Genomic DNA, 71,444 nt, shown 5'->3' on the forward strand with positions numbered 1-71,444 from the left:
CTGAGAGGCACTAAACAACTGTAAATGACACTTAGTTAATATGAGTAGTGAATAACTATCGTATTTTTAATATTCTGCGAAAACAGCTAGTTGATTAGAGGCTTAAAGAGAATTGCAAGAATCGCGCAATTTCACATGCGGGGCACAAACAGGCAAATAACAAAAAGCATCTCGGAACGCACAACTCGTCGGTCGTTGTCAGTGGATTGTATTGGCGGGAAGAACAAAAATATCGTCTGCAGGGTAATCGAAGTCGCCGCATCTAATGTCAAGTCACAGGTGAGCTGCCTTGTTAAACCCTAAAAATAAATAATAACACGATTGCGTTGAAATGACCCATTAAGCCATTTGTTAAGATTTCCCCCATGTGGACCTGTTGTCACTCTTACCCTGATGGTTGCTGATATTTCCAGACACTTTTTCGGTCTTATCTGAGGAATCTATCATTTATATCAGAATGGCCATATTCTGTGGCCAGTTTAGCGCTCATTCAATGACGATTTACTACTCTTTCCCATTGAAGGCCATATTGAGGTTGAATCAATGACTGGACTTTTTAATTGATAAAAACAAATGACTATTGAAAGTGCAAGTCAGTATCGTGCATAATTGTACTGGTCTCTGTGGTGATTTTAGAGCGTTGTCCATATTTCTACTTTTACCGCATACTCTTTAACCCGATACCCAGTTACCGTGCTGATGGCCGAGCGGTCTAAGGCGCTGCGTTCAGGTCGCAGTCTCCCATGGAGGCGTGGGTTCAAATCCCACTTCTGACAGTTGTTTAGTGCCTCTCAGGAGTCATGCTGCTTAGCAGTAATAATAAGAATGATGAAATGACAACTTCACACAGTGAAATAACAATTCATAATAAACACTCTCAAATGCAGACCTTCTGGAGGTGAGCGAAGATCAAGGTTAAATAAGAAAACAGCTGTACTTAATAACGAATGAATAAGGGTAACATTTTGTGTTGCAAATTAGGTGATGACATCATTTTGCAACTTCTAGCGACTTTTAGGACAGCCAATAGCTACTTTCCTTACTGAGGTGTTGGCAACACTGCTAACTTTAAACATCGGCTATCTGAGCAGCTAACTGATCGCTGCAGCTGTACAAAGCCCATCTGTAAATAGCCCACCCAATCTACCTACCTCATCCCCATATTGTTTTAATATACTTTCTGCTCTTTGCACACCAGTATTTCTACTTGCACATCATCATCTGCTCATCTATCACTCCAGTGTTAATTTGCTAAATTGTAAATACTTCGCTACTATGGCCTATTTATTGCCTTACCTCCATTTGCACGCACTGTATATAGACTTTCTTCTATTGTGTTATTGACTGTACGCTTGTTTATTCCATCTGTAACTCTGTGTTGTTGTTTGTGTTGCGCTGCTTTGCTTTATCTTGGCCAGGTCGCAGTTGAATATGAAAACTTGTTCTCAACTAGCTTACCTGGTTAATTATAGGTAAAATTAAAATAAAAATAAAAACATTTTTTTATTTCCCAGGAAGGGGATGTAGCTCAGTGGTAGAGCGCATGCTTCGCATGTATGAGGTCCTGGGTTCAATCCCCAGCTTCTCCATTAAAATTTTTGCAATGGCCCATCTCCTACTTTCCAGAATGTTGAAATTCTCAGCAGGAAACAGAGATGTGCTAAATAATTTGCTCTTGTAATCTGAAGAACATGTGTTCAATCCCTGTTCGTACATTTATGGAACAGAAGTGGCATGGTTGCCAACTTCAATTGCATCATTTTCAAAAACTGAAGTTCATGGGTTAGATGACTGTCCATACTTGCTTGTATTTAGAATTGCTGCTATCATTTCATTGTAGCTTCAATGGAGTGGTGTATATAAAAAGTACATTGTATTAATATTGCATTTTATCTGCAAATAAAATGGGATCGAAGCTCAGAGGGGGAGTGCATGCTATTTTAGTATGAGGTCCTTGGTTCAATCCCAAGGTTCTCCACTGAGTATTTGTGTGCCAAATTCACATTACACAACTCCTACTTTTCAGAATGTTAAAATTCTCACAGGAAACAGAGATGTTATTTGTGTGCCAAATTCACATTACACAACTACTACTTTCCAGAATGTTGATAAATATCTTGCAGCATAGAGTGGCATGGTGGCCAAGCGGTAAGGCGTCGGTCTTGTAAACCGAAGATCATGGGTTCAAATCACATCTGTGCCTTACTGAAAGATAGCTGGTACCATGGGAAGGTTCTTTCACTGGAGGACTTTGAAGAAAAAAAAGTTTTCTCAAAATTGCAACCCTGCTATTATATAGTAAGGGGATGTGCCTCTACGGTAGAGCTAATACTTGAAATGCATGCGCTCTGAAGTTAATCCCCAAATTCTCTGATGAGTATATTTAGTTGTGAAATTAGCTTTTGCACAACTCTACTTTCCACAATGTTGACATTTTAAGAAGGAAATAGATGTGCTAAGTCATCTGTTTTTGTAAACTGATGCACATGGGTTCAATCCTGGGTTCAAGCCTTGTTCGACGTTTATGGAAGCTTTGTATTGAATTGTAGCGAGGGCCAGCCGACTAGAGCATACAGGCCACTACGACCTGTATGCTCTAGGCGGCTGGCCCTCGCTACATATTCGTCGCCAGACCCACTGGTTCCAGGTCATCTTTTTAGTCTATGCTAGGTAAAGCTCCGCCTTATCTCAGCTCACTGGTCACGATAACAACACCCACCCGTAGCACGCGCTCCAGCAGGTATATCTCACTGGTCATCCCCAAAGCCAACACCTCCTTTGGCCGCCTTTCCTTCCAGTTCTCTGCTGACAATGACTGGAACGAATTGCAAAAATCGCTGAAGCTGGAGACATATTTCCCTCACTAACTTTCAGTGTTGCCAACTTAGCGACTTAGTCGCTGTATTTAGCAAGTATTCAAACCCCTCTGAATACTTGCAGACATTTTCATTTTACTCACCTTTTGTCTCTTCCACAATGTTATTCCTCACTCCTACAGTGTCCATCACAATTACATGCACATTGACAATTATGCAAATTAGGTGATGACATCATTTAGCAACTTCTAGCGACTTTTAGGACAGCCAATAGCTACTTTCCTTACTGAGGTGTTGGCAACACTGCTAACTTTAAACATCGGCTATCTGAGCAGCTAACTGATCGCTGCAGCTGTACAAAGCCCATCTGTAAATAGCCCACCCAATCTACCTACCTCATCCCCATATTGTTTTAATATACTTTCTGCTCTTTGCACACCAGTATTTCTACTTGCACATCATCATCTGCTCATCTATCACTCCAGTGTTAATTTGCTAAATTGTAAATACTTCGCTACTATGGCCTATTTATTGCCTTACCTCCATTTGCACGCACTGTATATAGACTTTCTTCTATTGTGTTATTGACTGTACGCTTGTTTATTCCATCTGTAACTCTGTGTTGTTGTTTGTGTTGCGCTGCTTTGCTTTATCTTGGCCAGGTCGCAGTTGAATATGAAAACTTGTTCTCAACTAGCTTACCTGGTTAATTATAGGTGAAATTAAAAAAATTAAAAAAAAACATTTTTTTATTTCCCAGAAAGGGGATGTAGCTCAGTGGTAGAGCGCATGCTTCGCATGTATGAGGTCCTGGGTTCAATCCCCAGCTTCTCCATTAGCATTTTTGCAATGGCCCATCTCCTACTTTCCAGAATGTTGAAATTCTCAGCAGGAAACAGAGATGTGCTAAATAATTTGCTCTTGTAATCTGAAGAACATGTGTTCAATCCCTGTTCGTACATTCATGGAACAGAAGTGGCATGGTTGCCAACTTCAATTGCATCATTTTCATAAACTGAAGTTCATGGGTTAGATGACTGTCCATACTTGCTTGTATTTAGAATTGCTGCTATCATTTCATTGTAGCTTCAATGGAGTGGTGTATATAAAAAGTACATTGTATTAATATTGCATTTTATCTGCAAATAAAATGGGATCGAAGCTCAGAGGGGGAGTGCATGCTATTTTAGTATGAGGTCCTTGGTTCAATCCCAAGGTTCTCCACTGAGTATTTGTGTGCCAAATTCACATTACACAACTCCTACTTTTCAGAATGTTAAAATTCTCACAGGAAACAGAGATGTTATTTGTGTGCCAAATTCACATTACACAACTACTACTTTCCAGAATGTTGATAAAATATCTTGCAGCATAGAGTGGCATGGTGGCCAAGCGGTAAGGCGTCGGTCTTGTAAACCGAAGATCATGGGTTCAAATCCCATCTGTGCCTTACTGAAAGATAGCTGGTACCATGGGAAGGTTCTTTCACTGGAGGACTTTGAAGAAAAAAAAGTTTTCTCAAAATGGCAACCCTGCTATTATATAGGAAGGGGATGTGCCTCTACGGTAGAGCTAATACTTGAAATGCATGCGCTCTGAAGTTAATCCCCAAATTCTCTGATGAGTATATTTAGTTGTGAAATTAGCTTTTGCACAACTCTACTTTCCACAATGTTGACATTTTAAGAAGGAAATAGATGTGCTAAGTCATCTGTTTTTGTAAACTGAAGCACATGGGTTCAATCCTGGGTTCAAGCCTTGTTCGACGTTTATGGAAGCTTTGTATTGAATTGTAGCGAGGGCCAGCCGACTAGAGCATACAGGCCACTACGACCTGTATGCTCTAGTCGGCTGGCCCTCGCTACATATTCGTCGCCAGACCCACTGGTTCCAGGTCATCTTTTTAGTCTATGCTAGGTAAAGCTCCGCCTTATCTCAGCTCACTGGTCACGATAACAACACCCACCCGTAGCACGCGCTCCAGCAGGTATATCTCACTGGTCATCCCCAAAGCCAACACCTCCTTTGGCCGCCTTTCCTTCCAGTTCTCTGCTGACAATGACTGGAACGAATTGCAAAAATCGCTGAAGCTGGAGACATATTTCCCTCACTAACTTTCAGTGTTGCCAACTTAGCGACTTAGTCGCTGTATTTAGCAAGTATTCAAACCCCTCTGAATACTTGCAGACATTTTCATTTTACTCACCTTTTGTCTCTTCCACAATGTTATTCCTCACTCCTACAGTGTCCATCACAATTACATGCACATTGACAATTATGCAAATTAGGTGATGACATCATTTAGCAACTTCTAGCGACTTTTAGGACAGCCAATAGCTACTTTCCTTACTGAGGTGTTGGCAACACTGCTAACTTTAAACATCGGCTATCTGAGCAGCTAACTGATCGCTGCAGCTGTACAAAGCCCATCTGTAAATAGCCCACCCAATCTACCTACCTCATCCCCATATTGTTTTAATATACTTTCTGCTCTTTGCACACCAGTATTTCTACTTGCACATCATCATCTGCTCATCTATCACTCCAGTGTTAATTTGCTAAATTGTAAATACTTCGCTACTATGGCCTATTTATTGCCTTACCTCCATTTGCACGCACTGTATATAGACTTTCTTCTATTGTGTTATTGACTGTACGCTTGTTTATTCCATCTGTAACTCTGTGTTGTTGTTTGTGTTGCGCTGCTTTGCTTTATCTTGGCCAGGTCGCAGTTGAATATGAAAACTTGTTCTCAACTAGCTTACCTGGTTAATTATAGGTGAAATTAAAAAAATAAAAAAAAAAATTTTTTTATTTCCCAGAAAGGGGATGTAGCTCAGTGGTAGAGCGCATGCTTCGCATGTATGAGGTCCTGGGTTCAATCCCCAGCTTCTCCATTACATTTTTGCAATGGCCCATCTCCTACTTTCCAGAATGTTGAAATTCTCAGCAGGAAACAGAGATGTGCTAAATAATTTGCTCTTGTAATCTGAAGAACATGTGTTCAATCCCTGTTCGTACATTCATGGAACAGAAGTGGCATGGTTGCCAACTTCAATTGCATCATTTTCATAAACTGAAGTTCATGGGTTAGATGACTGTCCATACTTGCTTGTATTTAGAATTGCTGCTATCATTTCATTGTAGCTTCAATGGAGTGGTGTATATAAAAAGTACATTGTATTAATATTGCATTTTATCTGCAAATAAAATGGGATCGAAGCTCAGAGGGGGAGTGCATGCTATTTTAGTATGAGGTCCTTGGTTCAATCCCAAGGTTCTCCACTGAGTATTTGTGTGCCAAATTCACATTACACAACTCCTACTTTTCAGAATGTTAAAATTCTCACAGGAAACAGAGATGTTATTTGTGTGCCAAATTCACATTACACAACTACTACTTTCCAGAATGTTGATAAAATATCTTGCAGCATAGAGTGGCATGGTGGCCAAGCGGTAAGGCGTCGGTCTTGTAAACCGAAGATCATGGGTTCAAATCCCATCTGTGCCTTACTGAAAGATAGCTGGTACCATGGGAAGGTTCTTTCACTGGAGGACTTTGAAGAAAAAAAAGTTTTCTCAAAATGGCAACCCTGCTATTATATAGGAAGGGGATGTGCCTCTACGGTAGAGCTAATACTTGAAATGCATGCGCTCTGAAGTTAATCCCCAAATTCTCTGATGAGTATATTTAGTTGTGAAATTAGCTTTTGCACAACTCTACTTTCCACAATGTTGACATTTTAAGAAGGAAATAGATGTGCTAAGTCATCTGTTTTTGTAAACTGAAGCACATGGGTTCAATCCTGGGTTCAAGCCTTGTTCGACGTTTATGGAAGCTTTGTATTGAATTGTAGCGAGGGCCAGCCGACTAGAGCATACAGGCCACTACGACCTGTATGCTCTAGTCGGCTGGCCCTCGCTACATATTCGTCGCCAGACCCACTGGTTCCAGGTCATCTTTTTAGTCTATGCTAGGTAAAGCTCCGCCTTATCTCAGCTCACTGGTCACGATAACAACACCCACCCGTAGCACGCGCTCCAGCAGGTATATCTCACTGGTCATCCCCAAAGCCAACACCTCCTTTGGCCTCCTTTCCTTCCAGTTCTCTGCTGACAATGACTGGAACGAATTGCAAAAATCGCTGAAGCTGGAGACATATTTCCCTCACTAACTTTCAGTGTTGCCAACTTAGCGACTTAGTCGCTGTATTTAGCAAGTATTCAAACCCCTCTGAATACTTGCAGACATTTTCATTTTACTCACCTTTTGTCTCTTCCACAATGTTATTCCTCACTCCTACAGTGTCCATCACAATTACATGCACATTGACAATTATGCAAATTAGGTGATGACATCATTTAGCAACTTTTAGCGACTTTTAGGACAGCCAATAGCTACTTTCCTTACTGAGGTGTTGGCAACACTGCTAACTTTAAACATCGGCAATCTGAGCAGCTAACTGATCGCTGCAGCTGTACAAAGCCCATCTGTAAATAGCCCACCCAATCTACCTACCTCATCCCCATATTGTTTTAATATACTTTCTGCTCTTTGCACACCAGTATTTCTACTTGCACATCATCATCTGCTCATCTATCACTCCAGTGTTAATTTGCTAAATTGTAAATACTTCGCTACTATGGCCTATTTATTGCCTTACCTCCATTTGCACGCACTGTATATAGACTTTCTTCTATTGTGTTATTGACTGTACGCTTGTTTATTCCATCTGTAACTCTGTGTTGTTGTTTGTGTTGCGCTGCTTTGCTTTATCTTGGCCAGGTCGCAGTTGAATATGAAAACTTGTTCTCAACTAGCTTACCTGGTTAATTATAGGTGAAATTAAAAAAATAAAAAATAAAAAATTTTTTATTTCCCAGAAAGGGGATGTAGCTCAGTGGTAGAGCGCATGCTTCGCATGTATGATGTCCTGGGTTCAATCCCCAGCTTCTCCATTCACATTTTTGCAATGGCCCATCTCCTACTTTCCAGAATGTTGAAATTCTCAGCAGGAAACAGAGATGTGCTAAATAATTTGCTCTTGTAATCTGAAGAACATGTGTTCAATCCCTGTTCGTACATTCATGGAACAGAAGTGGCATGGTTGCCAACTTCAATTGCATCATTTTCATAAACTGAAGTTCATGGGTTAGATGACTGTCCATACTTGCTTGTATTTAGAATTGCTGCTATCATTTCATTGTAGCTTCAATGGAGTGGTGTATATAAAAAGTACATTGTATTAATATTGCATTTTATCTGCAAATAAAATGGGATCGAAGCTCAGAGGGGGAGTGCATGCTATTTTAGTATGAGGTCCTTGGTTCAATCCCAAGGTTCTCCACTGAGTATTTGTGTGCCAAATTCACATTACACAACTCCTACTTTTCAGAATGTTAAAATTCTCACAGGAAACAGAGATGTTATTTGTGTGCCAAATTCACATTACACAACTACTACTTTCCAGAATGTTGATAAAATATCTTGCAGCATAGAGTGGCATGGTGGCCAAGCGGTAAGGCGTCGGTCTTGTAAACCGAAGATCATGGGTTCAAATCCCATCTGTGCCTTACTGAAAGATAGCTGGTACCATGTGAAGGTTCTTTCACTGGAGGACTTTGAAGAAAAAAAAGTTTTCTCAAAATGGCAACCCTGCTATTATATAGTAAGGGGATGTGCCTCTACGGTAGAGCTAATACTTGAAATGCATGCGCTCTGAAGTTAATCCCCAAATTCTCTGATGAGTATATTTAGTTGTGAAATTAGCTTTTGCACAACTCTACTTTCCACAATGTTGACATTTTAAGAAGGAAATAGATGTGCTAAGTCATCTGTTTTTGTAAACTGAAGCACATGGGTTCAATCCTGGGTTCAAGCCTTGTTCGACGTTTATGGAAGCTTTGTATTGAATTGTAGCGAGGGCCAGCCGACTAGAGCATACAGGCCACTACGACCTGTATGCTCTAGTCGGCTGGCCCTCGCTACATATTCGTCGCCAGACCCACTGGTTCCAGGTCATCTTTTTAGTCTATGCTAGGTAAAGCTCCGCCTTATCTCAGCTCACTGGTCACGATAACAACACCCACCCGTAGCACGCGCTCCAGCAGGTATATCTCACTGGTCATCCCCAAAGCCAACACCTCCTTTGGCCTCCTTTCCTTCCAGTTCTCTGCTGACAATGACTGGAACGAATTGCAAAAATCGCTGAAGCTGGAGACATATTTCCCTCACTAACTTTCAGTGTTGCCAACTTAGCGACTTAGTCGCTGTATTTAGCAAGTATTCAAACCCCTCTGAATACTTGCAGACATTTTCATTTTACTCACCTTTTGTCTCTTCCACAATGTTATTCCTCACTCCTACAGTGTCCATCACAATTACATGCACATTGACAATTATGCAAATTAGGTGATGACATCATTTAGCAACTTTTAGCGACTTTTAGGACAGCCAATAGCTACTTTCCTTACTGAGGTGTTGGCAACACTGCTAACTTTAAACATCGGCAATCTGAGCAGCTAACTGATCGCTGCAGCTGTACAAAGCCCATCTGTAAATAGCCCACCCAATCTACCTACCTCATCCCCATATTGTTTTAATATACTTTCTGCTCTTTGCACACCAGTATTTCTACTTGCACATCATCATCTGCTCATCTATCACTCCAGTGTTAATTTGCTAAATTGTAAATACTTCGCTACTATGGCCTATTTATTGCCTTACCTCCATTTGCACGCACTGTATATAGACTTTCTTCTATTGTGTTATTGACTGTACGCTTGTTTATTCCATCTGTAACTCTGTGTTGTTGTTTGTGTTGCGCTGCTTTGCTTTATCTTGGCCAGGTCGCAGTTGAATATGAAAACTTGTTCTCAACTAGCTTACCTGGTTAATTATAGGTGAAATTAAAAAAATAAAAAAAAAACATTTTTTTATTTCCCAGAAAGGGGATGTAGCTCAGTGGTAGAGCGCATGCTTCGCATGTATGAGGTCCTGGGTTCAATCCCCAGCTTCTCCATTCACATTTTTGCAATGGCCCATCTCCTACTTTCCAGAATGTTGAAATTCTCAGCAGGAAACAGAGATGTGCTAAATAATTTGCTCTTGTAATCTGAAGAACATGTGTTCAATCCCTGTTCGTACATTTATGGAACAGAAGTGGCATGGTTGCCAACTTCAATTGCATCATTTTCAAAAACTGAAGTTCATGGGTTAGATGACTGTCCATACTTGCTTGTATTTAGAATTGCTGCTATCATTTCATTGTAGCTTCAATGGAGTGGTGTATATAAAAAGTACATTGTATTAATATTGCATTTTATCTGCAAATAAAATGGGATCGAAGCTCAGAGGGGGAGTGCATGCTATTTTAGTATGAGGTCCTTGGTTCAATCCCAAGGTTCTCCACTGAGTATTTGTGTGCCAAATTCACATTACACAACTCCTACTTTTCAGAATGTAAAAATTCTCACAGGAAACAGAGATGTTATTTGTGTGCCAAATTCACATTACACAACTACTACTTTCCAGAATGTTGATAAATATCTTGCAGAATAGAGTGGCATGGTGGTCAAGCGGTAAGGTGTCGGTCTTGTAAACCGAAGATCATGGGTTCAAATCCCATCTGTGCCTTACTGAAAGATAGCTGGTACCATGGGAAGGTTCTTTCACTGGAGGACTTTGAAGAAAAAAAGTTTTCTCAAAATGGCAACCCTGCTATTATATAGTAAGGGAATACCCCCCTGAATTGTACAAAAATGAATGGCAAGATATTGGCATTGGACAAACCATATACACGATGTCCAATACCACCCAAAGCGGCGTTGATTCGTGCAAAGTATATGGCAATTGCCAATTGTAACACTTCAAAAATCCAACAGGGGGCGAGTGCGCTCCATCTGGGTTTTTCATATTAGAAATGCAACCCAAGTCAACATCCAAAAGCAAAATTTTGAAAAAAGGATATTTTTTTCTAAAACTTTTCACCCCTTAAAAAAGTGCTTTCTGGGCCTTTTTTCGAAATTCTTTCGATTTTTTTGTCAATTACACATGTGTAAGAGCTGTATGAATATACTTTTGTCCAATTTTTTTATCATATTTTTTATTTTTTTAATTACATGCGCATAAGGCATATGTTTTGTCCATTTGCAATATGATTTCATAGGAAGTCAAAAGTCAAAAGTCAAAAATGTCAAAATTTGGTAAAAAACTTCACACATCCTTAAAAAAGTGCTTTCTGGACCGTTTTTCAAAATTCTATCAATTTTTGTGTCAATTACACATGTATAAGAACTTTATCAACATACTTTAGTCATACTTTATTATCATTTTTTTTTTTTTTTTTACTTGTGCATAAGGCATATGTTTTCTCCATTTGGAATATGATTTCATAGGAAGTCAAAAGTCAAAAGTCAAAAATGTCAAAATTTGGTAAAAAACTTCACACATCCTTAAAAAAGTGCTTTCTGGACCGTTTTTCAAAATTCTTTCAATTTATGTGTCAATTACACATGTATAAGAACTTTATCAACATACTTTAGTCATACTTTATTATCATTTTTTTTATTTTTTTTTACTTGTGCATAAGGCATATGTTTTCTCCATTTGGAATATGATTTCATAGGAAGTCAAAAGTCAAAAATGTCAAAATTTGGTAAAAAACTTCACACATCCTTAAAAAAGTGCTTTCTGGACCGTTTTTCAAAATTCTTTCAATTTTTGTGTCAATTACACATGTATAAGAACTTTATCAACATACTTTAGTCATACTTTATTATCATTTTTTTTATTTTTTTTACTTGTGCATAAGGCATATGTTTTCTCCATTTGGAATATGATTTCATAGGAAGTCAAAAGTCAAAAATGTCAAAATTTTATAAAAAACTTCACACACCCTTAAAAAAGTGCTTTCTGGACCGTTTTTCAAAATTCTTTCGAATTTTGTGTCAATTACACATGTATAAGAACTGTATCAACATATTTTAGTCGTCTTTTATTATCATATTTTTTTTTTTTTTTACTTGTGCATAAGGCAAATGTTTTGTCCATTTGCAATATGATTTAATAGGATGTCAAAAGTCAAAAATTAGATTTTTAAACTTTAAAAACTAAAAAAAGTGCTTTCTGGACCGTTTTTCGAAATTGTTTCGATTTTAAGACAATTAATCATGTGTAAGAAGTGTATGAATATACTTCTGTAAAATGTTATTATCATAATTATTTTTTTTTTTACTTGTGCATAAGGAATATGATTTGTCCATTTGCAATATGATTTCATAGGAAGTCAAAAGTCAAATTTTTTGGGGGCCAAAATTGACTGAACTGATGAACTCGGGACGGCCGGGCAGTGATAGTTGTTCATTTCCATCACTCGTTGTGTTGATTTCATCATGTCCATTTGGTGATGTTTTTTCACTATAGAATCATATTGCAAATGCGCATGCAACTGGTAACCGGAAGAAAAAAAAATGATGATTTCATTATGTCCATTTGTTTATGTTTCCTTACTTTTTCAAAGTCACTGTGCATTTGCAATATGTTTTAATGGGCAGGTACCATCACAAATTTGTCATGCTCAAAATTCAAACTATACTTTGCTCAAACTATACCTTTGTCAACTTGTATTATCATAATTTTTTTTTGTTTTACTTGTGCATAAGGCATATGTTTTGTCCATTTGCAATATGATGTCATAGGAAGTCAAAAGTCAAAGTCAAAAGTAACGATTTTCCTCCGTGCAACTGGTGATCTGAAATGTGCAACTGGTGATCTGAAATGTGCAACTGGTAACCCCCCCAAAAAATTGTTTTGTTTATGTTTCCTTACTTTTTCAAAGTCCCTGTGCATTTGCAATATGTTTCAATGGGCAGGTACCATCACGAATTGGTCATGCTATAAAAATCCTGCAGGAATGTGAAATTGACTGGCCCGATGAACTCGGGATGGCTTTGCAGTGATTCTGGTTCATCTCAATCGCTCGTTAGGGTAGATTTCAGAATGTCGCTTTTGGTGATGGTACCTCACTGTTTAAACATATTGCAAATGTACAAGAGTCAAGTGGACAAGAGTCCATCAGTCAATTAGATATAATTCTGACACCAAACTGATACAAACTGACACCAAACCCACTTTTTCCAACTCGTTTAGTAGCCAACTATTACATACTTCAGAGCTGGCCCAAAATTCACAACGCCTTCGGTTCAAACCATAAAAAAAACATAAAACACGTAGTTACGTTCTAGCTGCGGGTCCATTTCTTATGTTATGTGTTGGCCTAGCTGAGGCGACCCCGAATCCCAAGTTTCGGCTCGATAGGTCATTTGGTGTCCGAGAAAAACCCTAATTGGTGCTGAAAATCCACTTTTTTCCATGCTTTGCTACGGGGTCCTTGAACGAGCTATCGGACAGAAACGTTGGGGTCCCTCTCTATGGGCCGAGCCGGTTTCAATGCACCTAGCCTTGCGTCTCTGAGACTTTTCTAAACGTCGTCATTTTCGTAATGGTCAAAATGAATTGAAGGTATTGCAAATGTACGAGGCTGTTTCTCGGTCCGAGAACCGTCTAGAGCCACGTAACTCACCACGCACCATCGACCGGAGGTCTAGAACAGGTTTCTAAAGTTTCGGAACTCTAGGTCTGACGGTTCTTTTTTAGCTCCAACAAAGCTAACTATTGCAGCCACTGTCTGTCTCTACGCACCCCAATACGTCCCTCCATCCAAGTTGTGTTTTAGTGTGATTTTTTTTTCCTTTGATTTTTTGGGGGAAAAATGACTGATTTACAGTACATGGGGGTTGCCTAATCACACATATGAAGTTTTGGAAAGATCAGACTTTTTTTAACCCCTCGAAACATCCCCTGAGACACCAATTATGGCACTTCCGGTTGGCACAGGAAGCTATAAATCAACACATATCCTCATTGGGGTATGCTGTTACAGAATCCTGAGTTTTAAGTCCTTACGTTAAGAACTGACTGATTTACACAGGGTTGAATGCACTATGTCTGTCAAACTGCAGGCAGGGTATGGGTAAACACTTTTAGGGTGATTTTAACCACTTCCGGTTGGTCCAGGAAGCTCAGAATCAACACAGGTAGACCTCATAGTGGCCTGATGGACTGGTACCGAAGACAGGTTCATACGGCATTCATAACCCATATAGACTTCAGTTTGAAATTAGGGGTGCAGGCAATGTATTCCTATGGGGAGAGATGACACTGTAATCTGTGAGATCAAAAAACACTGTTTTACTGTTAAGGGTTAATGCCACACGGTCAAGGTTAGGCTTGCACGGATCGGGAGGACCTTAGGAACATTCATGTGGTGTAATTTTTCTTCTCACCCTAACGGTTCTCTCACTGTCACTCAAAAGCAAATGACATTGTGGGGCAGGCTTCATTTTGGGCCTACTTTTCTAATGGTCGTTGCGCTTAGACCGAGCGAGCTACGGTCAAGCGGGATAGCTCGTTGAACTCAGCACAGTCTGGAGACTATGGTGATGCCATTTTTTGTGTTGATTTCAGAATGCCATTTTGGTGATGGTCCCTCTCCGTTTAAACATATTGCAAATGCACAAAAGTCAACAACTTTCCAGAATGTTGAAATTCTCAGCAGGAAACAGAGATGTGCTAAATAATTTGCTCTTGTAATCTGAAGAACATGTGTTCAATCCCTGTTCGTACATTTATGGAACAGAAGTGGCATGGTTGCCAACTTCAATTGCATCATTTTCAAAAACTGAAGTTCATGGGTTAGATGACTGTCCATACTTGCTTGTATTTAGAATTGCTGCTATCATTTCATTGTAGCTTCAATGGAGTGGTGTATATAAAAAGTACGTTGTATTAATATTGCATTTTATCTGCAAATAAAATGGGATCGAAGCTCAGAGGGGGAGTGCATGCTATTTTAGTATGAGGTCCTTGGTTCAATCCCAAGGTTCTCCACTGAGTATTTGTGTGCCAAATTCACATTACACAACTCCTACTTTTCAGAATGTTAAAATTCTCACAGGAAACAGAGATGTTATTTGTGTGCCAAATTCACATTACACAACTACTACTTTCCAGAATGTTGATAAATATCTTGCAGCATAGAGTGGCATGGTGGCCAAGCGGTAAGGCGTCGGTCTTGTAAACCGAAGAGCATGAAAGATAGCTGATACCATGGGAAGGTTCTTTCACTGGAGGACTTTGAAGAAAAAAAAGTTTTCTCAAAATGGCAACCCTGCTATTATATAGTAAGGGGATGTGCCTCTACGGTAGAGCTAATACTTGAAATGCATGCGCTCTGAAGTTAATCCCCAAATTCTCTGATGAGTATATTTAGTTGTGAAATTAGCTTTTGCACAACTCTACTTTCCACAATGTTGACATTTTAAGAAGGAAATAGATGTGCTAAGTCATCTGTTTTTGTAAACTGAAGCACATGGGTTCAATCCTGGGTTCAAGCCTTGTTCGACGTTTATGGAAGCTTTGTATTGAATTGTAGCGAGGGCCAGCCGACTAGAGCATACAGGCCACTACGACCTGTATGCTCTAGTCGGCTGGCCCTCGCTACATATTCGTCGCCAGACCCACTTGTTCCAGGTCATCTTTTTAGTCTATGCTAGGTAAAGCTCCGCCTTATCTCAGCTCACAGGTCACGATAACAACACCCACCCGTAGCACGCGCTCCAGCAGGTATATCTCACTGGTCATCCCCAAAGCCAACACCTCCTTTGGCCTCCTTTCCTTCCAGTTCTCTGCTGACAATGACTGGAACGAATTGCAAAAATCGCTGAAGCTGGAGACATATTTCCCTCACTAACTTTCAGTGTTGCCAACTTAGCGACTTAGTCGCTGTATTTAGCAAGTATTCAAACCCCTCTGAATACTTGCAGACATTTTCATTTTACTCACCTTTTGTCTCTTCCACAATGTTATTCCTCACTCCTACAGTGTCCATCACAATTACATGCACATTGACAATTATGCAAATTAGGTGATGACATCATTTAGCAACTTTTAGCGACTTTTAGGACAGCCAATAGCTACTTTCCTTACTGAGGTGTTGGCAACACTGCTAACTTTAAACATCGGCAATCTGAGCAGCTAACTGATCGCTGCAGCTGTACAAAGCCCATCTGTAAATAGCCCACCCAATCTACCTACCTCATCCCCATATTGTTTTAATATACTTTCTGCTCTTTGCACACCAGTATTTCTACTTGCACATCATCATCTGCTCATCTATCACTCCAGTGTTAATTTGCTAAATTGTAAATACTTCGCTACTATGGCCTATTTATTGCCTTACCTCCATTTGCACGCACTGTATATAGACTTTCTTCTATTGTGTTATTGACTGTACGCTTGTTTATTCCATCTGTAACTCTGTGTTGTTGTTTGTGTTGCGCTGCTTTGCTTTATCTTGGCTAGGTCGCAGTTGAATATGAAAACTTGTTCTCAACTAGCTTACCTGGTTAATTATAGGTGAAATTTTAAAAAAAAATTTAAAAAAAAAATGATTTCCAGAAAGGGATGTAGCTCAGTGGTAGAGCGCATGCTTTGCATGTATGAGGTCCTGGGTTCAATCCCCAGCTCCTCCATTAAAATTTTTGCAATGGCCAATCTCCTACTTTCCAGAATGTTGAAATTCTCAGCAGGAAACAGAGATGTGCTAAATAATTTGCTCTTGTAATCTGAAGAACATGTGTTCAATCCCTGTTCGTACATTTATGGAACAGAAGTGGCATGGTTGCCAACTTCAATTGCATCATTTTCAAAAACTGAAGTTCATGGGTTAGATGACTGTCCATACTTGCTTGTATTTAGAATTGCTGCTATCATTTCATTGTAGCTTCAATGGAGTGGTGTATATAAAAAGTACATTGTATTAATATTGCATTTTATCTGCAAATAAAATGGGATCGAAGCTCAGAGGGGGAGTGCATGCTATTTTAGTATGAGGTCCTTGGTTCAATCCCAAGGTTCTCCACTGAGTATTTGTGTGCCAAATTCACATTACACAACTCCTACTTTTCAGAATGTAAAAATTCTCACAGGAAACAGAGATGTTATTTGTGTGCCAAATTCACATTACACAACTACTACTTTCCAGAATGTTGATAAATATCTTGCAGAATAGAGTGGCATGGTGGTCAAGCGGTAAGGCGTCGGTCTTGTAAACCGAAGATCATGGGTTCAAATCCCATCTGTGCCTTACTGAAAGATAGCTGGTACCATGGGAAGGTTCTTTCACTGGAGGACTTTGAAGAAAAAAAGTTTTCTCAAAATGGCAACCCTGCTATTATATAGTAAGGGAATACCCCCCTGAATTGTACAAAAATGAATGGCAAGATATTGGCATTGGACAAACCATATACACGATGTCCAATACCACCCAAAGCGGCGTTGATTCGTGCAAAGTATATGGCAATTGCCAATTGTAACACTTCAAAAATCCAACAGGGGGCGAGTGCGCTCCATCTGGGTTTTTCATATTGGAAATGCAACCCAAGTCAACATCCAAAAGCAAAATTTTGAAAAAAGGATATTTTTTTCTAAAACTTTTCACCCCTTAAAAAAGTGCTTTCTGGGCCTTTTTTCGAAATTCTTTCAATTTTTTTGTCAATTACACATGTGTAAGAGCTGTATGAATATACTTTTGTCCAATTTTTTTATCATATTTTTTATTTTTTTAATTACATGCGCATAAGGCACATGTTTTGTCCATTTGCAATATGATTTCATAGGAAGTCAAAAGTCAAAAGTCAAAAATGTCAAAATTTGGTAAAAAACTTCACACATCCTTAAAAAAGTGCTTTCTGGACCGTTTTTCAAAATTCTATCAATTTTTGTGTCAATTACACATGTATAAGAACTTTATCAACATACTTTAGTCATACTTTATTATCATTTTTTTTTTTTTTTTTACTTGTGCATAAGGCATATGTTTTCTCCATTTGGAATATGATTTCATAGGAAGTCAAAAGTCAAAAGTCAAAAATGTCAAAATTTGGTAAAAAACTTCACACATCCTTAAAAAAGTGCTTTCTGGACCGTTTTTCAAAATTCTTTCAATTTATGTGTCAATTACACATGTATAAGAACTTTATCAATATACTTTAGTCATACTTTATTATCATTTTTTTTTTTTTTTTTTTACTTGTGCATAAGGCATATGTTTTCTCCATTTGGAATATGATTTCATAGGAAGTCAAAAGTCAAAAATGTCAAAATTTGGTAAAAAACTTCACACATCCTTAAAAAAGTGCTTTCTGGACCGTTTTTCAAAATTCTTTCAATTTTTGTGTCAATTACACATGTATAAGAACTTTATCAACATACTTTAGTCATACTTTATTATCATTTTTTTTATTTTTTTTACTTGTGCATAAGGCATATGTTTTCTCCATTTGGAATATGATTTCATAGGAAGTCAAAAGTCAAAAATGTCAAAATTTTATAAAAAACTTCACACACCCTTAAAAAAGTGCTTTCTGGACCGTTTTTCAAAATTCTTTCGAATTTTGTGTCAATTACACATGTATAAGAACTGTATCAACATATTTTAGTCGTCTTTTATTATCATATTTTTTTTTTTTTTACTTGTGCATAAGGCAAATGTTTTGTCCATTTGCAATATGATTTAATAGGATGTCAAAAGTCAAAAATTAGATTTTTTTTTTAAACTTTAAAAACTAAAAAAAGTGCTTTCTGGACCGTTTTTCGAAATTGTTTCGATTTTAAGACAATTAATCATGTGTAAGAAGTGTATGAATATACTTCTGTAAAATGTTATTATCATAATTATTTTTTTTTTTACTTGTGCATAAGGAATATGATTTGTCCATTTGCAATATGATTTCATAGGAAGTCAAAAGTCAATTTTTTGGGGGCCAAAATTGACTGAACTGATGAACTCGGGACGGCCGGGCAGTGATAGTTGTTCATTTCCATCACTCGTTGTGTTGATTTCATCATGTCCATTTGGTGATGTTTTTTCACTATAGAATCATATTGCAAATGCGCATGCAACTGGTAACCGGAAGAAAAAAAAATGATGATTTCATTATGTCCATTTGTTTATGTTTCCTTACTTTTTCAAAGTCACTGTGCATTTGCAATATGTTTTAATGGGCAGGTACCATCACAAATTTGTCATGCTCAAAATTCAAACTATACTTTGCTCAAACTATACCTTTGTCAACTTGTATTATCATAATTTTTTTTTGTTTTACTTGTGCATAAGGCATATGTTTTGTCCATTTGCAATATGATGTCATAGGAAGTCAAAAGTCAAAGTCAAAAGTAACGATTTTCCTCCGTGCAACTGGTGATCTGAAATGTGCAACTGGTGATCTGAAATGTGCAACTGGTAACCCCCCCCAAAAATTGTTTTGTTTATGTTTCCTTACTTTTTCAAAGTCCCTGTGCATTTGCAATATGTTTCAATGGGCAGGTACCATCACGAATTGGTCATGCTATAAAAATCCTGCAGGAATGTGAAATTGACTGGCCCGATGAACTCGGGATGGCTTTGCAGTTATTCTGGTTCATCTCAATCGCTCGTTAGGGTAGATTTCAGAATGTCGCTTTTGGTGATGGTACCTCACTGTTTAAACATATTGCAAATGTACAAGAGTCAAGTGGACAAGAGTCCATCAGTCAATTAGATATAATTCTGACACCAAACTGATACAAACTGACACCAAACCCACTTTTTCCAACTCGTTTAGTAGCCAACTATTACATACTTCAGAGCTGGCCCAAAATTCACAACGCCTTCGGTTCAAACCATAAAAAAAACATAAAACACGTAGTTACGTTCTAGCTGCGGGTCCATTTCTTATGTTATGTGTTGGCCTAGCTGAGGCGACCCCGAATCCCAAGTTTCGGCTCGATAGGTCATTTGGTGTCCGAGAAAAACCCTAATTGGTGCTGAAAATCCACTTTTTTCCATGCTTTGCTACGGGGTCCTTGAACGAGCTATCGGACAGAAACGTTGGGGTCCCTCTCTATGGGCCGAGCCGGTTTCAATGCACCTAGCCTTGCGTCTCTGAGACTTTTCTAAACGTCGTCATTTTCGTAATGGTCAAAATGAATTGAAGGTATTGCAAATGTACGAGGCTGTTTCTCGGTCCGAGAACCGTCTAGAGCCACGTAACTCACCACGCACCATCGACCGGAGGTCTAGAACAGGTTTCTAAAGTTTCGGAACTCTAGGTCTGACGGTTCTTTTTTAGCTCCAACAAAGCTAACTATTGCAGCCACTGTCTGTCTCTACGCACCCCAATACGTCCCTCCATCCAAGTTGTGTTTTAGTGTGATTTTTTTTTCCTTTGATTTTTTGGGGGAAAAATGACTGATTTACAGTACATGGGGGTTGCCTAATCACACATATGAAGTTTTGGAAAGATCAGACTTTTTTTAACCCCTCGAAACATCCCCTGAGACACCAATTATGGCACTTCCGGTTGGCACAGGAAGCTATAAATCAACACATATCCTCATTGGGGTATGCTGTTACAGAATCCTGAGTTTTAAGTCCTTACGTTAAGAACTGACTGATTTACACAGGGTTGAATGCACTATGTCTGTCAAACTGCAGGCAGGGTATGGGTAAACACTTTTAGGGTGATTTTAACCACTTCCGGTTGGTCCAGGAAGCTCAGAATCAACACAGGTAGACCTCATAGTGGCCTGATGGACTGGTACCGAAGACAGGTTCATACGGCATTCATAACCCATATAGACTTCAGTTTGAAATTAGGGGTGCAGGCAATGTATTCCTATGGGGAGAGATGACACTGTAATCTGTGAGATCAAAAAACACTGTTTTACTGTTAAGGGTTAATGCCACACGGTCAAGGTTAGGCTTGCACGGATCGGGAGGACCTTAGGAACATTCATGTGGTGTAATTTTTCTTCTCACCCTAACGGTTCTCTCACTGTCACTCAAAAGCAAATGACATTGTGGGGCAGGCTTCATTTTGGGCCTACTTTTCTAATGGTCGTTGCGCTTAGACCGAGCGAGCTACGGTCAAGCGGGATAGCTCGTTGAACTCAGCACAGTCTGGAGACTATGGTGATGCCATTTTTTGTGTTGATTTCAGAATGCCATTTTGGTGATGGTCCCTCTCCGTTTAAACATATTGCAAATGCACAAAAGTCAACAACTTTCCAGAATGTTGAAATTCTCAGCAGGAAACAGAGATGTGCTAAATAATTTGCTCTTGTAATCTGAAGAACATGTGTTCAATCCCTGTTCGTACATTTATGGAACAGAAGTGGCATGGTTGCCAACTTCAATTGCATCATTTTCAAAAACTGAAGTTCATGGGTTAGATGACTGTCCATACTTGCTTGTATTTAGAATTGCTGCTATCATTTCATTGTAGCTTCAATGGAGTGGTGTATATAAAAAGTACATTGTATTAATATTGCATTTTATCTGCAAATAAAATGGGATCGAAGCTCAGAGGGGGAGTGCATGCTATTTTAGTATGAGGTCCTTGGTTCAATCCCAAGGTTCTCCACTGAGTATTTGTGTGCCAAATTCACATTACACAACTCCTACTTTTCAGAATGTAAAAATTCTCACAGGAAACAGAGATGTTATTTGTGTGCCAAATTCACATTACACAACTACTACTTTCCAGAATGTTGATAAATATCTTGCAGAATAGAGTGGCATGGTGGTCAAGCGGTAAGGCGTCGGTCTTGTAAACCGAAGATCATGGGTTCAAATCCCATCTGTGCCTTACTGAAAGATAGCTGGTACCATGGGAAGGTTCTTTCACTGGAGGACTTTGAAGAAAAAAAGTTTTCTCAAAATGGCAACCCTGCTATTATATAGTAAGGGAATACCCCCCTGAATTGTACAAAAATGAATGGCAAGATATTGGCATTGGACAAACCATATACACGATGTCCAATACCACCCAAAGCGGCGTTGATTCGTGCAAAGTATATGGCAATTGCCAATTGTAACACTTCAAAAATCCAACAGGGGGCGAGTGCGCTCCATCTGGGTTTTTCATATTGGAAATGCAACCCAAGTCAACATCCAAAAGCAAAATTTTGAAAAAAGGATATTTTTTTCTAAAACTTTTCACCCCTTAAAAAAGTGCTTTCTGGGCCTTTTTTCGAAATTCTTTCGATTTTTTTGTCAATTACACATGTGTAAGAGCTGTATGAATATACTTTTGTCCAATTTTTTTATCATATTTTTTATTTTTTTAATTACATGCGCATAAGGCATATGTTTTGTCCATTTGCAATATGATTTCATAGGAAGTCAAAAGTCAAAAGTCAAAAATGTCAAAATTTGGTAAAAAACTTCACACATCCTTAAAAAAGTGCTTTCTGGACCGTTTTTCAAAATTCTATCAATTTTTGTGTCAATTACACATGTATAAGAACTTTATCAACATACTTTAGTCATACTTTATTATCATTTTTTTTTTTTTTTTTTACTTGTGCATAAGGCATATGTTTTCTCCATTTGGAATATGATTTCATAGGAAGTCAAAAGTCAAAAGTCAAAAATGTCAAAATTTGGTAAAAAACTTCACACATCCTTAAAAAAGTGCTTTCTGGACCGTTTTTCAAAATTCTTTCAATTTATGTGTCAATTACACATGTATAAGAACTTTATCAACATACTTTAGTCATACTTTATTATCATTTTTTTTTTTTTTTTTACTTGTGCATAAGGCATATGTTTTCTCCATTTGGAATATGATTTCATAGGAAGTCAAAAGTCAAAAATGTCAAAATTTGGTAAAAAACTTCACACATCCTTAAAAAAGTGCTTTCTGGACCGTTTTTCAAAATTCTTTCAATTTTTGTGTCAATTACACATGTATAAGAACTTTATCAACATACTTTAGTCATACTTTATTATCATTTTTTAATTTTTTTTTACTTGTGCATAAGGCATATGTTTTCTCCATTTGGAATATGATTTCATAGGAAGTCAAAAGTCAAAAATGTCAAAATTTTATAAAAAACTTCACACACCCTTAAAAAAGTGCTTTCTGGACCGTTTTTCAAAATTCTTTCGAATTTTGTGTCAATTACACATGTATAAGAACTGTATCAACATATTTTAGTCGTCTTTTATTATCATATTTTTTTTTTTTTTTACTTGTGCATAAGGCAAATGTTTTGTCCATTTGCAATATGATTTAATAGGATGTCAAAAGTCAAAAATTAGATTTTTTTTTTAAACTTTAAAAACTAAAAAAAGTGCTTTCTGGACCGTTTTTCGAAATTGTTTCGATTTTAAGACAATTAATCATGTGTAAGAAGTGTATGAATATACTTCTGTAAAATGTTATTATCATAATTATTTTTTTTTTTACTTGTGCATAAGGAATATGATTTGTCCATTTGCAATATGATTTCATAGGAAGTCAAAAGTCAATTTTTTTGGGGGCCAAAATTGACTGAACTGATGAACTCGGGACGGCCGGGCAGTGATAGTTGTTCATTTCCATCACTCGTTGTGTTGATTTCATCATGTCCATTTGGTGATGTTTTTTCACTATAGAATCATATTGCAAATGCGCATGCAACTGGTAACCGGAAGAAAAAAAAATGATGATTTCATTATGTCCATTTGTTTATGTTTCCTTACTTTTTCAAAGTCACTGTGCATTTGCAATATGTTTTAATGGGCAGGTACCATCACAAATTTGTCATGCTCAAAATTCAAACTATACTTTGCTCAAACTATACCTTTGTCAACTTGTATTATCATAATTTTTTTTTGTTTTACTTGTGCATAAGGCATATGTTTTGTCCATTTGCAATATGATGTCATAGGAAGTCAAAAGTCAAAGTCAAAAGTAACGATTTTCCTCCGTGCAACTGGTGATCTGAAATGTGCAACTGGTGATCTGAAATGTGCAACTGGTAACCCCCCCAAAAAATTGTTTTGTTTATGTTTCCTTACTTTTTCAAAGTCCCTGTGCATTTGCAATATGTTTCAATGGGCAGGTACCATCACGAATTGGTCATGCTATAAAAATCCTGCAGGAATGTGAAATTGACTGGCCCGATGAACTCGGGATGGCTTTGCAGTGATTCTGGTTCATCTCAATCGCTCGTTAGGGTAGATTTCAGAATGTCGCTTTTGGTGATGGTACCTCACTGTTTAAACATATTGCAAATGTACAAGAGTCAAGTGGACAAGAGTCCATCAGTCAATTAGATATAATTCTGACACCAAACTGATACAAACTGACACCAAACCCACTTTTTCCAACTCGTTTAGTAGCCAACTATTACATACTTCAGAGCTGGCCCAAAATTCACAACGCCTTCGGTTCAAACCATAAAAAAAACATAAAACACGTAGTTACGTTCTAGCTGCGGGTCCATTTCTTATGTTATGTGTTGGCCTAGCTGAGGCGACCCCGAATCCCAAGTTTCGGCTCGATAGGTCATTTGGTGTCCGAGAAAAACCCTAATTGGTGCTGAAAATCCACTTTTTTCCATGCTTTGCTACGGGGTCCTTGAACGAGCTATCGGACAGAAACGTTGGGGTCCCTCTCTATGGGCCGAGCCGGTTTCAATGCACCTAGCCTTGCGTCTCTGAGACTTTTCTAAACGTCGTCATTTTCGTAATGGTCAAAATGAATTGAAGGTATTGCAAATGTACGAGGCTGTTTCTCGGTCCGAGAACCGTCTAGAGCCACGTAACTCACCACGCACCATCGACCGGAGGTCTAGAACAGGTTTCTAAAGTTTCGGAACTCTAGGTCTGACGGTTCTTTTTTAGCTCCAACAAAGCTAACTATTGCAGCCACTGTCTGTCTCTACGCACCCCAATACGTCCCTCCATCCAAGTTGTGTTTTAGTGTGATTTTTTTTTCCTTTGATTTTTTGGGGGAAAAATGACTGATTTACAGTACATGGGAGTTGCCTAATCACACATATGAAGTTTTGGAAAGATCAGACTTTTTTTAACCCCTCGAAACATCCCCTGAGACACCAATTATGGCACTTCCGGTTGGCACAGGAAGCTATAAATCAACACATATCCTCATTGGGGTATGCTGTTACAGAATCCTGAGTTTTAAGTCCTTACGTTAAGAACTGACTGATTTACACAGGGTTGAATGCACTATGTCTGTCAAACTGCAGGCAGGGTATGGGTAAACACTTTTAGGGTGATTTTAACCACTTCCGGTTGGTCCAGGAAGCTCAGAATCAACACAGGTAGACCTCATAGTGGCCTGATGGACTGGTACCGAAGACAGGTTCATACGGCATTCATAACCCATATAGACTTCAGTTTGAAATTAGGGGTGCAGGCAATGTATTCCTATGGGGAGAGATGACACTGTAATCTGTGAGATCAAAAAACACTGTTTTACTGTTAAGGGTTAATGCCACACGGTCAAGGTTAGGCTTGCACGGATCGGGAGGACCTTAGGAACATTCATGTGGTGTAATTTTTCTTCTCACCCTAACGGTTCTCTCACTGTCACTCAAAAGCAAATGACATTGTGGGGCAGGCTTCATTTTGGGCCTACTTTTCTAATGGTCGTTGCGCTTAGACCGAGCGAGCTACGGTCAAGCGGGATAGCTCGTTGAACTCAGCACAGTCTGGAGACTATGGTGATGCCATTTTTTGTGTTGATTTCAGAATGCCATTTTGGTGATGGTCCCTCTCCGTTTAAACATATTGCAAATGCACAAAAGTCAACAACTTTCCAGAATGTTGAAATTCTCAGCAGGAAACAGAGATGTGCTAAATAATTTGCTCTTGTAATCTGAAGAACATGTGTTCAATCCCTGTTCGTACATTTATGGAACAGAAGTGGCATGGTTGCCAACTTCAATTGCATCATTTTCAAAAACTGAAGTTCATGGGTTAGATGACTGTCCATACTTGCTTGTATTTAGAATTGCTGCTATCATTTCATTGTAGCTTCAATGGAGTGGTGTATATAAAAAGTACATTGTATTAATATTGCATTTTATCTGCAAATAAAATGGGATCGAAGCTCAGAGGGGGAGTGCATGCTATTTTAGTATGAGGTCCTTGGTTCAATCCCAAGGTTCTCCACTGAGTATTTGTGTGCCAAATTCACATTACACAACTCCTACTTTTCAGAATGTTAAAATTCTCACAGGAAACAGAGATGTTATTTGTGTGCCAAATTCACATTACACAACTACTACTTTCCAGAATGTTGATAAATATCTTGCAGAATAGAGTGGCATGGTGGTCAAGCGGTAAGGCGTCGGTCTTGTAAACCGAAGATCATGGGTTCAAATCCCATCTGTGCCTTACTGAAAGATAGCTGGTACCATGGGAAGGTTCTTTCACTGGAGGACTTTGAAGAAAAAAAGTTTTCTCAAAATGGCAACCCTGCTATTATATAGTAAGGGAATACCCCCCTGAATTGTACAAAAATGAATGGCAAGATATTGGCATTGGACAAACCATATACACGATGTCCAATACCACCCAAAGCGGCGTTGATTCGTGCAAAGTATATGGCAATTGCCAATTGTAACACTTCAAAAATCCAACAGGGGGCGAGTGCGCTCCATCTGGGTTTTTCATATTGGAAATGCAACCCAAGTCAACATCCAAAAGCAAAATTTTGAAAAAAGGATATTTTTTTCTAAAACTTTTCACCCCTTAAAAAAGTGCTTTCTGGGCCTTTTTTCGAAATTCTTTCGATTTTTTTGTCAATTACACATGTGTAAGAGCTGTATGAATATACTTTTGTCCAATTTTTTTATCATATTTTTTATTTTTTTAATTACATGCGCATAAGGCATATGTTTTGTCCATTTGCAATATGATTTCATAGGAAGTCAAAAGTCAAAAGTCAAAAATGTCAAAATTTGGTAAAAAACTTCACACATCCTTAAAAAAGTGCTTTCTGGACCGTTTTTCAAAATTCTATCAATTTTTGTGTCAATTACACATGTATAAGAACTTTATCAACATACTTTAGTCATACTTTATTATCATTTTTTTTTTTTTTTTTTACTTGTGCATAAGGCATATGTTTTCTCCATTTGGAATATGATTTCATAGGAAGTCAAAAGTCAAAAGTCAAACATGTCAAAATTTGGTAAAAAACTTCACACATCCTTAAAAAAGTGCTTTCTGGACCGTTTTTCAAAATTCTTTCAATTTATGTGTCAATTACACATGTATAAGAACTTTATCAACATACTTTAGTCATACTTTATTATCATTTTTTTTTTTTTTTTTTTACTTGTGCATAAGGCACATGTTTTCTCCATTTGGAATATGATTTCATAGGAAGTCAAAAGTCAAAAATGTCAAAATTTGGTAAAAAACTTCACACATCCTTAAAAAAGTGCTTTCTGGACCGTTTTTCAAAATTCTTTCAATTTTTGTGTCAATTACACATGTATAAGAACTTTATCAACATACTTTAGTCATACTTTATTATCATTTTTTTTATTTTTTTTACTTGTGCATAAGGCATATGTTTTCTCCATTTGGAATATGATTTCATAGGAAGTCAAAAGTCAAAAATGTCAAAATTTTATAAAAAACTTCACACACCCTTAAAAAAGTGCTTTCTGGACCGTTTTTCAAAATTCTTTCGAATTTTGTGTCAATTACACATGTATAAGAACTGTATCAACATATTTTAGTCGTCTTTTATTATCATATTTTTATTTTTTTTTACTTGTGCATAAGGCAAATGTTTTGTCCATTTGCAATATGATTTAATAGGATGTCAAAAGTCAAAAATTAGATTTTTTTTTTAAACTTTAAAAACTAAAAAAAGTGCTTTCTGGACCGTTTTTCGAAATTGTTTCGATTTTAAGACAATTAATCATGTGTAAGAAGTGTATGAATATACTTCTGTAAAATGTTATTATCATAATTATTTTTTTTTTTACTTGTGCATAAGGAATATGATTTGTCCATTTGCAATATGATTTCATAGGAAGTCAAAAGTCAATTTTTTTGGGGGCCAAAATTGACTGAACTGATGAACTCGGGACGGCCGGGCAGTGATAGTTGTTCATTTCCATCACTCGTTGTGTTGATTTCATCATGTCCATTTGGTGATGTTTTTTCACTATAGAATCATATTGCAAATGCGCATGCAACTGGTAACCGGAAGAAAAAAAAATGATGATTTCATTATGTCCATTTGTTTATGTTTCCTTACTTTTTCAAAGTCACTGTGCATTTGCAATATGTTTTAATGGGCAGGTACCATCACAAATTTGTCATGCTCAAAATTCAAACTATACTTTGCTCAAACTATACCTTTGTCAACTTGTATTATCATAATTTTTTTTTGTTTTACTTGTGCATAAGGCATATGTTTTGTCCATTTGCAATATGATGTCATAGGAAGTCAAAAGTCAAAGTCAAAAGTAACGATTTTCCTCCGTGCAACTGGTGATCTGAAATGTGCAACTGGTGATCTGAAATGTGCAACTGGTAACCCCCCCAAAAAATTGTTTTGTTTATGTTTCCTTACTTTTTCAAAGTCCCTGTGCATTTGCAATATGTTTCAATGGGCAGGTACCATCACGAATTGGTCATGCTATAAAAATCCTGCAGGAATGTGAAATTGACTGGCCCGATGAACTCGGGATGGCTTTGCAGTGATTCTGGTTCATCTCAATCGCTCGTTAGGGTAGATTTCAGAATGTCGCTTTTGGTGATGGTACCTCACTGTTTAAACATATTGCAAATGTACAAGAGTCAAGTGGACAAGAGTCCATCAGTCAATTAGATATAATTCTGACACCAAACTGATACAAACTGACACCAAACCCACTTTTTCCAACTCGTTTAGTAGCCAACTATTACATACTTCAGAGCTGGCCCAAAATTCACAACGCCTTCGGTTCAAACCATAAAAAAAACATAAAACACGTAGTTACGTTCTAGCTGCGGGTCCATTTCTTATGTTATGTGTTGGCCTAGCTGAGGCGACCCCGAATCCCAAGTTTCGGCTCGATAGGTCATTTGGTGTCCGAGAAAAACCCTAATTGGTGCTGAAAATCCACTTTTTTCCATGCTTTGCTACGGGGTCCTTGAACGAGCTATCGGACAGAAACGTTGGGGTCCCTCTCTATGGGCCGAGCCGGTTTCAATGCACCTAGCCTTGCGTCTCTGAGACTTTTCTAAACGTCGTCATTTTCGTAATGGTCAAAATGAATTGAAGGTATTGCAAATGTACGAGGCTGTTTCTCGGTCCGAGAACCGTCTAGAGCCACGTAACTCACCACGCACCATCGACCGGAGGTCTAGAACAGGTTTCTAAAGTTTCGGAACTCTAGGTCTGACGGTTCTTTTTTAGCTCCAACAAAGCTAACTATTGCAGCCACTGTCTGTCTCTACGCACCCCAATACGTCCCTCCATCCAAGTTGTGTTTTAGTGTGATTTTTTTTTCCTTTGATTTTTTTGGGGAAAAATGACTGATTTACAGTACATGGGGGTTGCCTAATCACACATATGAAGTTTTGGAAAGATCAGACTTTTTTTAACCCCTCGAAACATCCCCTGAGACACCAATTATGGCACTTCCGGTTGGCACAGGAAGCTATAAATCAACACATATCCTCATTGGGGTATGCTGTTACAGAATCCTGAGTTTTAAGTCCTTACGTTAAGAACTGACTGATTTACACAGGGTTGAATGCACTATGTCTGTCAAACTGCAGGCAGGGTATGGGTAAACACTTTTAGGGTGATTTTAACCACTTCCGGTTGGTCCAGGAAGCTCAGAATCAACACAGGTAGACCTCATAGTGGCCTGATGGACTGGTACCGAAGACAGGTTCATACGGCATTCATAACCCATATAGACTTCAGTTTGAAATTAGGGGTGCAGGCAATGTATTCCTATGGGGAGAGATGACACTGTAATCTGTGAGATCAAAAAACACTGTTTTACTGTTAAGGGTTAATGCCACACGGTCAAGGTTAGGCTTGCACGGATCGGGAGGACCTTAGGAACATTCATGTGGTGTAATTTTTCTTCTCACCCTAACGGTTCTCTCACTGTCACTCAAAAGCAAATGACATTGTGGGGCAGGCTTCATTTTGGGCCTACTTTTCTAATGGTCGTTGCGCTTAGACCGAGCGAGCTACGGTCAAGCGGGATAGCTCGTTGAACTCAGCACAGTCTGGAGACTATGGTGATGCCATTTTTTGTGTTGATTTCAGAATGCCATTTTGGTGATGGTCCCTCTCCGTTTAAACATATTGCAAATGCACAAAAGTCAACAACTTTCCAGAATGTTGAAATTCTCAGCAGGAAACAGAGATGTGCTAAATAATTTGCTCTTGTAATCTGAAGAACATGTGTTCAATCCCTGTTCGTACATTTATGGAACAGAAGTGGCATGGTTGCCAACTTCAATTGCATCATTTTCAAAAACTGAAGTTCATGGGTTAGATGACTGTCCATACTTGCTTGTATTTAGAATTGCTGCTATCATTTCATTGTAGCTTCAATGGAGTGGTGTATATAAAAAGTACATTGTATTAATATTGCATTTTATCTGCAAATAAAATGGGATCGAAGCTCAGAGGGGGAGTGCATGCTATTTTAGTATGAGGTCCTTGGTTCAATCCCAAGGTTCTCCACTGAGTATTTGTGTGCCAAATTCACATTACACAACTCCTACTTTTCAGAATGTTAAAATTCTCACAGGAAACAGAGATGTTATTTGTGTGCCAAATTCACATTACACAACTACTACTTTCCAGAATGTTGATAAATATCTTGCAGCATAGAGTGGCATGGTGGCCAAGCGGTAAGGCGTCGGTCTTGTAAACCGAAGAGCATGAAAGATAGCTGATACCATGGGAAGGTTCTTTCACTGGAGGACTTTGAAGAAAAAAAAGTTTTCTCAAAATGGCAACCCTGCTATTATATAGTAAGGGGATGTGCCTCTACGGTAGAGCTAATACTTGAAATGCATGCGCTCTGAAGTTAATCCCCAAATTCTCTGATGAGTATATTTAGTTGTGAAATTAGCTTTTGCACAACTCTACTTTCCACAATGTTGACATTTTAAGAAGGAAATAGATGTGCTAAGTCATCTGTTTTTGTAAACTGAAGCACATGGGTTCAATCCTGGGTTCAAGCCTTGTTCGACGTTTATGGAAGCTTTGTATTGAATTGTAGCGAGGGCCAGCCGACTAGAGCATACAGGCCACTACGACCTGTATGCTCTAGTCGGCTGGCCCTCGCTACATATTCGTCGCCAGACCCACTGGTTCCAGGTCATCTTTTTAGTCTATGCTAGGTAAAGCTCCGCCTTATCTCAGCTCACAGGTCACGATAACAACACCCACCCGTAGCACGCGCTCCAGCAGGTATATCTCACTGGTCATCCCCAAAGCCAACACCTCCTTTGGCCTCCTTTCCTTCCAGTTCTCTGCTGACAATGACTGGAACGAATTGCAAAAATCGCTGAAGCTGGAGACATATTTCCCTCACTAACTTTCAGTGTTGCCAACTTAGCGACTTAGTCGCTGTATTTAGCAAGTATTCAAACCCCTCTGAATACTTGCAGACATTTTCATTTTACTCACCTTTTGTCTCTTCCACAATGTTATTCCTCACTCCTACAGTGTCCATCACAATTACATGCACATTGACAATTATGCAAATTAGGTGATGACATCATTTAGCAACTTTTAGCGACTTTTAGGACAGCCAATAGCTACTTTCCTTACTGAGGTGTTGGCAACACTGCTAACTTTAAACATCGGCAATCTGAGCAGCTAACTGATCGCTGCAGCTGTACAAAGCCCATCTGTAAATAGCCCACCCAATCTACCTACCTCATCCCCATATTGTTTTAATATACTTTCTGCTCTTTGCACACCAGTATTTCTACTTGCACATCATCATCTGCTCATCTATCACTCCAGTGTTAATTTGCTAAATTGTAAATACTTCGCTACTATGGCCTATTTATTGCCTTACCTCCATTTGCACGCACTGTATATAGTAGACTTTCTTCTATTGTGTTATTGACTGTACGCTTGTTTATTCCATCTGTAACTCTGTGTTGTTGTTTGTGTTGCGCTGCTTTGCTTTATCTTGGCTAGGTCGCAGTTGAATATGAAAACTTGTTCTCAACTAGCTTACCTGGTTAATTATAGGTGAAATTTTAAAAAAAAATTTAAAAAAAAAATGATTTCCAGAAAGGGATGTAGCTCAGTGGTAGAGCGCATGCTTTGCATGTATGAGGTCCTGGGTTCAATCCCCAGCTCCTCCATTAAAATTTTTGCAATGGCCAATCTCCTACTTTCCAGAATGTTGAAATTCTCAGCAGGAAACAGAGATGTGCTAAATCATTTGCTCTTGTAATCTGAAGAACATGTGTTCAATCCCTGTTCGTACATTTATGGAACAGAAGTGGCATGGTTGCCAACTTCAATTGCATCATTTTCAAAAACTGAAGTTCATGGGTTAGATGACTGTCCATACTTGCTTGTATTTAGAATTGCTGCTATCATTTCATTGTAGCTTCAATGGAGTGGTGTATATAAAAAGTACATTGTATTAATATTGCATTTTATCTGCAAATAAAATGGGATCGAAGCTCAGAGGGGGAGTGCATGCTATTTTAGTATGAGGTCCTTGGTTCAATCCCAAGGTTCTCCACTGAGTATTTGTGTGCCAAATTCACATTACACAACTCCTACTTTTCAGAATGTTAAAATTCTCACAGGAAACAGAGATGTTATTTGTGTGCCAAATTCACATTACACAACTACTACTTTCCAGAATGTTGATAAATATCTTGCAGCATAGAGTGGCATGGTGGCCAAGCGGTAAGGCGTCAGTCTTGTAAACCGAAGAGCATGAAAGATAGCTGATACCATGGGAAGGTTCTTTCACTGGAGGACTTTGAAGAAAAAAAAGTTTTCTCAAAATGGCAACCCTGCTATTATATAGTAAGGGGATGTGCCTCTACGGTAGAGCTAATACTTGAAATGCATGCGCTCTGAAGTTAATCCCCAAATTCTCTGATGAGTATATTTAGTTGTGAAATTAGCTTTTGCACAACTCTACTTTCCACAATGTTGACATTTTAAGAAGGAAATAGATGTGCTAAGTCATCTGTTTTTGTAAACTGAAGCACATGGGTTCAATCCTGGGTTCAAGCCTTGTTCGACGTTTATGGAAGCTTTGTATTGAATTGTAGCGAGGGCCAGCCGACTAGAGCATACAGGCCACTACGACCTGTATGCTCTAGTCGGCTGGCCCTCGCTACATATTCGTCGCCAGACCCACTGGTTCCAGGTCATCTTTTTAGTCTATGCTAGGTAAAGCTCCGCCTTATCTCAGCTCACTGGTCACGATAACAACACCCACCCGTAGCACGCGCTCCAGCAGGTATATCTCACTGGTCATCCCCAAAGCCAACACCTCCTTTGGCCTCCTTTCCTTCCAGTTCTCTGCTGACAATGACTGGAACGAATTGCAAAAATCGCTGAAGCTGGAGACATATTTCCCTCACTAACTTTCAGTGTTGCCAACTTAGCGACTTAGTCGCTGTATTTAGCAAGTATTCAAACCCCTCTGAATACTTGCAGACATTTTCATTTTACTCACCTTTTGTCTCTTCCACAATGTTATTCCTCACTCCTACAGTGTCCATCACAATTACATGCACATTGACAATTATGCAAATTAGGTGATGACATCATTTAGCAACTTTTAGCGACTTTTAGGACAGCCAATAGCTACTTTCCTTACTGAGGTGTTGGCAACACTGCTAACTTTAAACATCGGCAATCTGAGCAGCTAACTGATCGCTGCAGCTGTACAAAGCCCATCTGTAAATAGCCCACCCAATCTACCTACCTCATCCCCATATTGTTTTAATATACTTTCTGCTCTTTGCACACCAGTATTTCTACTTGCACATCATCATCTGCTCATCTATCACTCCAGTGTTAATTTGCTAAATTGTAAATACTTCGCTACTATGGCCTATTTATTGCCTTACCTCCATTTGCACGCACTGTATATAGACTTTCTTCTATTGTGTTATTGACTGTACGCTTGTTTATTCCATCTGTAACTCTGTGTTGTTGTTTGTGTTGCGCTGCTTTGCTTTATCTTGGCTAGGTCGCAGTTGAATATGAAAACTTGTTCTCAACTAGCTTACCTGGTTAATTATAGGTGAAATTAAAAAAAAAAAATTTAAAAAAAAAAGATTTCCCAGAAAGGGATGTAGCTCAGTGGTAGAGCGCATGCTTTGCATGTATGAGGTCCTGGGTTCAATCCCCAGCTTCTCCATTAAAATTTTTGCAATGGCCCATCTCCTACTTTCCAGAATGTTGAAATTCTCAGCAGGAAACAGAGATGTGCTAAATAATTTGCTCTTGTAATCTGAAGAACATGTGTTCAATCCCTGTTCGTACATTTATGGAACAGAAGTGGCATGGTTGCCAACTTCAATTGCATCATTTTCAAAAACTGAAGTTCATGGGTTAGATGACTGTCCATACTTGCTTGTATTTAGAATTGCTGCTATCATTTCATTGTAGCTTCAATGGAGTGGTGTATATAAAAAGTACGTTGTATTAATATTGCATTTTATCTGCAAATAAAATGGGATCGAAGCTCAGAGGGGGAGTGCATGCTATTTTAGTATGAGGTCCTTGGTTCAATCCCAAGGTTCTCCACTGAGTATTTGTGTGCCAAATTCACATTACACAACTCCTACTTTTCAGAATGTTAAAATTCTCACAGGAAACAGAGATGTTATTTGTGTGCCAAATTCACATTACACAACTACTACTTTCCAGAATGTTGATAAATATCTTGCAGAATAGAGTGGCATGGTGGTCAAGCGGTAAGGCGTCGGTCTTGTAAACCAAAGATCATGGGTTCAAATCCCATCTGTGCCTTACTGAAAGATAGCTGGTACCATGGGAAGGTTCTTTCACTGGAGGACTTTGAAGAAAAAAAGTTTTCTCAAAATGGCAACCCTGCTATTATATAGTAAGGGAATACCCCCCTGAATTGTACAAAAATGAATGGCAAGATATTGGCATTGGACAAACCATATACACGATGTCCAATACCACCCAAAGCGGCGTTGATTCGTGCAAAGTATATGGCAATTGCCAATTGTAACACTTCAAAAATCCAACAGGGGGCGAGTGCGCTCCATCTGGGTTTTTCATATTGGAAATGCAACCCAAGTCAACATCCAAAAGCAAAATTTTGAAAAAAGGATATTTTTTTCTAAAACTTTTCACCCCTTAAAAAAGTGCTTTCTGGGCCTTTTTTCGAAATTCTTTCGATTTTTTTGTCAATTACACATGTGTAAGAGCTGTATGAATATACTTTTGTCCAATTTTTTTATCATATTTTTTATTTTTTTAATTACATGCGCATAAGGCATATGTTTTGTCCATTTGCAATATGATTTCATAGGAAGTCAAAAGTCAAAAGTCAAAAATGTCAAAATTTGGTAAAAAACTTCACACATCCTTAAAAAAGTGCTTTCTGGACCGTTTTTCAAAATTCTATCAATTTTTGTGTCAATTACACATGTATAAGAACTTTATCAACATACTTTAGTCATACTTTATTATCATTTTTTTTTTTTTTTTTTTACTTGTGCATAAGGCATATGTTTTCTCCATTTGGAATATGATTTCATAGGAAGTCAAAAGTCAAAAGTCAAACATGTCAAAATTTGGTAAAAAACTTCACACATCCTTAAAAAAGTGCTTTCTGGACCGTTTTTCAAAATTCTTTCAATTTATGTGTCAATTACACATGTATAAGAACTTTATCAACATACTTTAGTCATACTTTATTATCATTTTTTTTTTTTTTTTTTTACTTGTGCATAAGGCACATGTTTTCTCCATTTGGAATATGATTTCATAGGAAGTCAAAAGTCAAAAATGTCAAAATTTGGTAAAAAACTTCACACATCCTTAAAAAAGTGCTTTCTGGACCGTTTTTCAAAATTCTTTCAATTTTTGTGTCAATTACACATGTATAAGAACTTTATCAACATACTTTAGTCATACTTTATTATCATTTTTTTTATTTTTTTTACTTGTGCATAAGGCACATGTTTTCTCCATTTGGAATATGATTTCATAGGAAGTCAAAAGTCAAAAATGTCAAAATTTTATAAAAAACTTCACACACCCTTAAAAAAGTGCTTTCTGGACCGTTTTTCAAAATTCTTTCGAATTTTGTGTCAATTACACATGTATAAGAACTGTATCAACATATTTTAGTCGTCTTTTATTATCATATTTTTATTTTTTTTTACTTGTGCATAAGGCAAATGTTTTGTCCATTTGCAATATGATTTAATAGGATGTCAAAAGTCAAAAATTAGATTTTTTTTTTAAACTTTAAAAACTAAAAAAAGTGCTTTCTGGACCGTTTTTCGAAATTGTTTCGATTTTAAGACAATTAATCATGTGTAAGAAGTGTATGAATATACTTCTGTAAAATGTTATTATCATAATTATTTTTTTTTTTACTTGTGCATAAGGAATATGATTTGTCCATTTGCAATATGATTTCATAGGAAGTCAAAAGTCAATTTTTTTGGGGGCCAAAATTGACTGAACTGATGAACTCGGGACGGCCGGGCAGTGATAGTTGTTCATTTCCATCACTCGTTGTGTTGATTTCATCATGTCCATTTGGTGATGTTTTTTCACTATAGAATCATATTGCAAATGCGCATGCAACTGGTAACCGGAAGAAAAAAAAATGATGATTTCATTATGTCCATTTGTTTATGTTTCCTTACTTTTTCAAAGTCACTGTGCATTTGCAATATGTTTTAATGGGCAGGTACCATCACAAATTTGTCATGCTCAAAATTCAAACTATACTTTGCTCAAACTATACCTTTGTCAACTTGTATTATCATAATTTTTTTTTGTTTTACTTGTGCATAAGGCATATGTTTTGTCCATTTGCAATATGATGTCATAGGAAGTCAAAAGTCAAAGTCAAAAGTAACGATTTTCCTCCGTGCAACTGGTGATCTGAAATGTGCAACTGGTGATCTGAAATGTGCAACTGGTAACCCCCCCAAAAAATTGTTTTGTTTATGTTTCCTTACTTTTTCAAAGTCCCTGTGCATTTGCAATATGTTTCAATGGGCAGGTACCATCACGAATTGGTCATGCTATAAAAATCCTGCAGGAATGTGAAATTGACTGGCCCGATGAACTCGGGATGGCTTTGCAGTGATTCTGGTTCATCTCAATCGCTCGTTAGGGTAGATTTCAGAATGTCGCTTTTGGTGATGGTACCTCACTGTTTAAACATATTGCAAATGTACAAGAGTCAAGTGGACAAGAGTCCATCAGTCAATTAGATATAATTCTGACACCAAACTGATACAAACTGACACCAAACCCACTTTTTCCAACTCGTTTAGTAGCCAACTATTACATACTTCAGAGCTGGCCCAAAATTCACAACGCCTTCGGTTCAAACCATAAAAAAAACATAAAACACGTAGTTACGTTCTAGCTGCGGGTCCATTTCTTATGTTATGTGTTGGCCTAGCTGAGGCGACCCCGAATCCCAAGTTTCGGCTCGATAGGTCATTTGGTGTCCGAGAAAAACCCTAATTGGTGCTGAAAATCCACTTTTTTCCATGCTTTGCTACGGGGTCCTTGAACGAGCTATCGGACAGAAACGTTGGGGTCCCTCTCTATGGGCCGAGCCGGTTTCAATGCACCTAGCCTTGCGTCTCTGAGACTTTTCTAAACGTCGTCATTTTCGTAATGGTCAAAATGAATTGAAGGTATTGCAAATGTACGAGGCTGTTTCTCGGTCCGAGAACCGTCTAGAGCCACGTAACTCACCACGCACCATCGACCGGAGGTCTAGAACAGGTTTCTAAAGTTTCGGAACTCTAGGTCTGACGGTTCTTTTTTAGCTCCAACAAAGCTAACTATTGCAGCCACTGTCTGTCTCTACGCACCCCAATACGTCCCTCCATCCAAGTTGTGTTTTAGTGTGATTTTTTTTTCCTTTGATTTTTTTGGGGAAAAATGACTGATTTACAGTACATGGGGGTTGCCTAATCACACATATGAAGTTTTGGAAAGATCAGACTTTTTTTAACCCCTCGAAACATCCCCTGAGACACCAATTATGGCACTTCCGGTTGGCACAGGAAGCTATAAATCAACACATATCCTCATTGGGGTATGCTGTTACAGAATCCTGAGTTTTAAGTCCTTACGTTAAGAACTGACTGATTTACACAGGGTTGAATGCACTATGTCTGTCAAACTGCAGGCAGGGTATGGGTAAACACTTTTAGGGTGATTTTAACCACTTCCGGTTAATTACACATGTATAAGAACTTTATCAACATACTTTAGTCATACTTTATTATCATTTTTTTTTTTTTTTTTACTTGTGCATAAGGCATATGTTTTCTCCATTTGGAATATGATTTCATAGGAAGTCAAAAGTCAAAAGTCAAACATGTCAAAATTTGGTAAAAAACTTCACACATCCTTAAAAAAGTGCTTTCTGGACCGTTTTTCAAAATTCTTTCAATTTATGTGTCAATTACACATGTATAAGAACTTTATCAACATACTTTAGTCATACTTTATTATCATTTTTTTTTTTTTTTTTTTTACTTGTGCATAAGGCACATGTTTTCTCCATTTGGAATATGATTTCATAGGAAGTCAAAAGTCAAAAATGTCAAAATTTGGTAAAAAACTTCACACATCCTTAAAAAAGTGCTTTCTGGACCGTTTTTCAAAATTCTTTCAATTTTTGTGTCAATTACACATGTATAAGAACTTTATCAACATACTTTAGTCATACTTTATTATCATTTTTTTTATTTTTTTTACTTGTGCATAAGGCACATGTTTTCTCCATTTGGAATATGATTTCATAGGAAGTCAAAAGTCAAAAATGTCAAAATTTTATAAAAAACTTCACACACCCTTAAAAAAGTGCTTTCTGGACCGTTTTTCAAAATTCTTTCGAATTTTGTGTCAATTACACATGTATAAGAACTGTATCAACATATTTTAGTCGTCTTTTATTATCATATTTTTATTTTTTTTTACTTGTGCATAAGGCAAATGTTTTGTCCATTTGCAATATGATTTAATAGGATGTCAAAAGTCAAAAATTAGATTTTTTTTTTAAACTTTAAAAACTAAAAAAAGTGCTTTCTGGACCGTTTTTCGAAATTGTTTCGATTTTAAGACAATTAATCATGTGTAAGAAGTGTATGAATATACTTCTGTAAAATGTTATTATCATAATTATTTTTTTTTTTACTTGTGCATAAGGAATATGATTTGTCCATTTGCAATATGATTTCATAGGAAGTCAAAAGTCAATTTTTTTGGGGGCCAAAATTGACTGAACTGATGAACTCGGGACGGCCGGGCAGTGATAGTTGTTCATTTCCATCACTCGTTGTGTTGATTTCATCATGTCCATTTGGTGATGTTTTTTCACTATAGAATCATATTGCAAATGCGCATGCAACATATTGCAAATGCGCATGCAACTGGAAGAAAAAAAAATGATGATTTCATTATGTCCATTTGTTTATGTTTCCTTACTTTTTCAAAGTCACTGTGCATTTGCAATATGTTTTAATGGGCAGGTACCATCACAAATTTGTCATGCTCAAAATTCAAACTATACTTTGCTCAAACTATACCTTTGTCAACTTGTATTATCATAATTTTTTTTTGTTTTACTTGTGCATAAGGCATATGTTTTGTCCATTTGCAATATGATGTCATAGGAAGTCAAAAGTCAAAGTCAAAAGTAACGATTTTCCTCCGTGCAACTGGTGATCTGAAATGTGCAACTGGTGATCTGAAATGTGCAACTGGTAACCCCCCCAAAAAATTGTTTTGTTTATGTTTCCTTACTTTTTCAAAGTCCCTGTGCATTTGCAATATGTTTCAATGGGCAGGTACCATCACGAATTGGTCATGCTATAAAAATCCTGCAGGAATGTGAAATTGACTGGCCCGATGAACTCGGGATGGCTTTGCAGTGATTCTGGTTCATCTCAATCGCTCGTTAGGGTAGATTTCAGAATGTCGCTTTTGGTGATGGTACCTCACTGTTTAAACATATTGCAAATGTACAAGAGTCAAGTGGACAAGAGTCCATCAGTCAATTAGATATAATTCTGACACCAAACTGATACAAACTGACACCAAACCCACTTTTTCCAACTCGTTTAGTAGCCAACTATTACATACTTCAGAGCTGGCCCAAAATTCACAACGCCTTCGGTTCAAACCATAAAAAAAACATAAAACACGTAGTTACGTTCTAGCTGCGGGTCCATTTCTTATGTTATGTGTTGGCCTAGCTGAGGCGACCCCGAATCCCAAGTTTCGGCTCGATAGGTCATTTGGTGTCCGAGAAAAACCCTAATTGGTGCTGAAAATCCACTTTTTTCCATGCTTTGCTACGGGGTCCTTGAACGAGCTATCGGACAGAAACGTTGGGGTCCCTCTCTATGGGCCGAGCCGGTTTCAATGCACCTAGCCTTGCGTCTCTGAGACTTTTCTAAACGTCGTCATTTTCGTAATGGTCAAAATGAATTGAAGGTATTGCAAATGTACGAGGCTGTTTCTCGGTCCGAGAACCGTCTAGAGCCACGTAACTCACCACGCACCATCGACCGGAGGTCTAGAACAGGTTTCTAAAGTTTCGGAACTCTAGGTCTGACGGTTCTTTTTTAGCTCCAACAAAGCTAACTATTGCAGCCACTGTCTGTCTCTACGCACCCCAATACGTCCCTCCATCCAAGTTGTGTTTTAGTGTGATTTTTTTTTCCTTTGATTTTTTTGGGGAAAAATGACTGATTTACAGTACATGGGGGTTGCCTAATCACACATATGAAGTTTTGGAAAGATCAGACTTTTTTTAACCCCTCGAAACATCCCCTGAGACACCAATTATGGCACTTCCGGTTGGCACAGGAAGCTATAAATCAACACATATCCTCATTGGGGTATGCTGTTACAGAATCCTGAGTTTTAAGTCCTTACGTTAAGAACTGACTGATTTACACAGGGTTGAATGCACTATGTCTGTCAAACTGCAGGCAGGGTATGGGTAAACACTTTTAGGGTGATTTTAACCACTTCCGGTTGGTCCAGGAAGCTCAGAATCAACACAGGTAGACCTCATAGTGGCCTGATGGACTGGTACCGAAGACAGGTTCATACGGCATTCATAACCCATATAGACTTCAGTTTGAAATTAGGGGTGCAGGCAATGTATTCCTATGGGGAGAGATGACACTGTAATCTGTGAGATCAAAAAACACTGTTTTACTGTTAAGGGTTAATGCCACACGGTCAAGGTTAGGCTTGCACGGATCGGGAGGACCTTAGGAACATTCATGTGGTGTAATTTTTCTTCTCACCCTAACGGTTCTCTCACTGTCACTCAAAAGCAAATGACATTGTGGGGCAGGCTTCATTTTGGGCCTACTTTTCTAATGGTCGTTGCGCTTAGACCGAGCGAGCTACGGTCAAGCGGGATAGCTCGTTGAACTCAGCACAGTCTGGAGACTATGGTGATGCCATTTTTTGTGTTGATTTCAGAATGCCATTTTGGTGATGGTCCCTCTCCGTTTAAACATATTGCAAATGCACAAAAGTCAACAACTTTCCAGAATGTTGAAATTCTCAGCAGGAAACAGAGATGTGCTAAATAATTTGCTCTTGTAATCTGAAGAACATGTGTTCAATCCCTGTTCGTACATTTATGGAACAGAAGTGGCATGGTTGCCAACTTCAATTGCATCATTTTCAAAAACTGAAGTTCATGGGTTAGATGACTGTCCATACTTGCTTGTATTTAGAATTGCTGCTATCATTTCATTGTAGCTTCAATGGAGTGGTGTATATAAAAAGTACATTGTATTAATATTGCATTTTATCTGCAAATAAAATGGGATCGAAGCTCAGAGGGGGAGTGCATGCTATTTTAGTATGAGGTCCTTGGTTCAATCCCAAGGTTCTCCACTGAGTATTTGTGTGCCAAATTCACATTACACAACTCCTACTTTTCAGAATGTTAAAATTCTCACAGGAAACAGAGATGTTATTTGTGTGCCAAATTCACATTACACAACTACTACTTTCCAGAATGTTGATAAATATCTTGCAGCATAGAGTGGCATGGTGGCCAAGCGGTAAGGCGTCGGTCTTGTAAACCGAAGAGCATGAAAGATAGCTGATACCATGGGAAGGTTCTTTCACTGGAGGACTTTGAAGAAAAAAAAGTTTTCTCAAAATGGCAACCCTGCTATTATATAGTAAGGGGATGTGCCTCTACGGTAGAGCTAATACTTGAAATGCATGCGCTCTGAAGTTAATCCCCAAATTCTCTGATGAGTATATTTAGTTGTGAAATTAGCTTTTGCACAACTCTACTTTCCACAATGTTGACATTTTAAGAAGGAAATAGATGTGCTAAGTCATCTGTTTTTGTAAACTGAAGCACATGGGTTCAATCCTGGGTTCAAGCCTTGTTCGACGTTTATGGAAGCTTTGTATTGAATTGTAGCGAGGGCCAGCCGACTAGAGCATACAGGCCACTACGACCTGTATGCTCTAGTCGGCTGGCCCTCGCTACATATTCGTCGCCAGACCCACTGGTTCCAGGTCATCTTTTTAGTCTATGCTAGGTAAAGCTCCGCCTTATCTCAGCTCACAGGTCACGATAACAACACCCACCCGTAGCACGCGCTCCAGCAGGTATATCTCACTGGTCATCCCCAAAGCCAACACCTCCTTTGGCCTCCTTTCCTTCCAGTTCTCTGCTGACAATGACTGGAACGAATTGCAAAAATCGCTGAAGCTGGAGACATATTTCCCTCACTAACTTTCAGTGTTGCCAACTTAGCGACTTAGTCGCTGTATTTAGCAAGTATTCAAACCCCTCTGAATACTTGCAGACATTTTCATTTTACTCACCTTTTGTCTCTTCCACAATGTTATTCCTCACTCCTACAGTGTCCATCACAATTACATGCACATTGACAATTATGCAAATTAGGTGATGACATCATTTAGCAACTTTTAGCGACTTTTAGGACAGCCAATAGCTACTTTCCTTACTGAGGTGTTGGCAACACTGCTAACTTTAAACATCGGCAATCTGAGCAGCTAACTGATCGCTGCAGCTGTACAAAGCCCATCTGTAAATAGCCCACCCAATCTACCTACCTCATCCCCATATTGTTTTAATATACTTTCTGCTCTTTGCACACCAGTATTTCTACTTGCACATCATCATCTGCTCATCTATCACTCCAGTGTTAATTTGCTAAATTGTAAATACTTCGCTACTATGGCCTATTTATTGCCTTACCTCCATTTGCACGCACTGTATATAGTAGACTTTCTTCTATTGTGTTATTGACTGTACGCTTGTTTATTCCATCTGTAACTCTGTGTTGTTGTTTGTGTTGCGCTGCTTTGCTTTATCTTGGCTAGGTCGCAGTTGAATATGAAAACTTGTTCTCAACTAGCTTACCTGGTTAATTATAGGTGAAATTTTAAAAAAAAATTTAAAAAAAAAATGATTTCCAGAAAGGGATGTAGCTCAGTGGTAGAGCGCATGCTTTGCATGTATGAGGTCCTGGGTTCAATCCCCAGCTCCTCCATTAAAATTTTTGCAATGGCCAATCTCCTACTTTCCAGAATGTTGAAATTCTCAGCAGGAAACAGAGATGTGCTAAATCATTTGCTCTTGTAATCTGAAGAACATGTGTTCAATCCCTGTTCGTACATTTATGGAACAGAAGTGGCATGGTTGCCAACTTCAATTGCATCATTTTCAAAAACTGAAGTTCATGGGTTAGATGACTGTCCATACTTGCTTGTATTTAGAATTGCTGCTATCATTTCATTGTAGCTTCAATGGAGTGGTGTATATAAAAAGTACATTGTATTAATATTGCATTTTATCTGCAAATAAAATGGGATCGAAGCTCAGAGGGGGAGTGCATGCTATTTTAGTATGAGGTCCTTGGTTCAATCCCAAGGTTCTCCACTGAGTATTTGTGTGCCAAATTCACATTACACAACTCCTACTTTTCAGAATGTAAAAATTCTCACAGGAAACAGAGATGTTATTTGTGTGCCAAATTCACATTACACAACTACTACTTTCCAGAATGTTGATAAATATCTTGCAGCATAGAGTGGCATGGTGGCCAAGCGGTAAGGCGTCAGTCTTGTAAACCGAAGAGCATGAAAGATAGCTGATACCATGGGAAGGTTCTTTCACTGGAGGACTTTGAAGAAAAAAAAGTTTTCTCAAAATGGCAACCCTGCTATTATATAGTAAGGGGATGTGCCTCTACGGTAGAGCTAATACTTGAAATGCATGCGCTCTGAAGTTAATCCCCAAATTCTCTGATGAGTATATTTAGTTGTGAAATTAGCTTTTGCACAACTCTACTTTCCACAATGTTGACATTTTAAGAAGGAAATAGATGTGCTAAGTCATCTGTTTTTGTAAACTGAAGCACATGGGTTCAATCCTGGGTTCAAGCCTTGTTCGACGTTTATGGAAGCTTTGTATTGAATTGTAGCGAGGGCCAGCCGACTAGAGCATACAGGCCACTACGACCTGTATGCTCTAGTCGGCTGGCCCTCGCTACATATTCGTCGCCAGACCCACTGGTTCCAGGTCATCTTTTTAGTCTATGCTAGGTAAAGCTCCGCCTTATCTCAGCTCACTGGTCACGATAACAACACCCACCCGTAGCACGCGCTCCAGCAGGTATATCTCACTGGTCATCCCCAAAGCCAACACCTCCTTTGGCCTCCTTTCCTTCCAGTTCTCTGCTGACAATGACTGGAACGAATTGCAAAAATCGCTGAAGCTGGAGACATATTTCCCTCACTAACTTTCAGTGTTGCCAACTTAGCGACTTAGTCGCTGTATTTAGCAAGTATTCAAACCCCTCTGAATACTTGCAGACATTTTCATTTTACTCACCTTTTGTCTCTTCCACAATGTTATTCCTCACTCCTACAGTGTCCATCACAATTACATGCACATTGACAATTATGCAAATTAGGTGATGACATCATTTAGCAACTTTTAGCGACTTTTAGGACAGCCAATAGCTACTTTCCTTACTGAGGTGTTGGCAACACTGCTAACTTTAAACATCGGCAATCTGAGCAGCTAACTGATCGCTGCAGCTGTACAAAGCCCATCTGTAAATAGCCCACCCAATCTACCTACCTCATCCCCATATTGTTTTAATATACTTTCTGCTCTTTGCACACCAGTATTTCTACTTGCACATCATCATCTGCTCATCTATCACTCCAGTGTTAATTTGCTAAATTGTAAATACTTCGCTACTATGGCCTATTTATTGCCTTACCTCCATTTGCACGCACTGTATATAGACTTTCTTCTATTGTGTTATTGACTGTACGCTTGTTTATTCCATCTGTAACTCTGTGTTGTTGTTTGTGTTGCGCTGCTTTGCTTTATCTTGGCTAGGTCGCAGTTGAATATGAAAACTTGTTCTCAACTAGCTTACCTGGTTAATTATAGGTGAAATTAAAAAAAAAAATTTAAAAAAAAAAAGATTTCCCAGAAAGGGATGTAGCTCAGTGGTAGAGCGCATGCTTTGCATGTATGAGGTCCTGGGTTCAATCCCCAGCTTCTCCATTAAAATTTTTGCAATGGCCCATCTCCTACTTTCCAGAATGTTGAAATTCTCAGCAGGAAACAGAGATGTGCTAAATAATTTGCTCTTGTAATCTGAAGAACATGTGTTCAATCCCTGTTCGTACATTTATGGAACAGAAGTGGCATGGTTGCCAACTTCAATTGCATCATTTTCAAAAACTGAAGTTCATGGGTTAGATGACTGTCTATACTTGCTTGTATTTAGAATTGCTGCTATCATTTCATTGTAGCTTCAATGGAGTGGTGTATATGTTATATAAATATTCATACACATAGCTCATATAAACAAAGACATTCCGTCGTAAGAACACATACACCCATCCATAAGACTGACCCCCTCTTCCTTATATAAACACACATCTCATCTCCCTCTAACTGGCCGGTCCCAAGAGCAAAGGACTTTTGCTGTGCACCAATGGGGCCCGCTCTGGCTAGAGCAAGGCCCGCCTCCAACCCTCCGACCAGTCAAGAAGACCGAAACGACAAGACTCCACCTACTTTATTCTATGTATAAAAATGAATGTAACCGTAGTATAAGGCCTCTTTTTCACCTGGCTCCTTGCCGAGTTATGTGAACTAGGTCCGTGCACGTAAAACTGCGGGACAAGATATCTCTGACTCATTAAAACTGTCTAAAACTGTCTTCTGTTACAACTGAAATCCACTCTGTCCAGCGTCCGTGATTTGGTCTCAACTCTCCAGTATTTGAACACTAACAGAACTTGGTAGCAGAGGATGGTTATTCTTGAATTCGATCTATTATAAGTTAGTGTGAGAGGACGAGACTGATCACGGCTAAAAAATCAGACGGAAGAGTGACTTCCCCAGCCATTCATCTTGCCTCAGGAAATCTGATCGGAGCGCTCTATGTAAGGTGAGCAGAGCCGGTTATATCGAAATCTGCATATTGTATTATAGCCTAAACCAAATTTTGATCAGAAAGTACTGGGCGTGAGTATGAATCGGTGCCCAAATTTTTTACATAAGAACCTAAGACATTGATTAAAGATATCTTGTTTTGTAAAAAAAAAAATATATATATATATATATATATATATTCTTATTAATGGGCCTATACTCAGTTATTTTAATAGGAATGTGTGAATTGTGATTGACCAATGTGTTAAATTCCTCCAGGGACCCTATTTATTCTGAAATCTGCATAGAAAACTGTCCTAATTATATATGTATTGGGTTGTGTATAGAGGTGACGTTAAATAGTGGCTGTGTTTTAACACGTAAAGGACACAATTATGGATGTTGGAAATTCAATGAGAATTCCATACGAATGAATGAATGATAGATGAACCGAATCTGCAAGTAAAAATGTCCTATTTTGATACGTTCTGTACTATCGAATAAGGTCTTGTGGAGGTGTGGTTATAGTTGAATTATAGATGAACCGAATCTGCAAGTAAAAATGTCCTATTTTGATACGTTCTGTACTATCGAATAAGGTCTTGTGGAGGTGTGGTTGGATTGAATGAATCTGCATGAAAAATGCCCTATTAAAAAAGCTGTGTATTATTTAATAGGTTTTGTAAGAGGTGTAGTCGAGTAGATACAGGATATGTAAGTTTGGCGTTCCACAAGACAGAGATCGGGAATGAGGTGGCTATTGCACATCAAACAATAAACATAATATGAACCAGAGTTGACATTCCATGATTTGGAGATGGGGGAAATTAAATTGAAAGAAACGTTTGTCGCGGAGTAGGTTGGGATACGTAACTGGGCTATTAGGCACACGTGCTGATAGACAAAGCCACCTTAGTATCGAATGGCCGTGCAACTTTGATTGACAGCAGCCGGGCTGGAATACTGATTTTCGTTTTTTTTTCATTCCTGTTGATATTGCCTAAAGTTTAAAATTATTCTGACAATTGCTATAGAAGCGCTGGAATTTACTGATATAAGTTCATAAAGGAACTTACTGAATTGTTTCTAGAAAGTATTTAAATAAGCCGCCGAGCTTAGTACAGACTTTGTTTTACAGACGCTAAAAGCTACACACTGATTTTGGGGTTTTTATATTCTATCCATATTTCCTAAATATATAGAATTATTCTGACAATTGCTATAGAATCGCTCAAATTTACTGATATAAGTTCATAAAGGAATTTACTGAATTGTTTACAGAAAGTATTTAAATAATTCACTGAACAACTCTTAGTTGTCTAGAAATTCTATCTATATTTCCTAAAGAGCTAGAATTACTCTGAAAATTGTTATAGAACCGCATATATTCACTGATATATTGTACCAAAAGGAAAAAAATCGCTGAATCATTTCTAGAAAATACCTAAACGAATCGCTGAACAAATTAAAATAAAATACCGGAGAAATACACATACTGATAACCCCCTTTGTATGCGAGGGTGGGGGTGGAAGAGATAAGCCATTGCCAGTACAGCAGTACATCCCTGGTCTCGACCAGGGACAGGCTAAGCATACAACGATAGAAATAAACACCACATAGTAAGGATTGAATATACCTAAATAACGCATTATACACATTATCAGACGAACTAGATAAAATGTCTGCAGCTACCACGCCCAAACTAAAATTCAATGAATATTTAGATCAGAGTATGATTGATAGAGCGGGAGGTAAAGAACAGTATGGGAAAGTGGAGAAAGTGTGGAAAGGATTACGGATAAGATGGACACAAGCAGGTTATTTTAGCGGAGGACCACCTACAGGGGGGAAACTCCAAGATATGCAGACAGAATTAGAGGACGCAGTAGAGCATGCAAAAGCGAGTGAGGCGGAGAGAAACAAGATACACAGGTTAAAAAAAGTAGGTACAAGAGAGAGAGAGAGAGCGGAGGGGGAGCTCAAGATAGGTACAGGGCCATACAGGAGAGTAGGAGGGTACTACCAAAAACACACCAGACATGATGTGCGTGGCTATTGTGGCGTCGGGGGATGTTAAAGCTCCGCCTGAGAACTTGCCCACGGCTCCCCCTGTGGCCGTTTCTCCCTCACTATATCCACAATTGACAATGGAGGCAGTTCAGCCCCCGCCATACTCAAAGGGACAAAATCACCGGAGCCCATCACACAACCCATTCCTGCCCAGGGCACCTCCCACAATACAGGCTCCAGTTCTGAGAATAGACCAAGGGGAGTTAAAAGGGGAAATTACCCTGGGGATAACGGCTGGCCATATGGTATGTGAACAGTTCGAAACTGGGATTCCAGGAGCAGGAGACCTCCCCCAGGAACGGAGGCCGCAATGCTCCTCTGTGAACTCTCTCACCTCTGAAACCAGAGGACACCTACAAACAAGATTAGATTCAAACCACTTCTATCAGACGGATAGGGAGGACTGTCATCAGAACATGGATATCGAAAACGAAGAAGAAATTGACATGGTGCTCACCCCAGCTCCGATGGGAGCTCCAAACGTGACTAAGATGCAGGAGCTGCTGAAATCATCAATAGCTCGAGCTAAGGAATTCAGGGAGCTAATAGCTAACCAAGATAACAACAGAGAGGGAGCCTACCGTGTGGAAGGCATAATGAGAGGAACAGTAACCAAAGTTACCGAATCAATGGGGTCCGAAACACTCCGTCGGTCCTCCAGAATTGCTGATAGAAGAGAGCGAGAGCAGGAGATGGCAGGACAGTACCCCCTGCGACCGACACCAGGTGATGCACACACTGTGGAGTACCAGCCCTGGAAAATGACTGATTTAACAACACTGATGGGACAGATGCCTAGCCTACATGGAGGAGCTTCAGCGTGGCTACTTCAACTGCAGACACTTACGTCAGGCCTGCAACTCTGCCTAGGAGACATGAAAGCACTTCTAGCAAGAGCCACCGACCACGGAACCATGGAGGCCCTCATGACAGCAGCTGACCTTGGATGGCGGGCCCCAACACTGCCCATAGACCACTTCCGTACCAGATTATGGGAAGTTCTACGGAGAGCATACCCTACAGAAAGAAACCATGCCACCTTATCCTCCTTTACAATCAACCCAGGTGAGCAACCTGCAGCATACCTGGACAGGGCAAGACCACATGGAGATCGGTCCACGAAGAACCATTCGATCACACTGATACCACACTCAGCATGTGGAAGGAAATGGTGGTCAACGGGTGTCCTGGAGATGTTAAAACCAAACTCAGAGGAACGGTAGGGTTGATTGCACTTCCTCTGACCCAATTCAATACGCATGTGCACCACCATGTGACCCAGCACAACAAGGAAAGAGGGGGTGCTGAGAGCCAGGTGCAGTCCCTCCAGGTACAACTCCTGACGGTTCTCTCTGCAGCACTCTCGAAACGACAAGACTCCACCTACTTTATTCTATGTATAAAAATTAATGTAACCGTAGTATAAGGCCTCTTTTTCACCTGGCTCCTTGCCGAGTTATGTGAACTAGGTCCGTGCACGTAAAACTGCGGGACAAGATATCTCTGACTCATTAAAACTGTCTTTTGTTACAACTGAAATCCACTCTGTCCAGCGTCCGTGATTTGGTCTCAACTCTCCAGTAATTGAACACTAACATACCTTAAGGGAACATTTCGGCATTTCGTGTATGATCAATAAAAAAGTCCATATTGCAAATGTACGGTCCCTTACTAGACGTCCGAAATTGTTTGTAAAATTTGCGGTCGGCGTCGGGCCGTGCGGTAGGGCCGGACCTACCGGGAAGTCATCAAATGAACTTTGTCGGACATTCGGTTTCCGTTTTATAAAATAAACAAGTTTTTGACCGTTTTTCCGCTATCCCGGAAATTCCCACAAGAGGGCATACGGAATCATATGGCAATTTGGCAAAACATCACGAATCACGACGGGGCCTTATCTCGAAAACGGAAAATATTTCGAAGCCGAAACTTGGTGAGCGTAGGTTTGGCATAATGGGCAGTTGGCCCCGAACAAGATGGCGTCTAGGCCTCGACGGTTTTTGAGTTATGGCCATTTTTCTGGGATTAAAGGTCCAAAATGGAAATAGAGAAAAAAAAATTCCACTTCAGGTCAAAGTCAAGGAGCCTCCGGTGTCAATAAAAAAAGAACCATCCATTTATCTATCGTCAATTAAGAGAAACGGAACAATGACAACTTGGTGATGTTCACAAATAGGCGTTTTTTTTTCTTCAACGGTTACAGATCCAGTTGCAGGGTGTTCATACGAATCTTTTTAAAGTGTGCTGCGGAGCTCTGCGAGATTTCTGTGATTTTCTATGATTTTCTGAAATAACACACACATACTAAACCCTCCGTAAATAACTCAGTTCTTAACGTAAAGACTTAAAACTCAGGATTATGTAAAAGCATACCCCAATGAGGATATGTGGTGACTTGTAGCTTCCTGTGCCAACCGGAAGTGCCATAATTGGTGTCTCAGGGGCTGTTTTGAAGGGTTAAAAAAGTCAGATATGTCCAAAACTTCATATGTGTGATTAGGCAACCCCCATGAACTGTAAATCAGTCATTTTTCCCAAAAAAATTCTATGGAAAAAAAAATCACACTAAAACACAACTTGGAAGGAGGGACGTATTGGGGTGCGTAGAGACAGACAGTGGCTGCAATAGTTAGCTTTGTTCGAGCTAAAAAAGAACCGTCAGACCTAGAGTTCCGAAACTTTAGAAACCTGTTCTAGACCTCCGGTCGATGGTGCGTGGTGAGTTACGTGGCTCTAGACGGTTCTCGGACCGAGAAACAGCCTCGTACATTTGCAATACCTTCAATTCATTTTGACCATTACGAAAATGACGACGTTTAGAAAAGTCTCAGAGACGCAAGGCTAGGTGCATTGAAACCGACTCGGCCCATAGAGACGGACCCCAACGTTTCTGTCCGATAGCTCGTTCAAGGACCCCGTAGCAAGGCATGGAAAAAAGTGGATTTTCAGCACCAATTAGGGTTTTTCTCGGACACCAAATGACCTATCGAGCCGAAACTTGGGATTCGGGGTCGCCTCAGCTAGGCCAACACATAACATAAGAAATGGACCCGCAGCTAGAACGTAACTATGTGTTTTATGGTTTTTTTATGGTTTGAACCGAAGGCGTTGTGAATTTTGGGCCAGCTCTGAAGTATGTCATAGTTGGCTACTATACGAGTTGGAAAAAGTGGGTTTGGTGTCAGTTTGTATCAGTTTGGTGTCAGAATGATATCTAATTGACTGATGGACTCTTGTCCACTTGACTCTTGTACATCTGCAATATGTTTAAACAGTGAGGTACCATCACCAAAAGCGACATTCTGAAATCTACCCTAACGAGCGATTGAGATGAACCAGAATCACTGCAAAGCCATCCCGAGTTCATCGGGCCAGTCAATTTCAAATTCCTGCAGGATTTTTATAGCATGACAAATTCGTGATGGTACCTGCCCATTGAAACATATTGCAAATGCACAGTGACTTTGAAAAAGTAAGGAAACATAAACAAATGGACATAATGAAATCAACATTTTTTTATTTTTGGGTGACCAGTTGCACGTGCATTTGCAATATGATTCTATAGTGAAAAAACATCACCAAAAGCGACATTCTGAAATCAACCCAAACGGGCGATTGAGATGACCCAGAATCACTGCAAAGCCATCCCGAGTTCATCGGGCCAGTCAATTCCACATTCCTGCAGGATTTTTATAGCATGACCAATTCGTGATGGTACCTGCGCATTGAAACATATTGCAAATGCACAGTGACTTTGAAAAAGTAAGGAAACATAAACAAATGGACATAATGAAATCAACATTTTTTTTATTTTTGGGTGACCAGTTGCCCGTGCATTTGCAATATGATTCTATAGTGAAAAAACATCACCAAAAGCGACATTCTGAAATCAACCCAAACGAGCGATTGAGATGACCCAGAATCACTGCAAAGCCATCCCGAGTTCATCGGGCCAGTCAATTTCACATTCCTGCAGGATTTTTATAGCATGACCAATTCGTGATGGTACCTGCCCATTGAAACATATTGCAAATGCACAGTGACTTTGAAAAAGTAAGGAAACATAAACAAAAACATTTTTTTTTTGGGGGGGGGGGTTACCAGTTGCACATTTCAGATCACCAGTTGCACATTTCAGATCACCAGTTGCACGGAGGAAAATCGTTACTTTTGACTTTGACTTTTGACTTCCTATGACATCATATTGCAAATGGACAAATCATATTCCTTATGCACAAGTAAAAAAAAAAAAATTATGATAATAACATTTTACAAAAGTATATTCATACACTTCTTACACATGATTAATTGTCTTAAAATCGAAACAATTTCGAAAAACGGTCCAGAAAGCACTTTTTTTTGTTTTTAAAGTTTTAAAAAAAAAATCTAATTTTCGACTTTTGACATCCTATTAAATCATATTGCAAATGGACAAAACATATGCCTTATGCACAAGTAAAAAAAAAAAAAAAAATTATGATAATAAAATACGAATAAAGTATGTTGATACAGTTCTTGTACGTGTGTAATTGACACAAAATTCGAAAGAATTTTGAAAAACGGTCCAGAGAGCACTTTTTTAAGGGTGTGTGAAGTTTTTTATACAATTTTGACATTTTTGACTTTGGACTTTTGACTTCCTATGAAATCATAATCCAAATGGAGAAAACATATGCCTTATGCACAAGTAAAAAATAAAAAATATGATAACAAAATTGGACAAAAGTATATTCATACAGTTCTTACACATGTGTAATTGACAAAAAAATCGAAAGAATTTCGAAAAAAGGCCCAGAAAGCACTTTTTTAAGGGGTGAAAAGTTTTTGAAAAAAAAATCCTTTTTTCAAAATTTTGCTTTTGGATGTTGACTTGGGTTGCATTTCCAATATGAAAAATCCAGGTGGAGCGCACTCGCCCCCTGCTGGATTTTTGAGGTGTTACAATTGGCAATTGCCATACTTTGCACGAATCAACGCCGCTTTTTCCCTTACATTACCTTAAGTCATTTATTTTTCAACTGGATTTTACAAAGGTGCATGACATGCAGGCGCTAAAAAGTTGTCAGGAGTGGGTTTCAAACCATGCCTATAGGGGAGTCTGCGTTCTGAATGACTTAATGGTTATTTTCAATGCAATCATGTTTTTTCTTTTTCTTTTAAGGTTTAACAAGGTTTCTCACCTGTTACCTGTGGCTTGACTTTAGATGTGGCCAGTTCGATTACCCTGCAGACTATAAGAGTGTCTTCAGAATATGGCCATTTTGACATGAATTTAAAAATGCCTCAGATAGGACCAAAAAAGTGTCTGGAGCTTCCCGTCAGGGTAAGAGTGACAACAGGTTTCCACATGTCAAAATGGGGGAAATCTTAGCAAATGGCTTAATGGTTATTCATGAGAATCGTGTTGTTGTATTGTTGAGTGTATCATGGGATCTCACCTGAAATCTGTGGCTTGACTACAAACCTGTAACCTATGCTACTGTGGCCTATAGAGCTAGAAGGCTGGATAACCAGGTGTGTAAAGGTGTGAAGTGGGATAGATGGCCTGCAGTCCTATCCCAAATGGACAACTAATCCCTATGTACTTGTGGAGATCTGAGAGGATGCGATTGGTATAAGAAACACGACTAAACTTCCACCTCCGGAGTGGTCAAAAAAATGCATTTTCGTTGTCGGCAGGATTCGAACCTGCGCAGGAAGATCCTAATGGATTTCTAGTCCATCGCCTTAACCACTCGGCCACGACAACGTTGAGAGAAGAAAACAGGCTTGTTATGAGTGAATGGGCCAAAAGGCATAGCCTACAAAAAGTGATAATTTAACAACTGAAAGATAATGCAGTAATTCATTATATAGCAATAACACAAAATGTTACCCTTATTAATTCGTTATTAAGTACAGCTGTTTTCTTATTTAACCTTGATCTTCGCTCACCTCCAGAAGGTCTGCATTTGAGAGTGTTTATTATGAATTGTTATTTCACTGTGTGAAGTTGTCATTTCATCATTCTTATTATTACTGCTAAGCAGCATGACTCCTGAGAGGCACTAAACAACTGTCAGAAGTGGGATTTGAACCCACGCCTCCATGGGAGACTGCGACCTGAACGCAGCGCCTTAGACCGCTCGGCCATCAGCACGGTAACTGGGTATCGGGTTAAAGAGTATGCGGTAAAAGTAGAAATATGGACAACGCTCTAAAATCACCACAGAGACCAGTACAATTATGCACGATACTGACTTGCACTTTCAATAGTCATTTGTTTTTATCAATTAAAAAGTCCAGTCATTGATTCAACCTCAATATGGCCTTCAATGGGAAAGAGTAGTAAATCGTCATTGAATGAGCGCTAAACTGGCCTCAGAATATGGCCATTCTGATATAAATGATAGATTCCTCAGATAAGACCGAAAAAGTGTCTGGAAATATCAGCAACCATCAGGGTAAGAGTGACAACAGGTCCACATGGGGGAAATCTTAACAAATGGCTTAATGGGTCATTTCAACGCAATCGTGTTATTATTTATTTTTAGGGTTTAACAAGGCAGCTCACCTGTGACTTGACATTAGATGCGGCGACTTCGATTACCCTGCAGACGATATTTTTGTTCTTCCCGCCAATACAATCCACTGACAACGACCGACGAGTTGTGCGTTCCGAGATGCTTTTTGTTATTTGCCTGTTTGTGGCCCGCATGTGAAATTGCGCGATTCTTGCAATTCTCTTTAAGCCTCTCATCAACTAGCTGTTTTCGCAGAATATTAAAAATACGATAGTTATTCACTACTCATATTAACTAAGTGTCATTTACATTACCTTAAGTCATTTATTTTTCAACTGGATTTTACAAAGGTGCATGACATGCAGGCGCTAAAAAGTTGTCAGGAGTGGGTTTCAAACCATGCCTATAGGGGAGTCTGCGTTCTGAATGACTTAATGGTTATTTTCAATGCAATCATGTTTTTTATTTTTCTTTTAAGGTTTAACAAGGTTTCTCACCTGTTACCTGTGGCTTGACTTTAGATGTGGCCAGTTCGATTACCCTGCAGACTATAAGAGTGTCTTCAGAATATGGCCATTTTGACATGAATTTAAAAATGCCTCAGATAGGACCAAAAAAGTGTCTGGAGCTTCCGTCAGGGTAAGAGTGACAACAGGTTTCCACATGTCAAAATGGGGGAAATCTTAGCAAATGGCTTAATGGTTATTCATGAGAATCGTGTTGTTGTATTGTTGAGTGTATCATGGGATCTCACCTGAAATCTGTGGCTTGACTACAAACCTGTAACCTATGCTACTGTGGCCTATAGAGCTAGAAGGCTGGATAACCAGGTGTGTAAAGGTGTGAAGTGGGATAGATGGCCTGCAGTCCTATCCCAAATGGACAACTAATCCCTATGTACTTGTGGAGATCTGAGAGGATGCGATTGGTATAAGAAACACGACTAAACTTCCACCTCCGGAGGGGTCAAAAAAATGCATTTTCGTTGTCGGCAGGATTCGAACATGCGCAGAAAGATCCTAATGGATTTGTAGTCCATCGCCTTAACCACTCGGCCACGACAACGTTGAGAGAAGAAAACAGGCTTGTTAGGAGTGAATGGGCCAAAAGGCATAGCCTACAGAAAGTGATAATATTAACAACTGAAAGATAATGCAGTTATTCATTATATAGCAATAACACAAAATGTTACGCTTATTCATTCGTTATTAAGTACAGCTGTTTTCTTGTTTAACCTTGATCTTCGCTCACCTCCAGAAGGTCTGCATTTGAGAGTGTTTATTATGAATTGTTATTTCACTGTGTGAAGTTGTCATTTCATCATTCTTATTATTACTGCTACGCAGCATGACTCCTGAGAGGCACTAAAGGTATGTAAGGGAAAAAGCGGCGTTGATTCGTGCAAAGTATGGCAATTGCCAATTGTAACACCTCAAAAATCCAACAGGGGGCGAGTGCGCTCCACCTGGATTTTTCATATTGGAAATGCAACCCAAGTCAACATCCAAAAGCAAAATTTTGAAAAAATGATTTTTTTTTCAAAAACTTTTCACCCCTTAAAAAAGTGCTTTCTGGGCCTTTTTTCGAAATTCTTTCGATTTTTTTGTCAATTACACATGTGTAAGAGCTGTATGAATATACTTTTGTCCAATTTTTGTTATCATATTTTTTATTTTTTACTTGTGCATATGTTTTCTCCATTTGGAATATAATTTCATAGGAAGTCAAAAGTCCAAAGTCAAAAATGTCAAAATTGTATAAAAAACTTCACACACCCTTAAAAAAGTGCTCTCTGGACCGTTTTTCAAAATTCTTTCGAATTTTGTGTCAATTACACACGTATAAGAACTGTATCAACATACTTTATTCGTATTTTATTATCATAATTTTTTTTTTTTTTTTTTACTTGTGCATAAGGCATATGTTTTGTCCATTTGCAATATGATTTAATAGGATGTCAAAAGTCGAAAATTAGATTTTTTTTTAAAAACTTTAAAAACAAAAAAAAGTGCTTTCTGGACCGTTTTTCGAAATTGTTTCGATTTTAAGACAATTAATCATGTGTAAGAAGTGTATGAATATACTTTTGTAAAATGTTATTATCATAATTTTTTTTTTTTTACTTGTGCATAAGGAATATGATTTGTCCATTTGCAATATGATGTCATAGGAAGTCAAAAGTCAAAGTCAAAAGTAACGATTTTCCTCCGTGCAACTGGTGATCTGAAATGTGCAACTGGTGATCTGAAATGTGCAACTGGTAACCCCCCCCAAAAAAAAAAAAATGTTTTTGTTTATGTTTCCTTACTTTTTCAAAGTCACTGTGCATTTGCAATATGTTTCAATGGGCAGGTACCATCACGAATTGGTCATGCTATAAAAATCCTGCAGGAATGTGAAATTGACTGGCCCGATGAACTCGGGATGGCTTTGCAGTGATTCTGGGTCATCTCAATCGCTCGTTTGGGTTGATTTCAGAATGTCGCTTTTGGTGATGTTTTTTCACTATAGAATCATATTGCAAATGCACGGGCAACTGGTCACCCAAAAATAAAAAAAATGTTGATTTCATTATGTCCATTTGTTTATGTTTCCTTACTTTTTCAAAGTCACTGTGCATTTGCAATATGTTTCAATGCGCAGGTACCATCACGAATTGGTCATGCTATAAAAATCCTGCAGGAATGTGGAATTGACTGGCCCGATGAACTCGGGATGGCTTTGCAGTGATTCTGGGTCATCTCAATCGCCCGTTTGGGTTGATTATAGAATGTCGCTTTTGGTGATGTTTTTTCACTATAGAATCATATTGCAAATGCACGTGCAACTGGTCACCCAAAAATAAAAAAATGTTGATTTCATTATGTCCATTTGTTTATGTTTCCTTACTTTTTCAAAGTCACTGTGCATTTGCAATATGTTTCAATGGGCAGGTACCATCACGAATTTGTCATGCTATAAAAATCCTGCAGGAATTTGAAATTGACTGGCCCGATGAACTCGGGATGGCTTTGCAGTGATTCTGGTTCATCTCAATCGCTCGTTAGGGTAGATTTCAGAATGTCGCTTTTGGTGATGGTACCTCACTGTTTAAACATATTGCAGATGTACAAGAGTCAAGTGGACAAGAGTCCATCAGTCAATTAGATATCATTCTGACACCAAACTGATACAAACTGACACCAAACCCACTTTTTCCAACTCGTATAGTAGCCAACTATGACATACTTCAGAGCTGGCCCAAAATTCACAACGCCTTCGGTTCAAACCATAAAAAAACCATAAAACACATAGTTACGTTCTAGCTGCGGGTCCATTTCTTATGTTATGTGTTGGCCTAGCTGAGGCGACCCCGAATCCCAAGTTTCGGCTCGATAGGTCATTTGGTGTCCGAGAAAAACCCTAATTGGTGCTGAAAATCCACTTTTTTCCATGCCTTGCTACGGGGTCCTTGAACGAGCTATCGGACAGAAACGTTGGGGTCCGTCTCTATGGGCCGAGTCGGTTTCAATGCACCTAGCCTTGCGTCTCTGAGACTTTTCTAAACGTCGTCATTTTCGTAATGGTCAAAATGAATTGAAGGTATTGCAAATGTACGAGGCTGTTTCTCGGTCCGAGAACCGTCTAGAGCCACGTAACTCACCACGCACCATCGACCGGAGGTCTAGAACAGGTTTCTAAAGTTTCGGAACTCTAGGTCTGACGGTTCTTTTTTAGCTCGAACAAAGCTAACTATTGCAGCCACTGTCTGTCTCTACGCACCCCAATACGTCCCTCCTTCCAAGTTGTGTTTTAGTGTGATTTTTTTTTCCATAGAATTTTTTTGGGAAAAATGACTGATTTACAGTTCATGGGGGTTGCCTAATCACACATATGAAGTTTTGGACATATCTGACTTTTTTAACCCTTCAAAACAGCCCCTGAGACACCAATTATGGCACTTCCGGTTGGCACAGGAAGCTACAAGTCACCACATATCCTCATTGGGGTATGCTTTTACATAATCCTGAGTTTTAAGTCTTTACGTTAAGAACTGAGTTATTTACGGAGGGTTTAGTATGTGTGTGTTATTTCAGAAAATCATAGAAAATCACAGAAATCTCGCAGAGCTCCGCAGCACACTTTAAAAAGATTCGTATGAACACCCTGCAACTGGATCTGTAACCGTTGAAGAAAAAAAAACGCCTATTTGTGAACATCACCAAGTTGTCATTGTTCCGTTTCTCTTAATTGACGATAGATAAATGGCTGGTTCTTTTTTTATTGACACCGGAGGCTCCTTGACTTTGACCTGAAGTGGATTTTTTTTTTCTCTATTTCCATTTTGGACCTTTAATCCCAGAAAAATGGCCATAACTCAAAAACCGTCGAGGCCTAGACGCCATCTTGTTCGGGGCCAACTGCCCATTATGCCAAACCTACGCTCACCAAGTTTCGGCTTCGAAATATTTTCCGTTTTCGAGATAAGGCCCCGTCGTGATTCGTGATGTTTTGCCAAATTGCCATATGATTCCGTATGCCCTCTTGTGGGAATTTCCGGGATAGCGGAAAAACGGTCAAAAACTTGTTTATTTTATAAAACGGAAACCGAATGTCCGACAAAGTTCATTTGATGACTTCCCGGTAGGTCCGGCCCTACCGCACGGCCCGACGCCGACCGCAAATTTTACAAACAATTTCGGACGTCTAGTAAGGGACCGTACATTTGCAATATGGACTTTTTTATTGATCATACACGAAATGCCGAAATGTTCCCTTAAGGTATGTTAGTGTTCAATTACTGGAGAGTTGAGACCAAATCACGGACGCTGGACAGAGTGGATTTCAGTTGTAACAAAAGACAGTTTTAATGAGTCAGAGATATCTTGTCCCGCAGTTTTACGTGCACGGACCTAGTTCACATAACTCGGCAAGGAGCCAGGTGAAAAAGAGGCCTTATACTACGGTTACATTAATTTTTATACATAGAATAAAGTAGGTGGAGTCTTGTCGTTTCGAGAGTGCTGCAGAGAGAACCGTCAGGAGTTGTACCTGGAGGGACTGCACCTGGCTCTCAGCACCCCCTCTTTCCTTGTTGTGCTGGGTCACATGGTGGTGCACATGCGTATTGAATTGGGTCAGAGGAAGTGCAATCAACCCTACCGTTCCTCTGAGTTTGGTTTTAACATCTCCAGGACACCCGTTGACCACCATTTCCTTCCACATGCTGAGTGTGGTATCAGTGTGATCGAATGGTTCTTCGTGGACCGATCTCCATGTGGTCTTGCCCTGTCCAGGTATGCTGCAGGTTGCTCACCTGGGTTGATTGTAAAGGAGGATAAGGTGGCATGGTTTCTTTCTGTAGGGTATGCTCTCCGTAGAACTTCCCATAATCTGGTACGGAAGTGGTCTATGGGCAGTGTTGGGGCCCGCCATCCAAGGTCAGCTGCTGTCATGAGGGCCTCCATGGTTCCGTGGTCGGTGGCTCTTGCTAGAAGTGCTTTCATGTCTCCTAGGCAGAGTTGCAGGCCTGACGTAAGTGTCTGCAGTTGAAGTAGCCACGCTGAAGCTCCTCCATGTAGGCTAGGCATCTGTCCCATCAGTGTTGTTAAATCAGTCATTTTCCAGGGCTGGTACTCCACAGTGTGTGCATCACCTGGTGTCGGTCGCAGGGGGTACTGTCCTGCCATCTCCTGCTCTCGCTCTCTTCTATCAGCAATTCTGGAGGACCGACGGAGTGTTTCGGACCCCATTGATTCGGTAACTTTGGTTACTGTTCCTCTCATTATGCCTTCCACACGGTAGGCTCCCTCTCTGTTGTTATCTTGGTTAGCTATTAGCTCCCTGAATTCCTTAGCTCGAGCTATTGATGATTTCAGCAGCTCCTGCATCTTAGTCACGTTTGGAGCTCCCATCGGAGCTGGGGTGAGCACCATGTCAATTTCTTCTTCGTTTTCGATATCCATGTTCTGATGACAGTCCTCCCTATCCGTCTGATAGAAGTGGTTTGAATCTAATCTTGTTTGTAGGTGTCCTCTGGTTTCAGAGGTGAGAGAGTTCACAGAGGAGCATTGCGGCCTCCGTTCCTGGGGGAGGTCTCCTGCTCCTGGAATCCCAGTTTCGAACTGTTCACATACCATATGGCCAGCCGTTATCCCCAGGGTAATTTCCCCTTTTAACTCCCCTTGGTCTATTCTCAGAACTGGAGCCTGTATTGTGGGAGGTGCCCTGGGCAGGAATGGGTTGTGTGATGGGCTCCGGTGATTTTGTCCCTTTGAGTATGGCGGGGGCTGAACTGCCTCCATTGTCAATTGTGGATATAGTGAGGGAGAAACGGCCACAGGGGGAGCCGTGGGCAAGTTCTCAGGCGGAGCTTTAACATCCCCCGACGCCACAATAGCCACGCACATCATGTCTGGTGTGTTTTTGGTAGTACCCTCCTACTCTCCTGTATGGCCCTGTACCTATCTTGAGCTCCCCCTCCGCTCTCTCTCTCTCTCTTGTACCTACTTTTTTGAACCTGTGTATCTTGTTTCTCTCCGCCTCACTCGCTTTTGCATGCTCTACTGCGTCCTCTAATTCTGTCTGCATATCTTGGAGTTTCCCCCCTGTAGGTGGTCCTCCGCTAAAATAACCTGCTTGTGTCCATCTTATCCGTAATCCTTTCCACACTTTCTCCACTTTCCCATACTGTTCTTTACCTCCCGCTCTATCAATCATACTCTGATCTAAATATTCATTGAATTTTAGTTTGGGCGTGGTAGCTGCAGACATTTTATCTAGTTCGTCTGATAATGTGTATAATGCGTTATTTAGGTATATTCAATCCTTACTATGTGGTGTTTATTTCTATCGTTGTATGCTTAGCCTGTCCCTGGTCGAGACCAGGGATGTACTGCTGTACTGGCAATGGCTTATCTCTTCCACCCCCACCCTCGCATACAAAGGGGGTTATCAGTATGTGTATTTCTCCGGTATTTTATTTTAATTTGTTCAGCGATTCGTTTAGGTATTTTCTAGAAATGATTCGGCGATTTTTTCCTTTTGGTACAATATATCAGTGAATATATGCGGTTCTATAACAATTTTCAGAGTAATTCTAGCTCTTTAGGAAATATAGATAGAATTTCTAGACAACTAAGAGTTGTTCAGTGAATTATTTAAATACTTTCTGTAAACAATTCAGTAAATTCCTTTATGAACTTATATCAGTAAATTTGAGCGATTCTATAGCAATTGTCAGAATAATTCTATATATTTAGGAAATATGGATAGAATATAAAAACCCCAAAATCAGTGTGTAGCTTTTAGCGTCTGTAAAACAAAGTCTGTACTAAGCTCGGCGGCTTATTTAAATACTTTCTAGAAACAATTCAGTAAGTTCCTTTATGAACTTATATCAGTAAATTCCAGCGCTTCTATAGCAATTGTCAGAATAATTTTAAACTTTAGGCAATATCAACAGGAATGAAAAAAAAACGAAAATCAGTATTCCAGCCCGGCTGCTGTCAATCAAAGTTGCACGGCCATTCGATACTAAGGTGGCTTTGTCTATCAGCACGTGTGCCTAATAGCCCAGTTACGTATCCCAACCTACTCCGCGACAAACGTTTCTTTCAATTTAATTTCCCCCATCTCCAAATCATGGAATGTCAACTCTGGTTCATATTATGTTTATTGTTTGATGTGCAATAGCCACCTCATTCCCGATCTCTGTCTTGTGGAACGCCAAACTTACATATCCTGTATCTACTCGACTACACCTCTTACAAAACCTATTAAATAATACACAGCTTTTTTAATAGGGCATTTTTCATGCAGATTCATTCAATCCAACCACACCTCCACAAGACCTTATTCGATAGTACAGAACGTATCAAAATAGGACATTTTTACTTGCAGATTCGGTTCATCTATAATTCAACTATAACCACACCTCCACAAGACCTTATTCGATAGTACAGAACGTATCAAAATAGGACATTTTTACTTGCAGATTCGGTTCATCTATCATTCATTCATTCGTATGGAATTCTCATTGAATTTCCAACATCCATAATTGTGTCCTTTACGTGTTAAAACACAGCCACTATTTAACGTCACCTCTATACACAACCCAATACATATATAATTAGGACAGTTTTCTATGCAGATTTCAGAATAAATAGGGTCCCTGGAGGAATTTAACACATTGGTCAATCACAATTCACACATTCCTATTAAAATAACTGAGTATAGGCCCATTAATAAGAATATATATATATATATATATATTTTTTTTTTTACAAAACAAGATATCTTTAATCAATGTCTTAGGTTCTTATGTAAAAAATTTGGGCACCGATTCATACTCACGCCCAGTACTTTCTGATCAAAATTTGGTTTAGGCTATAATACAATATGCAGATTTCGATATAACCGGCTCTGCTCACCTTACATAGAGCGCTCCGATCAGATTTCCTGAGGCAAGATGAATGGCTGGGGAAGTCACTCTTCCGTCTGATTTTTTAGCCGTGATCAGTCTCGTCCTCTCACACTAACTTATAATAGATCGAATTCAAGAATAACCATCCTCTGCTACCAAGTTCTGTTAGTGTTCAAATACTGGAGAGTTGAGACCAAATCACGGACGCTGGACAGAGTGGATTTCAGTTGTAACAGAAGACAGTTTTAGACAGTTTTAATGAGTCAGAGATATCTTGTCCCGCAGTTTTACGTGCACGGACCTAGTTCACATAACTCGGCAAGGAGCCAGGTGAAAAAGAGGCCTTATACTACGGTTACATTCATTTTTATACATAGAATAAAGTAGGTGGAGTCTTGTCGTTTCGGTCTTCTTGACTGGTCGGAGGGTTGGAGGCGGGCCTTGCTCTAGCCAGAGCGGGCCCCATTGGTGCACAGCAAAAGTCCTTTGCTCTTGGGACCGGCCAGTTAGAGGGAGATGAGATGTGTGTTTATATAAGGAAGAGGGGGTCAGTCTTATGGATGGGTGTATGTGTTCTTACGACGGAATGTCTTTGTTTATATGAGCTATGTGTATGAATATTTATATAACATATACACCACTCCATTGAAGCTACAATGAAATGATAGCAGCAATTCTAAATACAAGCAAGTATAGACAGTCATCTAACCCATGAACTTCAGTTTTTGAAAATGATGCAATTGAAGTTGGCAACCATGCCACTTCTGTTCCATAAATGTACGAACAGGGATTGAACACATGTTCTTCAGATTACAAGAGCAAATTATTTAGCACATCTCTGTTTCCTGCTGAGAATTTCAACATTCTGGAAAGTAGGAGATGGGCCATTGCAAAAATTTTAATGGAGAAGCTGGGGATTGAACCCAGGACCTCATACATGCAAAGCATGTGCTCTACCACTGAGCTACATCCCTTTCTGGGAAATCTTTTTTTTTTAAATTTTTTTTTTTAAATTTCACCTATAATTAACCAGGTAAGCTAGTTGAGAACAAGTTTTCATATTCAACTGCGACCTAGCCAAGATAAAGCAAAGCAGCGCAACACAAACAACAACACAGAGTTACAGATGGAATAAACAAGCGTACAGTCAATAACACAATAGAAGAAAGTCTATATACAGTGCGTGCAAATGGAGGTAAGGCAATAAATAGGCCATAGTAGCGAAGTATTTACAATTTAGCAAATTAACACTGGAGTGATAGATGAGCAGATGATGATGTGCAAGTAGAAATACTGGTGTGCAAAGAGCAGAAAGTATATTAAAACAATATGGGGATGAGGTAGGTAGATTGGGTGGGCTATTTACAGATGGGCTTTGTACAGCTGCAGCGATCAGTTAGCTGCTCAGATTGCCGATGTTTAAAGTTAGCAGTGTTGCCAACACCTCAGTAAGGAAAGTAGCTATTGGCTGTCCTAAAAGTCGCTAAAAGTTGCTAAATGATGTCATCACCTAATTTGCATAATTGTCAATGTGCATGTAATTGTGATGGACACTGTAGGAGTGAGGAATAACATTGTGGAAGAGACAAAAGGTGAGTAAAATGAAAATGTCTGCAAGTATTCAGAGGGGTTTGAATACTTGCTAAATACAGCGACTAAGTCGCTAAGTTGGCAACACTGAAAGTTAGTGAGGGAAATATGTCTCCAGCTTCAGCGATTTTTGCAATTCGTTCCAGTCATTGTCAGCAGAGAACTGGAAGGAAAGGAGGCCAAAGGAGGTGTTGGCTTTGGGGATGACCAGTGAGATATACCTGCTGGAGCGCGTGCTACGGGTGGGTGTTGTTATCGTGACCAGTGAGCTGAGATAAGGCGGAGCTTTACCTAGCATAGACTAAAAAGATGACCTGGAACCAGTGGGTCTGGCGACGAATATGTAGCGAGGGCCAGCCGACTAGAGCATACAGGTCGTAGTGGCCTGTATGCTCTAGTCGGCTGGCCCTCGCTACAATTCAATACAAAGCTTCCATAAACGTCGAACAAGGCTTGAACCCAGGATTGAACCCATGTGCTTCAGTTTACAAAAACAGATGACTTAGCACATCTATTTCCTTCTTAAAATGTCAACATTGTGGAAAGTAGAGTTGTGCAAAAGCTAATTTCACAACTAAATATACTCATCAGAGAATTTGGGGATTAACTTCAGAGCGCATGCATTTCAAGTATTAGCTCTACCGTAGAGGCACATCCCCTTACTATATAATAGCAGGGTTGCCATTTTGAGAAAACTTTTTTTTCTTCAAAGTCCTCCAGTGAAAGAACCTTCCCATGGTATCAGCTATCTTTCATGCTCTTCGGTTTACAAGACTGACGCCTTACCGCTTGGCCACCATGCCACTCTATGCTGCAAGATATTTATCAACATTCTGGAAAGTAGTAGTTGTGTAATGTGAATTTGGCACACAAATAACATCTCTGTTTCCTGTGAGAATTTTAACATTCTGAAAAGTAGGAGTTGTGTAATGTGAATTTGGCACACAAATACTCAGTGGAGAACCTTGGGATTGAACCAAGGACCTCATACTAAAATAGCATGCACTCCCCCTCTGAGCTTCGATCCCATTTTATTTGCAGATAAAATGCAATATTAATACAATGTACTTTTTATATACACCACTCCATTGAAGCTACAATGAAATGATAGCAGCAATTCTAAATACAAGCAAGTATGGACAGTCATCTAACCCATGAACTTCAGTTTTTGAAAATGATGCAATTGAAGTTGGCAACCATGCCACTTCTGTTCCATAAATGTACGAACAGGGATTGAACACATGTTCTTCAGATTACAAGAGCAAATGATTTAGCACATCTCTGTTTCCTGCTGAGAATTTCAACATTCTGGAAAGTAGGAGATTGGCCATTGCAAAAATTTTAATGGAGGAGCTGGGGATTGAACCCAGGACCTCATACATGCAAAGCATGCGCTCTACCACTGAGCTACATCCCTTTCTGGAAATCATTTTTTTTTTTTTTTTTTTTTTTAAATTTCACCTATAATTAACCAGGTAAGCTAGTTGAGAACAAGTTTTCATATTCAACTGCGACCTAGCCAAGATAAAGCAAAGCAGCGCAACACAAACAACAACACAGAGTTACAGATGGAATAAACAAGCGTACAGTCAATAACACAATAGAAGAAAGTCTACTATATACAGTGCGTGCAAATGGAGGTAAGGCAATAAATAGGCCATAGTAGCGAAGTATTTACAATTTAGCAAATTAACACTGGAGTGATAGATGAGCAGATGATGATGTGCAAGTAGAAATACTGGTGTGCAAAGAGCAGAAAGTATATTAAAACAATATGGGGATGAGGTAGGTAGATTGGGTGGGCTATTTACAGATGGGCTTTGTACAGCTGCAGCGATCAGTTAGCTGCTCAGATTGCCGATGTTTAAAGTTAGCAGTGTTGCCAACACCTCAGTAAGGAAAGTAGCTATTGGCTGTCCTAAAAGTCGCTAAAAGTTGCTAAATGATGTCATCACCTAATTTGCATAATTGTCAATGTGCATGTAATTGTGATGGACACTGTAGGAGTGAGGAATAACATTGTGGAAGAGACAAAAGGTGAGTAAAATGAAAATGTCTGCAAGTATTCAGAGGGGTTTGAATACTTGCTAAATACAGCGACTAAGTCGCTAAGTTGGCAACACTGAAAGTTAGTGAGGGAAATATGTCTCCAGCTTCAGCGATTTTTGCAATTCGTTCCAGTCATTGTCAGCAGAGAACTGGAAGGAAAGGAGGCCAAAGGAGGTGTTGGCTTTGGGGATGACCAGTGAGATATACCTGCTGTGCTACGGGTGGGTGTTGTTATCGTGACCTGTGAGCTGAGATAAGGCGGAGCTTTACCTAGCATAGACTAAAAAGATGACCTGGAACCAGTGGGTCTGGCGACGAATATGTAGCGAGGGCCAGCCGACTAGAGCATACAGGTCGTAGTGGCCTGTATGCTCTAGTGGGCTGGCCCTCGCTACAATTCAATACAAAGCTTCCATAAACGTCGAACAAGGCTTGAACCCAGGATTGAACCCATGTGCTTCAGTTTACAAAAACAGATGACTTAGCACATCTATTTCCTTCTTAAAATGTCAACATTGTGGAAAGTAGAGTTGTGCAAAAGCTAATTTCACAACTAAATATACTCATCAGAGAATTTGGGGATTAACTTCAGAGCGCATGCATTTCAAGTATTAGCTCTACCGTAGAGGCACATCCCCTTACTATATAATAGCAGGGTTGCCATTTTGAGAAAACTTTTTTTTCTTCAAAGTCCTCCAGTGAAAGAACCTTCCCATGGTATCAGCTATCTTTCATGCTCTTCGGTTTACAAGACCGACGCCTTACCGCTTGGCCACCATGCCACTCTATGCTGCAAGATATTTATCAACATTCTGGAAAGTAGTAGTTGTGTAATGTGAATTTGGCACACAAATAACATCTCTGTTTCCTGTGAGAATTTTAACATTCTGAAAAGTAGGAGTTGTGTAATGTGAATTTGGCACACAAATACTCAGTGGAGAACCTTGGGATTGAACCAAGGACCTCATACTAAAATAGCATGCACTCCCCCTCTGAGCTTCGATCCCATTTTATTTGCAGATAAAATGCAATATTAATACAATGTACTTTTTATATACACCACTCCATTGAAGCTACAATGAAATGATAGCAGCAATTCTAAATACAAGCAAGTATGGACAGTCATCTAACCCATGAACTTCAGTTTTTGAAAATGATGCAATTGAAGTTGGCAACCATGCCACTTCTGTTCCATAAATGTACGAACAGGGATTGAACACATGTTCTTCAGATTACAAGAGCAAATTATTTAGCACATCTCTGTTTCCTGCTGAGAATTTCAACATTCTGGAAAGTTGTTGACTTTTGTGCATTTGCAATATGTTTAAACGGAGAGGGACCATCACCAAAATGGCATTCTGAAATCAACACAAAAAATGGCATCACCATAGTCTCCAGACTGTGCTGAGTTCAACGAGCTATCCCGCTTGACCGTAGCTCGCTCGGTCTAAGCGCAACGACCATTAGAAAAGTAGGCCCAAAATGAAGCCTGCCCCACAATGTCATTTGCTTTTGAGTGACAGTGAGAGAACCGTTAGGGTGAGAAGAAAAATTACACCACATGAATGTTCCTAAGGTCCTCCCGATCCGTGCAAGCCTAACCTTGACCGTGTGGCATTAACCCTTAACAGTAAAACAGTGTTTTTTGATCTCACAGATTACAGTGTCATCTCTCCCCATAGGAATACATTGCCTGCACCCCTAATTTCAAACTGAAGTCTATATGGGTTATGAATGCCGTATGAACCTGTCTTCGGTACCAGTCCATCAGGCCACTATGAGGTCTACCTGTGTTGATTCTGAGCTTCCTGGACCAACCGGAAGTGGTTAAAATCACCCTAAAAGTGTTTACCCATACCCTGCCTGCAGTTTGACAGACATAGTGCATTCAACCCTGTGTAAATCAGTCAGTTCTTAACGTAAGGACTTAAAACTCAGGATTCTGTAACAGCATACCCCAATGAGGATATGTGTTGATTTATAGCTTCCTGTGCCAACCGGAAGTGCCATAATTGGTGTCTCAGGGGATGTTTCGAGGGGTTAAAAAAAGTCTGATCTTTCCAAAACTTCATATGTGTGATTAGGCAACCCCCATGTACTGTAAATCAGTCATTTTTCCCCCAAAAAATCAAAGGAAAAAAAAATCACACTAAAACACAACTTGGATGGAGGGACGTATTGGGGTGCGTAGAGACAGACAGTGGCTGCAATAGTTAGCTTTGTTGGAGCTAAAAAAGAACCGTCAGACCTAGAGTTCCGAAACTTTAGAAACCTGTTCTAGACCTCCGGTCGATGGTGCGTGGTGAGTTACGTGGCTCTAGACGGTTCTCGGACCGAGAAACAGCCTCGTACATTTGCAATACCTTCAATTCATTTTGACCATTACGAAAATGACGACGTTTAGAAAAGTCTCAGAGACGCAAGGCTAGGTGCATTGAAACCGGCTCGGCCCATAGAGAGGGACCCCAACGTTTCTGTCCGATAGCTCGTTCAAGGACCCCGTAGCAAAGCATGGAAAAAAGTGGATTTTCAGCACCAATTAGGGTTTTTCTCGGACACCAAATGACCTATCGAGCCGAAACTTGGGATTCGGGGTCGCCTCAGCTAGGCCAACACATAACATAAGAAATGGACCCGCAGCTAGAACGTAACTACGTGTTTTATGTTTTTTTTATGGTTTGAACCGAAGGCGTTGTGAATTTTGGGCCAGCTCTGAAGTATGTAATAGTTGGCTACTAAACGAGTTGGAAAAAGTGGGTTTGGTGTCAGTTTGTATCAGTTTGGTGTCAGAATTATATCTAATTGACTGATGGACTCTTGTCCACTTGACTCTTGTACATTTGCAATATGTTTAAACAGTGAGGTACCATCACCAAAAGCGACATTCTGAAATCTACCCTAACGAGCGATTGAGATGAACCAGAATCACTGCAAAGCCATCCCGAGTTCATCGGGCCAGTCAATTTCACATTCCTGCAGGATTTTTATAGCATGACCAATTCGTGATGGTACCTGCCCATTGAAACATATTGCAAATGCACAGGGACTTTGAAAAAGTAAGGAAACAAAAACAAAACAATTTTTTGGGGGGGTTACCAGTTGCACATTTCAGATCACCAGTTGCACATTTCAGATCACCAGTTGCACGGAGGAAAATCGTTACTTTTGACTTTGACTTTTGACTTCCTATGACATCATATTGCAAATGGACAAAACATATGCCTTATGCACAAGTAAAACAAAAAAAAATTATGATAATACAAGTTGACAAAGGTATAGTTTGAGCAAAGTATAGTTTGAATTTTGAGCATGACAAATTTGTGATGGTACCTGCCCATTAAAACATATTGCAAATGCACAGTGACTTTGAAAAAGTAAGGAAACATAAACAAATGGACATAATGAAATCATCATTTTTTTTTCTTCCGGTTACCAGTTGCATGCGCATTTGCAATATGATTCTATAGTGAAAAAACATCACCAAATGGACATGATGAAATCAACACAACGAGTGATGGAAATGAACAACTATCACTGCCCGGCCGTCCCGAGTTCATCAGTTCAGTCAATTTTGGCCCCCAAAAAAATTGACTTTTGACTTCCTATGAAATCATATTGCAAATGGACAAATCATATTCCTTATGCACAAGTAAAAAAAAAAATAATTATGATAATAACATTTTACAGAAGTATATTCATACACTTCTTACACATGATTAATTGTCTTAAAATCGAAACAATTTCGAAAAACGGTCCAGAAAGCACTTTTTTTAGTTTTTAAAGTTTAAAAAAAAATCTAATTTTTGACTTTTGACATCCTATTAAATCATATTGCAAATGGACAAAACATTTGCCTTATGCACAAGTAAAAAAAAAAAAAAATATGATAATAAAAGACGACTAAAATATGTTGATACAGTTCTTATACATGTGTAATTGACACAAAATTCGAAAGAATTTTGAAAAACGGTCCAGAAAGCACTTTTTTAAGGGTGTGTGAAGTTTTTTATAAAATTTTGACATTTTTGACTTTTGACTTCCTATGAAATCATATTCCAAATGGAGAAAACATATGCCTTATGCACAAGTAAAAAAAATAAAAAAAATGATAACAAAGTATGACTAAAGTATGTTGATAAAGTTCTTATACATGTGTAATTGACACAAAAATTGAAAGAATTTTGAAAAACGGTCCAGAAAGCACTTTTTTAAGGATGTGTGAAGTTTTTTACCAAATTTTGACATTTTTGACTTTTGACTTCCTATGAAATCATATTCCAAATGGAGAAAACATATGCCTTATGCACAAGTAAAAAAAAAAAAAAAAATGATAATAAAGTATGACTAAAGTATGTTGATAAAGTTCTTATACATGTGTAATTGACACATAAATTGAAAGAATTTTGAA

The 71,444-nt window shown here is 39.1% G+C and overlaps 23 non-coding genes across 23 annotated transcripts; 19 read left to right on the forward strand and 4 right to left on the reverse strand.

The window, feature by feature from the left end:
* Positions 1-1,517: 1,517 nt before the first annotated feature.
* On the forward strand, positions 1,518-1,589 carry trnaa-cgc (transfer RNA alanine (anticodon CGC)). The gene has a single exon. It is a non-coding gene; the product is annotated as a tRNA-Ala (tRNA).
* Positions 1,590-2,131: 542 nt separating this feature from the next.
* Positions 2,132-2,203, forward strand: trnat-ugu (transfer RNA threonine (anticodon UGU)). The gene has a single exon. It is a non-coding gene; the product is annotated as a tRNA-Thr (tRNA).
* Positions 2,204-3,579: 1,376 nt separating this feature from the next.
* On the forward strand, positions 3,580-3,651 carry trnaa-cgc (transfer RNA alanine (anticodon CGC)). Its single transcript has one exon. It is a non-coding gene; the product is annotated as a tRNA-Ala (tRNA).
* A 543-nt stretch (positions 3,652-4,194) lies between these two features.
* trnat-ugu (transfer RNA threonine (anticodon UGU)) lies at positions 4,195-4,266 on the forward strand. Its single transcript has one exon. It is a non-coding gene; the product is annotated as a tRNA-Thr (tRNA).
* A 1,375-nt stretch (positions 4,267-5,641) lies between these two features.
* Positions 5,642-5,713, forward strand: trnaa-cgc (transfer RNA alanine (anticodon CGC)). The gene has a single exon. It is a non-coding gene; the product is annotated as a tRNA-Ala (tRNA).
* Positions 5,714-6,255: 542 nt separating this feature from the next.
* trnat-ugu (transfer RNA threonine (anticodon UGU)) lies at positions 6,256-6,327 on the forward strand. Its single transcript has one exon. It is a non-coding gene; the product is annotated as a tRNA-Thr (tRNA).
* Positions 6,328-7,703: 1,376 nt separating this feature from the next.
* trnaa-cgc (transfer RNA alanine (anticodon CGC)) lies at positions 7,704-7,775 on the forward strand. The gene has a single exon. It is a non-coding gene; the product is annotated as a tRNA-Ala (tRNA).
* Positions 7,776-8,318: 543 nt separating this feature from the next.
* trnat-ugu (transfer RNA threonine (anticodon UGU)) lies at positions 8,319-8,390 on the forward strand. Its single transcript has one exon. It is a non-coding gene; the product is annotated as a tRNA-Thr (tRNA).
* Positions 8,391-9,766: 1,376 nt separating this feature from the next.
* trnaa-cgc (transfer RNA alanine (anticodon CGC)) lies at positions 9,767-9,838 on the forward strand. The gene has a single exon. It is a non-coding gene; the product is annotated as a tRNA-Ala (tRNA).
* Positions 9,839-10,380: 542 nt separating this feature from the next.
* trnat-ugu (transfer RNA threonine (anticodon UGU)) lies at positions 10,381-10,452 on the forward strand. The gene has a single exon. It is a non-coding gene; the product is annotated as a tRNA-Thr (tRNA).
* A 5,885-nt stretch (positions 10,453-16,337) lies between these two features.
* trnaa-ugc (transfer RNA alanine (anticodon UGC)) lies at positions 16,338-16,409 on the forward strand. The gene has a single exon. It is a non-coding gene; the product is annotated as a tRNA-Ala (tRNA).
* Positions 16,410-16,951: 542 nt separating this feature from the next.
* trnat-ugu (transfer RNA threonine (anticodon UGU)) lies at positions 16,952-17,023 on the forward strand. Its single transcript has one exon. It is a non-coding gene; the product is annotated as a tRNA-Thr (tRNA).
* Positions 17,024-21,494: 4,471 nt separating this feature from the next.
* Positions 21,495-21,566, forward strand: trnat-ugu (transfer RNA threonine (anticodon UGU)). The gene has a single exon. It is a non-coding gene; the product is annotated as a tRNA-Thr (tRNA).
* A 4,472-nt stretch (positions 21,567-26,038) lies between these two features.
* trnat-ugu (transfer RNA threonine (anticodon UGU)) lies at positions 26,039-26,110 on the forward strand. Its single transcript has one exon. It is a non-coding gene; the product is annotated as a tRNA-Thr (tRNA).
* A 5,895-nt stretch (positions 26,111-32,005) lies between these two features.
* Positions 32,006-32,077, forward strand: trnaa-ugc (transfer RNA alanine (anticodon UGC)). Its single transcript has one exon. It is a non-coding gene; the product is annotated as a tRNA-Ala (tRNA).
* Positions 32,078-34,038: 1,961 nt separating this feature from the next.
* trnaa-ugc (transfer RNA alanine (anticodon UGC)) lies at positions 34,039-34,110 on the forward strand. Its single transcript has one exon. It is a non-coding gene; the product is annotated as a tRNA-Ala (tRNA).
* A 542-nt stretch (positions 34,111-34,652) lies between these two features.
* Positions 34,653-34,724, forward strand: trnat-ugu (transfer RNA threonine (anticodon UGU)). Its single transcript has one exon. It is a non-coding gene; the product is annotated as a tRNA-Thr (tRNA).
* Positions 34,725-43,435: 8,711 nt separating this feature from the next.
* trnaa-ugc (transfer RNA alanine (anticodon UGC)) lies at positions 43,436-43,507 on the forward strand. The gene has a single exon. It is a non-coding gene; the product is annotated as a tRNA-Ala (tRNA).
* Positions 43,508-45,468: 1,961 nt separating this feature from the next.
* On the forward strand, positions 45,469-45,540 carry trnaa-ugc (transfer RNA alanine (anticodon UGC)). Its single transcript has one exon. It is a non-coding gene; the product is annotated as a tRNA-Ala (tRNA).
* Positions 45,541-54,157: 8,617 nt separating this feature from the next.
* trnas-aga (transfer RNA serine (anticodon AGA)) lies at positions 54,158-54,239 on the reverse strand. Its single transcript has one exon. It is a non-coding gene; the product is annotated as a tRNA-Ser (tRNA).
* Positions 54,240-55,976: 1,737 nt separating this feature from the next.
* trnac-aca (transfer RNA cysteine (anticodon ACA)) lies at positions 55,977-56,058 on the reverse strand. Its single transcript has one exon. It is a non-coding gene; the product is annotated as a tRNA-Cys (tRNA).
* An 8,241-nt stretch (positions 56,059-64,299) lies between these two features.
* On the reverse strand, positions 64,300-64,371 carry trnaa-ugc (transfer RNA alanine (anticodon UGC)). Its single transcript has one exon. It is a non-coding gene; the product is annotated as a tRNA-Ala (tRNA).
* Positions 64,372-66,332: 1,961 nt separating this feature from the next.
* On the reverse strand, positions 66,333-66,404 carry trnaa-ugc (transfer RNA alanine (anticodon UGC)). Its single transcript has one exon. It is a non-coding gene; the product is annotated as a tRNA-Ala (tRNA).
* Between the last annotated feature and the right edge of the window lie 5,040 nt (positions 66,405-71,444).

Source organism: Oncorhynchus clarkii, unplaced genomic scaffold (genome assembly GCF_045791955.1).
Source record: "Oncorhynchus clarkii lewisi isolate Uvic-CL-2024 unplaced genomic scaffold, UVic_Ocla_1.0 unplaced_contig_8806_pilon_pilon, whole genome shotgun sequence".
In the NCBI taxonomy this organism is placed as follows: domain Eukaryota; kingdom Metazoa; phylum Chordata; class Actinopteri; order Salmoniformes; family Salmonidae; genus Oncorhynchus; species Oncorhynchus clarkii.